This window comes from Humulus lupulus, chromosome 1 (genome assembly GCF_963169125.1).
Source record: "Humulus lupulus chromosome 1, drHumLupu1.1, whole genome shotgun sequence".
NCBI classification, from domain to species: Eukaryota; Viridiplantae; Streptophyta; class Magnoliopsida; order Rosales; family Cannabaceae; genus Humulus; species Humulus lupulus.
Window position 1 is genome coordinate 179,772,088 of NC_084793.1, and position 72,089 is coordinate 179,844,176.

Genomic DNA, 72,089 nt, shown 5'->3' on the forward strand with positions numbered 1-72,089 from the left:
CAATTCCCATTTATACTAGGATATGATTTGATCATAAAATAAATGATCTCCTAATATCTGGGATATTAAATATGACAGGTTGGTCATAAATAATCGTATAAAAGTATCCGATTCTTTGGGGATCCGTGGGTACGCAGTATATTTGAATTATCACGAGTTGGATATCTCTCCGAGCTCGTACTTCGGCAGCCATTTGAATATCATGAGCTCGTGCTTCACAAACTTCATGTCTGTAGCTTGGGTTAAACCCAGGACGCCTAACACCAAAGTTGCTTACGTGGATAATTAATAGATATTATTTCCTTGGTTATTTCTCCGTATGTTTGTTTGCCAGCTGTACCCGAGTTGAGTATAGGACTTGTGCTGAAATTAGGGTACAAAATTTTCCCCCCAAGTGCCTGCTCGTGGTTCATGCCATCACCTTCTGACCTACACAGTATGGACTTTTAGACTTCTGTTGCATTAAACCATGCCTGCCCACTACTCGAGTACTGGACATGTGGTATACCACAATTGACGTCTGTTCGGGTTTCGAGGCCTACAATAATTGTCTTGTCACCTTTTTGCCACCGTTTTGTCTTTTTAACCATGGCCTTTGGATCTTGTACTAACCAAATCAGGTGGCTCAAATTAATTTATGCCGTTAACGTATAAATAGGGTAGGCAATTTTCAGGTTTCATCACCTTTCATTTGAATTTTTTTTATATTTCCTCTTTTCTGTATTTCTGAATCCTTTCTCTTTCTCAGAAAAACCCAAAAACCATTCGTTGCACCCAGTCACTCAGGAGTCTTCCAAGAACTTTCCCCTGAAAAGTCTACTTCTTTTTATCGAAGACCATACTGTAAGTGCCTTGTCTTTTGGTTTTGAAGAGAATTTTCTTTTACTATTCTTCTTTTATGTTCTTCACCATACTCACCCGCACTTCACCGTAGTCAATATTAGGTTATTCCCTAGATGTTTTTAGCAAATAGGCTTCAACTTAGATTTAATGAGTAGGTCCTAAAATACCTTTGGAACTATGAAATTCATAAAACTGGGTAATTTCTGGGTAACATTGGGTAATCTATGGTGAGTTTAGAAATACCCATTCGGGATATAGAAGATGAAAAGTTTTTAGGTTCCAAACCAAGTTGCTTAGGGGTCATGCTTCTTGGGTGGTTTTGCACTAAACCGCATCCCAAGGAAAGTAGTGGCTTGACATTCTGACACATGGATCCCTAAATATCAGGGGTTTGTTAGGAAACCAAGGTGCGTAACTTAGGGTAGCGCGTGACATCACGCGATGGGGTTGAGGCTAACTTATCTCGTACATAAAAAGTAAAACACTCCCCTCCATACTTCCGTGCTATAACCTTTAAAACCTCTTAGATCACCCACTAATTAGGTCGTTCTGTTCATTAGGCGATCTTTTGGCTCCCAAGAAGAATGCACCCAGCTCATCTGCTCAACAGAAGAACAAAGGGAAGGAGGTCGCCCCTGAGTCCCTTACTCCCCACGAGGTGGTGGTAGACCCCAACGCCTTCTTCGATGCGGAAAGAATCGTATCCAAGATCACTACTCAAGGGAGGATGAAGAAGATTATGCTGAGCCACACTATCGAGGTCGGGAGCAGAGTTCTCATTGCCCGACCTCCTTTCGAAGGGGAAATGTAGAGCCCAAGAACTTTACTTAGCTAGTTAGATAGTAGTATTATAGTAATAGTAGTATTATAGTAATAGTATTATTATTATTATGACTGTGGATTTTTGGTTCAGACCGGGATTTAATTGGACACTCATAGTAACACTTGTAGATTTTCTCAGTTTACCCTATAGTCTAGGAATATTAATTTTAACCTAAGGTTTGATTAATATGACTGATATTGAGGGTAATATTTATTATATTATAAGGTTTAGATAAGACCCAATAAGATAATAGCACATGTCATGTGTATGTTTAATAATGATTAAGTATTTTGAGGATTAAATTTATTAAGGTTAAAATTTGAATATCCTAGGGTCAGTCAGCAGCTTTGAAAACGTTAGAGGGCTTAGTCAAGGTTGTTTACTCAATTCAAATTAAGCTAAAAATGTGTAATTTCGTGTTTAAATATTCAGCGTATGTCGATATATCGCACCTATAGGGGCGATATATCGCAGCATGGAAAAAAAAAAAAAACGTTGCACGATTGCCTCAGGCATACTGTCCCAGACGATATATTGCCTCCTTCAGGGCATTTTGAAACATTTTGAAAATGTTCTCCATTCAAATCTTCAACCTCTTGATAAGTCCAACATCTTTCTGAACGAGTCTTCAGCCTCTGTTGAACGATAATTCAAATAATTTTCACTTAAAAAGCCATTATTTTTATTCAAGTTAAATGAAGATCTTTTCATTCCTAAACTCTATAAATAGGACCTAGTGCCCAGCCATTTATTCATTCTTCAAGCTAAGTTCAGAGGCTGCAAGTTGCTAGGTTATTGTGAGAGTGTAAACACTTGGGTTGGGGATCATAAGCTTAATCACTATAAGCTTACCAAACACTTGGGAAGTAAGGTTTTATAACATTTCGGTTCAAGGTTTAGATTGACTATAAAAGCATTCAAGGTATTCCACACTCTAGTTCAATTGGTATTATTTTCTTTAAGTTCTCATAGTCTTCTACTCAACATTCTAACCTTATTCTTTATTCTTGGTTAGGAAATCTAAGTTCTTGAGCATAAGATTCTTGGTAAGTGTATTTTGATGGTATAGTTCCTTCATCACTTTCATCCCTTTTCTTCAATATACTCACCTTGTTATAAATGGTTTTTAGGAGTGTTCCAAGGTCCCACAATCTGTTCTCATATCCCGGTAATTTGGTAAGGAAAATAGGATAGGATTTATGTGTTATATGATTTTCTATGTTATCTTATGATTTTATGTTATGTAATATGCTATGTTAAGTATGTTTGTAGACTTGGGCATATGACCTACACAACTAACAAGCCCCAAATAGATTATGGGCATATGACTTGCTTAGCTAGCAAGCCCCACTAATCTAATGGGCATATGCCTTGTTTAGTTTATGGGACCCCAAGTAATAATGGCCATTATAGTATGTATGTGACATAAGTGTTATGATTTGTTTTATGTTACATTATGAATTTTATGTATATGGTTATATGTTAGATTTTCCTTGCTGGGCATTAGGCTCGCTCCTTTTATGTTTATATGTGCAGGAAAGTAACTTTGGTGGCGGTAAAGGTTCTTGGAAGCTTTGGGGATGTGTATTGAGGCAGAATGGATTCAAAGAGCCGAGAGTTTCGATTTGAGGATGAAGTCTTTACTTATGATTTTATGTGTATTTTTCCGCACTTATTTATGTAATCTCTTTTAATTATAGTTATGTTATGTTTTGATTTTAAAACAATGGGATCCCATATCCTAACTTAAATTTTATGTAAATTTAACATTTGTTTTTACAAGTTTTAATAAAGTTATGATCTTTTCACTTGTAAGTTCTATTAAGGATTAGGGTCTATGTGTAGTTTTCATTAATGGTCCAAAGTCTAGAATAGTTGGGTCATTTCAGGAAAGGAGCTGCTCTCCTCTCCAGGATGATTTCGTGGCCTGGAGTGACAGACACTTGAAGGCAGGTGCCTTCCTTCCCTTGGACCAATACTTTACGGATTTTCTGAATTTCGTGAAGTTGGCTCCATTTCAGCTCCCCCCAAATTCTTATAGGCTTTTGGCGGGGTTGAAATACCTATTTTTGAAGCATGAGTGGGAGGTCCCCACTCTGGCAGATATATTATATTTCTTCTATCTCAAAGCCAGCCTGGAACAAAGAGATCGAGGTGATGGGTTCTACTACCTCACTAGATTCCCTAATTCTGCTCTGTTCATCGAGCTCCCAAGCCACCCCAACGACTATAAAGACCTGTTCTTTATGTCGAACGGGTTCCGAAATTGTGAACATAGATACTTCAACCATCCTCGTAAGTTCTTTATTCTCTGACCTCAGCTCATGAAATTTTATTATTTCGAAGATATTTCCATTGTACATGTATTAATTGAGTTTATTATTCGTGCAGCCATATTTGCGATGACGACGAAGTCCGTGACCCTGGGGGGTCAGTACGAGAAATTATTTGGGCTGCCCCCCAGTGAGAAGGACTACTGCCAGATCATGAATGATGTCACGATGTTGGCGTGCCAGTTGATTGGCAAAGGCAAGATGTTGGCCTTAAGGACCTGGGCTACCCTCCCGGTGATCCATGAGCTCCCACCCTCTCAAGAAGAGGCCTTGCCGGCCATCGAAGGCGAGGAGGAGGAAGAGGATGAGGTGCCTCTTTTGAGAAAGAGGCGGGTTCCCGAGGCTGTTCGGGAATTTGATTTAGAGCGAGCTACGTCAGGGGCAGTAGCCGGCCCCTCCGACCAAGGTAACCCATATCCTTATAGGGAACTAGATAGAGCTGTTGCTGATTTTAGGTTAGTTAGATTTATCCAAATCAACTCATCCATCGTCATCCTAACAACCCAGACCGTAACATCACCTTGCTCCAGTGTGTAGACCACTTGGTGGTGCGTCATGACAGTAGTTACCCTAAGGGCAGCATTGTAATGCCCCAAAATCCCTAATGAGGTTTAATTGTCGGATTAGTAGGCCGGGAGGGCCATAACTGATTTATTATGCCATTAAATGATTATATGCATGTTTATGTGAATTATATTATAATATGATGTTAAATGCATGCATGTGGGTCCACATTTAACCATAAGGGCATTTTGGTAATTTGGCCCGTTGAGGGCATAATTGTATATTTGTATGCATGTTGGTGAACTATTGTTGAGGCCACATTACAATGTCGATTTGTTCGAGCCATTCGGCATGAGACAATCTTTAAATACAAGTTAGCGGTTTGGCCATAACGGGATTAAGTTCGGGGCTCGGGGTGAGTCTCGGGGTAATTTGGTGATTAGAACATTGCGGGGAATTAAAGGGTAACGTGATATGAATCATTGGTATTTGATAATTTTGAGAATAACAGGAATTGGAGGGTGTTAATTATGATTAACAAAATAGACGGTTTTACCCTTGGGAGCCTTTAGAAGACTTTAAATGACCTAGGGGCAAAAAGGTCTTTTCACCTTAAGTTATATTTAAGCCATTGAAGGCTGTAGAAGCTGGCCAAAAATTGAGCATAGAACTTCTCTCCCGTACCTCTTTTTCCTTTGGATTTTTTAGCTTCTTTTGAGGATTCAAGCTAGGGAAGTGGATCTTGAGGGCTTAGGATTGTGTTCCACCATTGAAGAGGTTTCTAAACTGAGCTTGAGGTTATAATTGGTTATGACTAGGTAACCGCTAAGGAATCAAAAGGTCGATCGTTCTCAAGGGTCGTTCTTTTACTATTTCTCGCTCGAACCAGAGGTAAGAAAACTGCACCCCATATGTGACATGCATGGTTATTCATGAGGCATGTTGAGTGTTTAAATGTGAACATTGATTGCATATCAAATTCTTAGCAAATCTTGCTCACTTGTTCATGGCACTGACTAATTAGTCAGATTTGGCAATGGTGTCAGTATTAACAGTGAAGCTGTGACTCACTAGTCAAGTTCGACAGTAGTACTGAGCACTGGTCATATGGTATTGACTAATAAGTCAAGAACGGTCTTAGCATGTTTAACACAAGCCAACAAAGATTAGATCTAATCGACATCTACATTGAATGACACATCATGAGCATTAATGCCGAACTGACCTCAAGTTTGATGAAATCTAAAAGCGCTTGTCTAGCCTATGGCTAGTCACTTAGAGCCAAGGCCAGAAGGCCCAGGTGACTGCATCGTCACATGGCTATGGGTCCTGAGCCCCATAGTGACTTACTCATCAGTCACTCATTTGGTTTACGTTAGTGACTCACTCATCAGTCACTCATCTATTTAAGCTAGTGACTCACTCATCAGTCACTCATTTGTTTAAGCTAGTGACTTACTCATCAGGTTTACATTAGTGACTTACTCATCAGTCACTCATCTGATTAAGGCTATAAGCCCCATCATGGTTAAACAGAACCTTAAAGCGTTATTCACTCATCTGTTCAGGGCTATAAGCTCTGTATGATTATCATGATCATCATTTCACATTATTTACATGCAGTAATGAGTTTTCTTACTGGGCTTTGGCTCATGGGTGCTATGTGGTGTAGGTAAAGGGAAAGAAAAGCTCACCCAGCCTTGAGTGGAGAGCTTAGGTGGTGATGTGTACATATGCGGCCGCTTGACAAACGCGACCAAGGAGTTTCTCAGAGGAACTAGGGGGTTAACCCTATTTTTGCCGCTTAGGTCGGCGGATTGTAACTTTTGTACTGTAATGACCATTTTGGATTGTAAATAACTTGTAAATGTTTTATGGGCCCATGAACAGTTTTATGTTTAAATAAAATCTATCCTTTCCTTTTTGATTGGTTTTTCACCTTAACCTGTTAATAACACCTAGATGCACGTTTATAACCAAAGAACTCGATTAGCGAGTTAAGCACGGTTCAAAGCTCACAGTAACGGTCTTGGAGTAACCAGGGCGTTACAATCATTGTTGTCGATAATACCTTAAATTTTAGGTTTTCCATCTTTGAGGAGTACGGGACCAACCGTAGGACCTGGCCTTCTCTGCTCTAGGGCACCTTTGCCCCTGGATTTAGGCAGTACGTCGATAAGTCCAGCCCCGAGGTAGAACCGGAACCTGACCATCCTAGGATCCAAGAAATACTAGTCGTAGAATCTCCTTCTCCTCTAGTAGCCCCAAGGCCGGAGGTCGTGATAATAGACTCCTCCCCCAGCTTGGAGGGTAGGATCTTTATTTATTTTCTTTTTGTATGTTTTCTACTTTATTTGAGAACTAATACCCTTTTGTTCTTTTCAGGCGAAGAGATGGACCAAACCAGAGCTCCTGACCTCCGTGTCACTTTCCAGGCCGGGAAAACCAGCTCGAGCCCTGTCGTTAAGAGGCCCAGACTTACGAAGAAGGCCCCCTCAGCAGCAGGAAATGTCTCAAAATCCCCTGCTATGGGGAAAGGCATGAGCTCGATAGCTCTGGTGTCTTCCGTTACTTAGAGGAGGATTCCTCCTCCTCCACCTCGGTTTGCACCTCGGGATCAAGTAATACAAGCTGATCCTCCAGCTGCGACCGTCCAAATACTAGTAGGTCCCCAGGATCTAGAGAAGATCCCTGAAGTCGTTCGGGGGATCCTTTACAAGATGGTGAGCCACATGGTGGGGCACGCCTATAAGGCCACCTCGAGGGACTTAAGGACTATCAAGGAGCGGAGCCCGGAGAACGTCATGGAGTCAGCCTTGGGGATGAACCTCATAGCAAGTTATCCTTCCTTGGTGACATCTTTCTTTTTATTGCGTCAAAGGATATATCTGACTTGCCTTGTTATTTTGCAGTTTGCCCTGGCTCAGTATCGCAGTATAGGCCAAGCTAGGGCTAGAAGAGCTCCAGGCTGAAATCAATGCTGCCAAGACTGCCCTGACCGCTGCTTAAGAAGGCGATCAGGCCGCCAAAGCTGCCTTTATGGCTGCTCAAAAGAGCGAGTACGATGCTAAGTTTGCCCTCGCCTCGTCTCAAGAGAGCGAGCAGGCTGCAAAGATTGGCTGCTCTCCAGGCTCAAACTGCACAACTCCAGGCCGAGGTTGATGAAGCCAAAGCAAAACTGCTTGAGGCTGAGGCTGAGGCTGCAATCAAAGAAGAGAAGGCGACCTCCTTGCCATCCATGGAAGATATGTTATACCATTGCTGGGCCTTGAACAAGGATGGGAACTTTTCTTTCATGGCTCCCGTGCTGTGGGATCCGTATTTTGAAAAATTCAAGGCTCGGATCTTGCTAGAACCGTCAGAAACGGGGGATGCTTCTACGGCGGGTGAGCAGGAAGGCGAGGAGGTTACATACTCAGAGCAACCTGGAGGAGCTCAGTGACAATTTTTTTTTCTTTTGTTTTTGTTTTTTATATCTGCTTGTAAACAATTGCCTTTGGGCCCAGTTCGAGGTTTTTCTCCTCGAGAAAATTTTATTTTCAATTTATATATCTACTCTCTTTTATCAATTCATCTTTCCTTTATTATCTCTCATGTTTATGACTCCTTAGACTTGTACACTCAAGATTTTAGGAATCGATTTTTAGATCAGGATAGATATTTTAAGCTCGGTTATATCCAGACTTTATGTGTTGATTTATATCACACCTGTTAAGAATCAGGCCTTGGACCCAGTTATATCCAAGATTTTAAACATTTTAAACTTAGTTCGTGGGTTTATTGATAACTCGAGCTTTAAAAAGCCTTTGCTTTTAAACAATTTTCCCAACTTTCCAAGTTTTGTACTTGGTTGTATCCATGGTTTTGAATGATTAAAACTTAGTTCGTGCTAGGTTTATTGACATCCAGAGCTCTTAAAGGACCGTCGAATAATCAGTTTTCCGAGATTCTAAGTTTCTAACTTGGTTGTATGCAAGGTAATTTTATACCTGGTTGTATCCAGGGTTTTAAATAATTTAAACTTATCCAACGATCTTACTCTGATCCACCTAGGGTTATATGCCCCCCAAGTAACCAGAATGTAGACTTTCTTGGTTGCTTTTACAAACATCATTGCATGAGCTAAGACAACCTTAACAAGAATTTTTTTTATTTAATAATCCATCTGTTATTAAATTAAATGGCTTTTATAATTAAGCCTTACATGGATGACTGTACTATTGATAATACTTTTTTAAATGCATGGCGTTCCAGGTCCGTGGGACTATCTCCCCATTTAGCCGAGATATCTTGAAGGTTCCTTCACACAAAACTTCCATGATTTGATATGGTCCTTCCCAGTTCGGGCCTAAAACGCCATCCTTAGGATCCTTATTCGCCAGAAAGACCCTTCAGAGAACCAAGTCGCCTAATCCAAAACTACGTCTCTTGACTTTAGAATTAAAGTAACGAGTACTTTTTTGTTGATAATGGGTGAGCTGTAACTGCGAATCCTCTCGTTTCTCGTCAATTTGGTCGAGAGATGCGTTAAGTAATTCATCATTCTGCTCCTTGCTAAATGTCTTTTGCCTGTGAGTGGTTACCATAGCCTCAACTGGAAGAACGACCTCGCTTCCAAAAGTTAAGGAGAAAGGAGTGTGTCTCGTGGAGGTTCTGTGAGAAGTTCGGTATGCCCAAAGTACTTGCGGGAGCTATTCGGGCCATACTCCTTTGGCCTCATCCAACCTTTTCTTAAGGCTCACCTTTAGGGTTTTTCTCACAGCCTCGACTTGCCCATTAGCATGTGGATATGCTAATGAGGAGAAACTCTTAATAACGCCGTATTTTTCACATAAGTTAGTGAAGAGATCACTGTCAAATTGGGTCCCATTGTTCGACACTATCTTTTTAGGAATCCCAAACTGACATACAATATTCTTCACCACAAAGTCCAGTACTCTCTTTGAAGTGATTGCCACCACTGCGTAACGAACTCCTCCCTTGCCCATTGGTAGGGACCCTATTAGGTTGATTCCCCACACTACAAACGGCCACAGGGATGAGATCATCGTCAGCTCGACTAGAGCAGCTCGGGCAACTGTGGCGAAGCGCTAGAATTTGTCGCATTTCTAAACATAGGAGATGGAATCTTTCGTTACATTGGGCCAAAAATAGCCCTGCCTCAATATTTTCAATGCTAGGTTTTCCCCCCAGCATGATCTCCACAAAAGCCTTCACGCACTTCTTGCAGAATGGTTTTAGCCTCCTCAGGTAGAACACACAGTAGGAGAGGCAATGAATGACCACGTCGGTATAATGTACCATCCATTATCACATACCTCTGAGCTTGATAGAGTACTTTTCTTGCATCCTTTCCTTCCTCAGGTAGCCTCCCTGTTGTGAGGTATTCCATTATGGGGGTCATCCAGGTTGGTCTTGTGTCGATCATCTCGACCTCTACCATTTTTTCTGTCACTCTCGAACTCTCCAAGAACTCCACTAGCACGACATTCAAAGTCTCAGCTTCCTTGGTGGTGGCAAGCCTTGCCAAAGCATCAGCATTAGAGTTCTCTTCGCAAGGTATCTGCTCAATAGTACTGTACTCAAATTCGGATAGCTCCCCCTTCACCTTAGCTAGGTAAGACGCCATCTTGGTGCCTCGAGCTTGATACTTCCCCAAAACCTGATTAACCACGAGCTGAGAATTACTATAACATTGGGCGACCTTCGCTTTGAACTCCTTCGCCACTCTTAGTCCAGCCAGTAAGGCCTCATATTTGGCTTCGTTGTTAGATTCTTCAAATCTGAATCTCAGAGCTGTATGGAAGCGATGCCCTTCTGGGGAGATTAATATGATCCCAAATCCTGATCCATTCTCGTTCAATGACCCATCTACGAATATTCACAACTCTTGCACTGGTTCCTTCAAAAGCTCCTCTTGAAATCCGATGCATTCAGCCACAAAATCAGCAAGGCCCTGACTTTTGATTGAGGTCCGTGGCACATACAATATCTCAAACTGGCTGAGTTCAATTGCCCATTTTAAAAGATGTCCTGATGTTTCAGGATTTTACAATACCTGCCTTAAAGGTTGGTCGGTCATGACGTTGATTGAATGGGGTTGGAAATATGGTTGGAGCTTCCTGGAAGCCAATATCAGACAGATGCCATCTTTTCAATCAGTGGATATCGTGATTTAGCTCCAAGAAGTCTCTTGCTTATGTAATACACTAGTTTTTGAGTATGGTCTTCTTCTCAAACTAACACGGCACTGACTGCATTTTCTGTTATGGCCAAATAAAGGAACAGAGGCTCTCCAGACATAGGCTTAGACAATACTGGGGGCTCGGCCAAGTGTGTTTTTAGGTCGAGGAATGCCTGCTCGCACTCCTCAGTCCATTCAAATTTCTTGTTTCCCCTTAGCAAGTTGTAAAATGGCAAGCACTTGTCAGTGGATTTTGAAATAAAACGATTCAAAGCTGGCACCCTTCTAGTCAGGCTTTGAACTTCTTTGTGCGACTTGGGCGAGGGAATTTCTAACAATGATATGATTTTATCAGGATTCGCCTCTATCCCCCTCGTATTGACTATGAACCCCATAAATTTTCCCGATGCTACTTCGAAAGTACACTTCTGGGGATTCAGCCTCATACCATACCTCCTTAAGATCTCAAAACATTCTTTCAAATCAGATACATGGTTACCAGCAGCCTTGGATTTGATAAGCATATCATCGACATGCACTTCCATATTCCTCCCGATCTGATCAACAAACATTTTTTTGACTAATCGCTGATAGGTAGCTCCGACATTCTTTAGCTCGAAGGGCATGACTTTATAACAATATACGTTAGTTGGGGTCATAAAGCTAGTATGTTCTTGGTTCTAAAGATTCATCGCGATCTGGTTATATCCATAATACACATCCATAAAGGACATGAGCTCGTGACCCGCCGTGGCATCTACCAACTGATCAATCCTTGGCAGTGGGAAGCAATCCTTGAGGCAAACTTTGTTCAGGTCAGAGAAATCGATGCAGGTCCTCCATTTCCCGTTTGGCTTTGGAACCAGCACGAGATTGGCAACCCAGATCAGGTATTTTGCTTCATGAATAAACCTGCACTTTAATAGTCGAGCTACTTCTTCCTTCAGTGCTTCAGCTCGGACTATTCCTAAACGCCTTTGTTTTTGGGATTTTGCAGGCATGTTCTTGTCCAAGTTTAGAGTGTGCATTACACTCGGGCTTATTCCCACCATGTCTTCATGTGACCAAGCAAAAACGTCCAGATTCTCTTGCAAGAAATTGATCAGCTCCTTTTTCCTTTTGTCATCAAAATTTTTCCCAATCTTAACAACTCTTGAAGCCTCTTTGGGATCTATACTTACTTCCTCCAGCTCCTCAATGGCCTGGAGCTCTGACCTATCCTTGCCCATTCTTGGGTTGATGTCATCATGTGGGACGATGTCGCTATCCTTTGCTTCTTGAGGTTCTTTCGCCCCACAAGTTTCTTCCACTTCTTGGGACTCCTCACCTCCGTCACTTATGGACATAGCTTGCTACCCAGGTTGTGATTTTTCCTTCATAGAAATGCTATTGCATTCTCTGGTAGCGAGTTGATTGCCTCTAACGGTGCATATCCCCACAACTGAGGGGAGCTTGATTGCTAGGTGGCGGATAGAGGTTATGGCTTCAAATGCCATCAACGCAGGTCGACCCAAAATTACATTGTATGCAGCTGGACAGTCGATCACAATGAACTAGAGTATCTTGGAGACAATTCACGAGCCTTCTCCCAATGTTACCACTAACTCAATCGTCCCAATGGCTGCCGATCCTTTGCCAAAAAATCTGTAAGGAATCATTGAGGTCACCTTCAGTTCTGTCACAAACAACCCCATCTTTTCCAAGGTAGACCTGAAAAGCAGATTCACAGAACTCCCATTATCTACTAGTGTCCTCCGTACTCTTCGATTGGCGAGCTAAACGGTTATGACCAAAGGATCATTATGTGGGAATTGGACGTGACTAGCATCCTCTTCTGTAAATATGTCTGGTTGTTTTTCCAATCGCTGTTGTTTTGACAACCGCTGTTCCGAGACGAATTCCACTTCGTTATGGGATTTTAGTTTGTTAATGTACCTCTTATGGGCACCTCTGCTCATGCCTGCCAGATGGGGTCCTCCCAAAATGGTGGCTATATCTCCCCCTATTATCAGAGGAGGATCGTCCTAATTCGCTTAAGCTTTGGCTTGATTCATTGGAGCTTCAGGAGCTAACGAAGGGTTTTGTCTAGCGGGCTGACTAGGGACCACTCGATTTTGGGTGTATTGGGCCAAAGGTCCTGCCCTGATAAGGGTCTCAATCTCATCCTTCAACTGTCTGAAATCATCAGTGTTGTGACTGATATCATTGTGAAATCGGCAGAACTTCGAAGGATCTCTCTTTGCTCTTTTGTTTTTCAGAGGTTCTAGCTTCTTCCATGGAAGGCAGGTAGAATTGGCTAGGAAGATGTCCTCCCTAGTATCCATGAGGTCAGTATAGGTTGCGTAAACAGGCTTGAATTTTTCCCCGGACTTATTTTTCTTTGTTCCGCTCTGGTCTCCCTCACCATTTCTCTTCCTCTTATTATTTCCCCCTTGGTTATTTTGGGTAATGGTTTGAGCCGTAGTTGCAACATCCGTTACTGCTCCAATGGGCTGGGCAGGGTTTTGTCTGGTTCTTGCGATAGAAGATCGCGCCTCTTCTAGGCTAACCCATCTTTGACTCGTGACAAGAACTCGTCCACACTATTAACTCCTTTTCTCTGTAATTATTGCCACAAATCACCTCCAACAAGGATTCATGTCCTCATTGCCATGATCTTGGAGCTATCGTCAGCATCTCTAGCTCGTGCAGCGACATTGGAAAACCTACTTAGATATGCCTTCAACGGTTCTCCAGGTTGTTTCTTTACATTAGCCAATGAATCAGCCTTAATCCGAGCTGCTTGGGAAGCCCTGAATGCGCTCTTGAAATCAGCAGAAAACTTCTTCCATGAGCTAATCGAGTGCCTCTTGTATTATTTAAACCACTGCCTGGCTGGCCCACTTAGAGTTGAGGGGAATAAAAATGCACCTTAGAATGGGTCCAACATTGCGGGCCATCATCCTGGTGTTAAACATCCCAAGGTGATCAGACGGATCCCCATCTCCATCAAACTTTGACAAGTGTGGCATTCTGAAGCCCATCGGATATGTGGCCGCCGCAATATTTGGAGCGAAAAGCTCGAGCTCATCCTTTGAGTCACAATCGTCTTTGTCGTTTTTAGATAGAAGCTTATTCATTTGCTCTTCCCATCTGAGCTAACCTCTCGAGGGTTTGGTCCCTAGTCCCTAGGTTATTTTGGGGCAGTTCAACAGCTCCCATCCTATCATACGCGTTTGATGGGTTTTTGTCCCTCCAAGCTCGAGCTTGGTCTGGTGGGGCATTCCCATTATCACATACTATGGAAGGACCTCCTTCTTGACGAGTGTGACTAGCATCCTCATCTTGGGCTGAATTTCTTCTCTGCAAATTTAGGCGATCACACAGATCAGGCTGTGAATCGTATCTAGGGCTTTGTGCCGAACTTATATGATTTCTTAGATTGCCATTGGACCTACCACTTTGACGACTTTCAGTCCAATAACTTCCATTTGCAAAGCTTACAATTTGCGGTTGAGGTCGAGGATCTGGATTTTCAACACGTGTCCGTGGGACATAGGTATGGGTAGACGAAGGAGGGTTTCTCCTACTGTCTCCATAAGCAGGAATGTCCTACGTAGGCCAAGGTGGTGTTGGATGTCTAATAGGTGACGGGGGATGCCTTACTAGCGAGGCAATTCTTGTCCCATCAGGGCAAACTAAATTAGCCTGCCTCTGTTCTGCCCCATTATTTCTAGCCCTCTATGCCTGATGATCCGATCGTGACGCAGGAGGGTTAGCTGGAACATTCTGTCTCTGTGAGCCTATCTCAGCTCCTCCTCGTGGGTTGCCATGGGTATTCCAAGGCGCATGAGAAGGAGGCACCGAACTTAGGGTCGTGGTTCTAACCGATTGACTGATGTGCTGATGACCCTTATGAGGGCCACTAGGTTGAGCATTTTGGCGATCTCGTTCTGTAGGCACAGAACTTGGGGTGGCAGTTCTGACTGACCAACTTGGTTTGGATCAGTTATTCCTGTGGGACTTATGAGACCCACTTTGCCTCTTTCCAACATTAACGTCAGTTGCAAGAGGGGTAACTGAGCCAAAACCTCCTCAATTTGCATGTTTGCCTTAGCAAGATGGCTTCTTAACTGGATTTTTTCCAACTCAACAGCAGTTAACTAGTCTGGGTTTGGATTTGGTGGAAATGACGCCGAACTCCCAGTATCGCTATGACCCGCCGGTTGCTTTCCCGGACGTTGCTGAACTTTAGGGCCATGCTCGTTTGAAACAACGGTATGATGGGCCTCCTACCCACCAGGCTGTTCTATCTCATTGTCGTGCATTGAGCGAGTGACCACCATGATGAGATTTGACTAGGATTTTGATGAAAGCACTAATTCCCTCCTCTCAATGAAAGCACCAAACTGTTAACACGGTTTTTTTGCCAACAATGTATTTAAGAAATAATAAGGTTGATTAGTGCTTAAGAATAAACTGAAATATGAAATGAATTCATAAGAACACAAATCTTTTTACGTGGTTCAGTGGTTAAAATCCATCTAGTTCACGAGTCTATATTATTACTGTTTCTCTCTCTATTTTGGCAGAGTTTCAGTATTACAGAATAAATCATCCTTTTCCTTGTCCAGTATTCTCAGTATTTATAGAGAAATTCCATGGACAGGTTTGGGTAACCGCGTGATTCAATCACGGATTTACACATTTATTACATTTCATACAAACAATTCCCATTTATACTAGGATATGATTTGATCATGAAATAAATGATCTCCTAATATCTGGGATATTAAATATGACAGGCTGGTCATAAATAATCGTATAAAAGTACCCGAGTCTTTGGGGATCTACGGGTATGCAGTATATTTGAATTATCACGAGCTGGATATCTATCCAAGCTCGTACTTCGGCAGCCATTTGAATATCATGAGCTCGTGCATTACAAACTTCATGTCTGTAGCTTGGGTTAAACCCAGGACGCCTAACACCGAAGTTACTTACGTGGATAATAAACAAATATAATTTCCTTGGTTATTTCTCCGTATATTTGTTTGCCAGCTGTACCTGAGCTGAGTGAAGGACTCGTGCTGAAATTAGGGTACAACAGTAGCTTGGGTTCATGGATCCATGTTCCCCATGTCGTCTCTAGTAAAATTACATCTAATAGTTTCAAATAATTGATTTAATAGTCAATTAGTAATATCAAGTTGATTGGGTCAACATAAATAAATAATGGTGAATTATTTATTGATATTAGGTGAGAAATAGAAATACGAGAAAATTTGAGGATTTAATTGGAAATACTGAAAAGAGAGTTTTATAGACATTTGAGCAATTTTATTGATATTAATAAGTTAGTATTAATATTAGTAAAATAAACTAAATAAATGTTCAAAATATAAATAGTTATTTTGAACAATTATTTAATCAAATATTATTTAAAATAAATAAATAAGGATTTAATTTTGGGTAATTTTGGAAACAAAATTGAAAAGTCAAAATGTCAAATATGTCCCTATGTGGCCGGCCATATGTGTAGCTTGGTAAGCAAGTAATTGCTCCAATTATACACTTATTTATTTAATTAAATAATTAAATAAAAAATGGTAACTACTCTATTTTGGTTGCCCTAGCATTTGCCTATAAATATAACCTTAAGTGAAGTAATTTTCTAAGAGTCATTCAGGTAAAGAAAACTCTGTCAAATTACTCACTAGGCCACCCCTCTCTTTCTCCATATTTCTGCCTTCTCATGTGTTGAGACTTAACCCACCCTTTGTTATATCTAAATTAGAGAAAGGTTTGAAAGACCATGGTGCTTGTTCTAGCGGTTTGAATTTCTTGCAATACATAGCATTCTATAAGGACAAAAGGTTAGAGAATTCAAAGGAAGGAGTCAATAAATCCGTTGTGTATTAGTAAGTTCTATATATATTTGTGTTTATGTTAATTTACGAATATGGTGTTTAAATATATACTATGCGATTCTATGTTTCTATTATGTTTTTGGAAAAATAATAGGGAGCATGCATCTAAATTTAATTCCAAGATCCTACGATTGGGCCATTTGCTTTGTATTACTAGACTGAGCCTAATCAATTGAATAAAAATTAATAAAATGTAAGTTCATATTCTAGTATTTTTGGGCTTTGTGTGGAAGTTAGGGAGCGTTTGTAGTGGGTGCAACATACTGAACCCAACTCTCTTTCATGCAAGCTCGAATTGTTAAGGCTCATTTACCTGAGCTGAACTTAATTGTATTATGTTAATCTTTATAGTTGGACCTAATAATTGATTATAAATAAATTAATTCTAATTTTTGAATTAATTTTCAACGATAATTTTAGAAATAATAGGAAAATTATAAACTATGTTTTATTGATTATTTTAATAATTTGGCAAACCTAAGTTCGTAATTTTCAAAAGAATAAAATACTAAAATAGTTAATAATGAGTTTTTAAAATCTAAATTCAATCTCCACCTTTGATTTAACAAGGTTAGGTTTTAGTGGGACCTAATGACGCTTAGATTTTGTCTCCCTATGAAGGTGTTCACTAGACTCTTAACATGGTTGAATTTAGTAGGATAGATGGTTATAAATGTACCTTCTATAGACTCATCCCTACGGTGACTATAGGAATTAAGTCTATAATAATCAAAACCGTGGGTCAAACTCATAAAGTAAGAAACAATTTGTTTTTGTTACTTTGATCGAACGAATATGTAATTAATAAAAGTATAGATTGTTTTATTAATTGAAATGTTTCACTATTTGACTAAGTGGATATTTGTGACTCTCGCCTACTGGGACACATAGGTTTATGGCTAGTTGAAATACCTATGAAATATAGAGATAATTATTTTTTAGTATTTACTTATCTTTGAACATTGCTTGTATGTTGTGCTATTTCTGAAATTTGTATGAATGAATGTTTGTCGAACAATGCATTGATTTCTACTTTAATTGATTGTAGCTCAATGGCCTCCAACCCCATTATCGTTCTTATGACCAAGGAGTTACTAACCGCCAAGAACTTCATGAAAGGGAAGTATAATATCAACATAGTGTTGATCAGCGACAACTCGAAGTTCGTGGTGACTGAAAACAAACCAGACTTTCTTGGAGAGAACGCCATGAAGTCTGTGAGGGAAAAGTATGATCGTTGGACTTTTGCCAACAACAAGGCAAAGGCATACATGCCCGCCAGCATGTCAGAAATGCTAAAGAACAAGATGGAGGATGTCAAAACTGCTTTCGACATCATGGAACAACTCCAAGAAATGTTTGGGCACAAGTCGGCGCAAGCTAGTTTCAAGGCTCCTAAGAAGTATGTAAATTGTATGGCACCTGGCAACCATGTTCGTGATCATTTCATTAAGATCACGAACTACTTCCATGAAGTTGAGCTGCATGGAGCAATAGTAGATGAGAAGACTCAAGTTGGAATCATTCTCAACAGTCTTGGAGCCAATTTTCTTATGTTAACCATGAACTATTTCCTTAACAAGCTGGACTATGGAATGGCTTAGTTATTGAATAAGATCCTGATAAGTACATTGTTATATATATTTTTTGCAAGTTCTTTCGTATTTGGATGATGCTAATTTGGTGTTTTAATAGATTTTAGCTTCATTTTGTAAGTTTTCGATATTTAAACTAAGTTGTAATTTTTGTTGATAACACTGATATATTTGATGCAATTTTGGTTTAAGAATTTTATAGGCTACAATAAGGAGTTGCAAGATGAATTTGAGAGGTAACTCTAACGTGTTTTGAAGTCTCTAAGCATATATGGTGATGTTGTGGTGAATGAAGCTTTAGTAACGGCTTACAAAATCAAGTGAAAGGAAATTTGGAGCGTTGGTTGTGGCTCAAAGAAGTGGTGGCTGCAGCCTAATTACAAGGAATTACGGTTTTGGAAACAAAAATTTTTGGTAGCGGCGAGTACTTCTTCAGGTAGCGGCCAAAATACGAATTTTTAAGAGAAATCGTGCATTGGTAGCGGACACTACTTTTCTAGGCCGCTACTACTGGCCGTGGCCACCACTTTTCCAGGTCGCGACCAGTCAACGCGATTTTAGTTTTTTATGTTATTTTTAATTAGATTTTTAAGAGGATTATAAAAGGTTTTATGGCTAATGTTTTCATAAGTTTTTAATTCAAATTCTAGAGATTAGAAGAACAGAGGAGAGGAGAGGACAACAATCTTTCCTACATCAAACTAGTATTTTCTTCTTCTCTTTAAAACTCATTAATTTGAATTTTGATTAAGTTATTGGTTATGTTTGTAATTATGGAGTAATCTTCTTTTAGGTTAAGGGTTATTTCAAAACCCAAAACATGAATTCTTGATTTTGCATAATGAATGTTATTTCTTGATTTCTCCAATGTTAAATTGCTTCTATGATTTTATGATTAATGTTATGGATTATGTTATATCTTGTTAGATGGCCAACTAATTAGGATGTTGCATTGTTCTACTATCATCTTAAAATTACTATTCACCTAATCGTTTAGGGTTCTAAGTGTATGTGATAATTTGCAATTGATAGTATTTTCATAGGTACTATTGATTGTGATGAAGTTTAGAACCTAGGTTAAACGAATTATATGCTAAATTGATTTGTTGCTTAGATTAACATATCTCCACAGAAATTAATGCTATTCCTAGGATAAATAGATTACATGCTTCATGGATCTATTGCTTGGTATAAAAGTTTAATTATTGAGTGTTTTACCTTGATTAATTGTAATTGAGATATTGGGATAATTGACTTCTTCAGCGTTATCTACGCGGTTAATAATTTAATTAGGAAATCAGAATAATGTTTATTATTATTGGTCTTGAATGAATGTGGAGGGTGGAGAATGACTCTTAATTGTTTCTTTAAAATGTAATATCAACTCATTATTGTTTTTATGTTTATGCTATTTAAGTTTCAATTTGAGAAAAAAAAATCCCTTCTTTAATTTTTGTTGTTAATTCTTGAATAATAATTTGAGCGTAGTCCTCATGGGTTTGACTCGTATTTACTGTTATAGTGATATAATTGGTAATACTGAAAAGAAAGTAACAATTAAACTTGACACGACACTCGGCACACGACACCCATCAAATTTTTGGCGCCGTTGCAGGGGATCGAACCCGGGTCACTGCGTGACAGGTGGGAATACTTACCACTATACTACAACAATTGTTGCTTAATTGAGACAATCATTTGTTGGAATAGCTCCTGTGAAAGGAAAAGCTTGGGTAACGCAACAAGGATTTGATTTAGAGATGATTTATTTCCCCTCTCTTATGGCACAAATAGAGACAAGAAAATGGAAAACTTTGTGCTCTCAGCCACAAGTGGCAGTCCAGCCTATTGTTCGTGAATTTTATGCAAATGTTGTGGAATGAGCTAACAATAAAGTCATAGTTTGTGGCCTTTCTGTTAGTTACTCTGTTGTTTTTATCAACAAATTCTACAAGCTCCGAGACATCCCTAATGATGAGTTTAGTCAATTAGAAAAGGATCCACACGTAGATGCTATCATAGCCACTCTTGGAGTCCATCTAGGTGTTAAATGACAGACATTTGAAAATGACCAATCAAGCAAGTTCAAGGCTAAATTTATGGATTTAAATTCTAAGGCTTGGCAATGGTTCATTGGGGCAAAGCTCATGCTAGCAAAGCATTTCGACGATGTTGATATTGCGTATGATGCACTCATCTATGCTATTGTTATAGGAAAATCCATTGATGTGGGAAAGGTTATTAAGTCTTCCATCATTAAGAGCATGGCGTATGTACATAATGCCTTTTATCATCCTCAGCTCATCACTACAGTATGTGCTAAAGCTGGGGTGGTATGGGATGAGACTGAAGAGTTGTTGTTCCCTATGCACATATTGGATAAATCCAACATCCTTTGCCTCATTCCAAAGGACAAGATTGAAGCCAGTTCTTCTGCACCGCACCAATTCAACCTCCAACTGGGAAAGGGAGGAGTCTCACTAACCGTTTGGGCACTGTGGAGCAAGAATTGTATTACACTCGCCTTGATTTACAAGCCCATCACACAGAATTTCATGAACATCAGCAGAGAATGTTAGAATGGGCTAGTTATCAAGATTTATGTTCTTGGATGCATGCAGCTAGTATTGGAGTCAACATGTCTGATTATCCTCTTGCACCAACATGGTTGCAGCCATATCCTCCATCGATCCCAGTGCCACAAGAGCCTGCCATTGACGTCCATGATGAGGAGCAACCAGGAGACATTCTTGCTCAGATGGACATGCCTGACCAGTGACATGATTTTGAGGAATTTTCGTTTTCCTTTTCTTTACTTTTACTTTTGTTTGTAATAAGTTTCATTGATGACAATGTACTGTTTAAGTGTGGGGGAAGAGAACAATTTCATTTTGTCTGTTGTTGGGTTTATTTTTTCGGTAATTTTTTCTATTTTTCATTTTTTAATATGTTTTTTTATTAGTTTGAGTGTTTTCTTGTGTTGGTCTTGTTGAACATAGTGGTCGATGATGAGAACTATGGATTGTATTGAACGTGGTGCTAGATAATTATGAATTCTATATGATTTGTGTACTTAACCCATGTGTGATTGCTACTTAAGCCTGAGCTTGTATTTTGGAATTTATGAACATAATCGATTTTAATTCTTATTTTTATTGGAAACAATTTTTTGAATGTTGGAAATTTAAAGTCTCTGTCACTCTAGAAAGCATTGATTAATTATTTGAGGTGAAATCATGAGTGCACATAGTTTGGGAGATGATTAAGGCAAGTTCTTTAGATTGTTTGAGCATTTCAAGCCTACCCTTGATATATTATTCCATAGTTTTCCATTTTGTGCCACAATGACTATTCTTTTCTTCTATGAACCTAGAAGCTAGACCTTTACAGCTTTGAAAATTTTAATCCTTTCTTGTAACCCATTGCACCATAGTCATAAGTGAATGTTATTTTGTGTGATGGATAATATAAAAAAGGGAGGAAAATTATGTAATGATTCTTTTGTTTGGGTTGTGCTCTGAATGTAAAGGATCTCCTATTTCCCTATGAAATGTGAATTGAAAAAAAAAAGAAAAAAAAAGAGTTTGCAATGAAAAATTTCAAATATATATATATATTTATATTGCAAAAGAACAAGTATGAGGGAAATAGTGAGATCAATGTGAAAAGAAGAAGATAAAAGATTGTTTATTATAGATTTGTATGGGAAGTTTGTGGGAGGATCTAAATATTAGAGAAAAAAAAGGTATGCTATGGTGTGAATTGAGCCTAAATGTAACTTTTTCATCTACCTCTAACCTTAGCCTTACATTACAAGCTTATAAAGACCTTTTGATTCTTGATTATGTGTATTTATATTAGTGGTAAATAATTGGTCAATGTCTATGGAGTGAATGTTCTTTCATGAGAAGTTCTTTCTATACAAGGGACACATATATATAAATAATAGACATGCATGGATTGATATTGATACATCTAAGTGGATAAGATTGATTGTGAATGAGGTTATAGAGATTGAATTTAAGTAGTGATTCACTCTGGGATTGAATTTCTAATGAAAATGTAATTTGATTTATTCTAGCATTATATATTTGTGTGATTCTTTGAGACAATCATCACTTTCAACAAGACTGTTGCTTAATTGAATCTAGTTTTTTTGTTTGACGTTATTTTTAGTATTTTTATTTTAGTTTTAGTTGTTTGCTAAGGGACTAGCAAAGTTCAAGTGTGGGGGAATTTCATAAATTCATTGTTATATATATATATTTTGCAAGTTCTTTCGTATTTGGATGATGCTAATTTGGTGTTTTAAGAGATTTTAGCTTCATTTTGTAAGTTCTCAATATTTAAGCTAAGTTATAATTTTTGTTGATAAAACTGATATATTTGATGCAATTTTGGTTTAATAATTTATAGGCTACAAAAAGGAGTTACAAGATGAAGTTGAGATGTAATTCTAATGTGTTTTGAAGTCTCTAAGCATATATGGTGATGTTGCGGTGAATGAAGCTTGAGTAGCGACTTACAAAATCAAGTGAAATGAAATTTGGAGTGTTGGTTGTGACACAAAGAAGTGGTGGCCGCAACCTAATTGAAAGGAATTAAGATTTTGGAAACAACAAGTTTTGGCCGCGGCGAGTACTTCTTCAAGTAGCGGCTAAAATACGAATTTTTGAGAGACACTGTGCACTGGCCGCGTCGACTACTTTTCCAGGCCATGACTCAAGATGAATTTATCAAGTATGAGGCACACTGGCTGCGACCACTACTTTTTCGGGCAACGACTAGTCAACATGATTTAAATTTTTTATGTTATTTTTAAATATATTTTTAAGAGGTTTATAAAGAGTTTTAGGGCTAGGGTTTTCATTTGTTTTTAATTACGAATTATGGAGATTGGAAGAACAGAGGAGAGGAGAGGACAACAATCTTTCCTACATCAAACTAGTTTTTTCTTCTTCTCTTTAAAACTCTTTAATTTCAATTATGATTATGTTATTGGTTATGTTTGTAATTATGGAGTAATCTTCTTTTAGATTAAGGGTTATTTCAAAACCCAAATCATGAATTCTTGATTTTCAATAATGAATGTTATTTCTTGATTTCTCCAATGTTCAATTGCTTCTATTCTTCTATGGTTAATGTTATGGATTATGTGATATAATTAGGATGTTGCATTGTTCTACTATCATCTTAGAATTACTATTCACCTAATAGTTTAGGGTTCTAAGTGTATGTGATAATTTGCAATTGATAGTATTGTCATAGGTATTAATGATTGTGATGAAGTTTAGAACCAAAGGTTAAAGGAATTATATGCTAAATTTATTTGTTGCTTAGATTAACGTGTTTCCACATAAATTAATGTTATTCCTAGGATAAATAGATTACATGTTTCATGGATCTATTTCTTGGTATAAAGATTTAATTATTGAGCGTTTCACCTTGATTAATTGTAATTCGGAGATTTGGATAATTGGCTGCTTCAGCGTTATCTATGGGGTTAATAATTTAATTGGGAAATCAAAATAATGTTTATTATTATTGGTCTTGAATGAATGTGGAGGTTGGAGAATGATTCTTAACTGTTTCTTTAAAATGTAATATCAACTCATTATTGTTTTTATGTTTATGCTATTTAAGTTTCAATTTGAGAAAAAAAATTAGTCCTTTAATTTTCTTTGTTAATTCTTGAATAATAATTTGAACGTAGTCCTTATGGGTTTGACTCGTATTTACTGTTATACTGATATAATTGGTAATACTGAAAAGAACATAATAATTAAATTTGAGACAACACCCATCAAATTTTTGGCGCCGTTGCCAGGGATCGAACCCGGGTCACCAGCGTGATAGGCGGGAATACTTACCACTATTCTACAACAACTGTTGCTTAATTGAGACAATCATCAGTGGGAATAGCCCCTGTGAAAGGCAAAGCTTGGGTAACGGAATGAGGATTTGATTTAGAGATGACTTATTTCCCATCTCTTATGGTACGAATAGAGACAAGAGAATGGCAAACTTTGTGCTCTCAGCCACAAGCGGTAGTCCAGCCTATTGTTCGCGAATTTTATGCAAATGTTGTGGAGCGAGCTAACAATAAAGTCATAGTTCATGGCGTTCCTATTAGTTACTCTGTTGCTGCTATCAACAAATTCTACAAGCTCCAAGACACCCTCGATGATGAGTTTAGTCAATTAGAAAAGGATCCAGACCTAGATGCTATCATAGCCACTCTTGGAGTCCATCCAGGTGCTAAATGGCAGACATTTGAAAATGATCAATCAAGCAAGTTCAAGGCTAAATTTATGGATTTAAATTCTAAGGCTTGGAAAAGGGAAATATTTTATTCCCAATTTTTTATATCAAATAAAATAGATTGGATGCTTATAGTTAAAATAAGAAAAGAGTTGTCATCTTTTATACACTATTTGTTTTCCTACAATCAAGAGAAAAATCACATAAAGATATAAATAAATGAAACTAATTAAAAGAGAAAACTTACCCATTCCCATTAGGCTAGTTTTCTCTAGGGTTAGATAAAAGGGAAAAAAAGAAAATAGAAGAGCATATTGCTCCTTGGGATGGCGTGCAAGAGAAGAGAGAGAGAGAGAGAGAAGAGAAAGAAGGAGAAGAGAAGAGGAGAACCTTGAAGTCATAGGTGAGTGTCTTTGTTTTTTAGTGAATTAAATCATCTCCTCTATATCCTCATCTTTTTTAGTTTAATCTCTAGTATTCAGGTTGATATTATTGTTTTTCTTTTGTGGGTTTCGAATCCCTAGAGGTTGGTTGAGGTGGTGAATATTTTGTGTTCTTGATTTTACAATCAAGAGAGGTAATGAGCCTTTAGTCCTATTGTTATTATATTTTCTTGGGTTATATGGATTGATGTTTTTTTTTATTTTGATGCATGAAGGATTTGACCTAGGCGTGTGGCTTGGTATCTTATGTGGTTGGTTTGTAGCATTGTTCTATTGTTGATCATGGGAAAAATCTTGTTTATGGTTTTGGACATATTGGGAATTTCCTATGGTTTGTTTCTATACATTTAGATTATTCCTCATTGAAATATGCTAAGGATTCTTGTTGTATGCTTTTGTTATAAACCTAATATATTATTTTCTCAAAGGCACGAAAAGTTGGTGGTATAATTTTGTAATGGTACTAAGGGCATTTTGGCCTTGTGTGTATGATTTAAGATGGTTTTATTAATTTATTCCATGCTAATGGTAATATTAAAGTACTAAAAAAAAGAGGGTGTAGAAAAATTTTAGAGTCCATGTGGATGTGAATGAGATTTTTTTTTTGGTATTTCTTATGTTTAGGTCATGTGAGTTTCAGCCTATAGGGTTTGATGCATGTTGTGCTGTTTTATTTTGTGTCACATATACATGTTAGAAACATGCTAGGGATTTCTAGGGTTTCGGAAAACAATAAGGAATGGAAGCATGTTGTGGGTTTCGGCCTAGGGTTTCTTGTAGCATGTCTTATGCATGATTGATCTTGAGATATGCCTATGATTTAAATATCTAAATGATGTTAGAGTTTCTTTCTTAGGGTGATAATATGTTAATAGGTGCATGCTAGGGTTTGTGTTTGGAATTGTGTTGATTAAGCATGTAGGTTATTGTATGAGTTTTGAAAAGCATGATTTAAAAGATGAATTTCATGTTGAGATGCTTGCTGATTTCTATGTATAATTGGTGAGAAAATTTGGTGAAATAATGATTTGCATGCATAAGTGGTGTTCCAAATGCTATGTTGATTTTATGAAATTAAAAGGGTATTTTAATTCACATTAAAATGATATTTTTACTCAAATTAATACCTACACTTTTGTTTTTATATTTTATGAAGAAAATATAAGTTTTAATTCCAAGTTTATGATTTTTGAGTGTTTAATTTGTTGCTGAAAATTTTGGATAAAAATGAGAAATGTCTTTTAAATGAAAGGAATAATGGTGTATGTTGAAATAAATTAATACCCTATCCTATGTATATATTAAAATGATATTTTTAGATGTAACCATGAATTTTTACATTTTTAATAAGTGTAGTTTTCTTTATTTTAATGTAATTACCCAACTATTCTAGACTTTGGACCATTAACGAAAACTATACATAGACCCTAATCTTTAATAGAACTTACAAGTGAAAAAGATCATACTTTATTAAAAACTTGTAAAAAACAATGTATAAACTTACATAAACTCAAAGCAGGATATGGGATCCCATTGTTTTAAAAAGAAAACATATCTTAATTGAAATGAAAAGAGATTACATAAACAGGTGCGGAAAAATACACATAAACCATAAATGAAGACTACATCCTCGAAATCGAACTCCCGACTCCTTGAATCCATTCATCACCGATACACATTCCCCAAGCATCCACGAACCTTACCCACCACTATAGCTATTTTCCTGCACATATAAACAAAAAGGAAAGAGCCTAATGCCCAGCAAGGAAAATCTAACACATAGTTCATATACATAAATTTCATAAGAAACATAAAAACATAACATAACACTTATATCATACACATACTATAATGGCCATTATTACTTTGGGTCCCATAGACTAAACAAGTCATATGCCCATTAGATTAGTGGGGTCCTACTAGCTAAGCAGGTCATATGCCCATAATCTATTTGGGGCTTGTTAGTCATATGGGTCATATGCCCAAGCCTACAAACATACATATCATAACATATTTCATAACATAAGAAAACATATAAAACATATAACATATGAATTCTATCATATTTTCCTTACCAAAAATACCGGGATAAAAGGACAGAGTTAGGACTTTGGAACACTCCTAAGAACCATTTGAAAAAGAGTGAGTATAGTGAAGAAGAGAAATGAAAGGAATGGAAGGACTAAACCATTGAGAAAATACTTACCAAAAACTTATGTGCAAGTTCTTAGATTTCCTAACCAAAATAAGAATAAGGTTAGAAGGCTGGTAGAAGATTATGAGAACTTAAAGAAAATAATACCAATGAACTAGAGTGTGGAAATACCTTGAAGACTTGTAAGACCAATCTAAACCTTGAACCGAAATACTATAAAATCTTACTTCACAAGTGTTTTGATAAGCTTATGATGATCAAGCTTATGATTCCCAACCCAAGTGTTTAAACTCTCACACTCACCTAGCAACTTGCAGCCTCTGAACTTAGAGTAAAAGATGAATAATGGCTGGGTACTAGGTCCTATTTATAGAGTTTAGGAATGAAAGGATCTTCATTTAACTTGAATAAAAATAATGGCTTTTTAAGTGAAAATAATTTGAATTGTCGTTCAGCAGAGGCTGAAGACTCGTTCAAAAAGATGCTGGACTTATCAAGAGGTTGAAGGGTTGAATGGAAAATGATTTCAAAAACATTCAAAATATGCTGAAGGAGGCGATATATCACCCCCTATAGGCGATATATCGCCTGGACCATTATGCCCGAGGCAAACGTGCATCGTTTCGTGTTTTCCGTATCTACGTGCTGCGATATATCGCCCCCTATAGCTGCGATATATCGGCATACGCTGATTATTTAAACACGAAATTACACATTTTTAGCTTAATTCAAATTGAGTAAACAGCCTTGACTAAGCCCTCAAACGTTTTCAAAGCTGCTGACTGACCTTAGAGCATTCAAATTTTACCCTTATTAAATTTAATCCTCTAAATACTTAATCCTTAATCACCCATACATAACATGTGCTTAAAATCCTATTGGTTCTTATCTAAACCTTATAGTATAATAAATATTATCCTCAATATCAGCCATATTAATCAAACCTTAGGTTAACATTAATATTCTTAAACTATAGGTTAAACTTAGAAAGTCTACAAGTACTACTATGAGTGTCCAAATAATTCCCGATCTGAACCAAAAATCCACAGTCATAAAGATAATACTATAATTACTATAATACTACTATCTAACTTAGCTAAGTAAAGTTCTTGGACTCTACATTTAAATAAGAAAATGTTGAGTTTAAATTCACTTGTGACTTTTAACAAAATAAATAGTTGCTGAAAGTTTAGATTAATAAGTTAAAAATAATTATTTTGTTTAACATATATATGGGTTTAAACTACGTAAATTAAGTCTTAAATAATACAAGTAAAAATATATTTTTCCATACTTAAATTATATTTTCTCACACAAAACTTGTAATTTTGTTAATTTAAAAGAAAATGTTATTTTCTAAAGGAAACATGAAATTTATAAGTACTTCTAAATAATTTCAAGTTTTGTTATTTTCTATGCAATTTAAAATAATAAATGAGCTTATTATTTTTGAGAAGCTAAGAAAATGGTTAAATAAATTATTTTTATGAAATAAAAATAAGGTCTTAAGAGGCTTAATCAACTTAGGGATGTAAAAGAAATAAATAATGCCGAAGAAATCATGCTGCTAAATCTTTTATTTGAAAAAGTTAGAAATACGCGTGTAGAAATTATCGTTTTTAATGTCACTTTTTAACAACGCTCCCACGTATGCATGTCGCATGCAAATACACTTTTACATTCAAATATATGCTTATTATTCAACCATAAATTTTTTACTTGAAAACCATGCATGGATAATAGTAGAATTGACATTATTTTTTTTGTGATTCTATGTGAAAAATGTGCATGTTTGGAAATTATGTGTAATTTGCACCATGTGTACATGGCCCGTGCACACATGGGGTATATGTGTTGGGCACGAGAAATCTCATGTGATGCCAAATAATACCATTTGATTATGATTATAAGCTCATTGTGAAGTTAGTTCCATTTTTGCTTTGCTCGGACCTGAGGTAAGGAAGTTAGATAGAATCTTTTATTTATACTATGAAACTGTAAGATTGGTTTGTATGAGGATATATGCTATGTATGATGACGTACCATGTGATATTAAGTATGCAATGCTATTTTGAGATGATGTGATGAATTTGATGAATCGTGTATTTCCTTTGTATTGGTATGACTGGATTGCATGTTCTTTGTATGCTGTATGAAAAAGTGAATGGTTGTTAGCGTGTTGAACACGACACAACAAAGGGGTTACTAATGATATAAGACGTAACTCGAGTTACTAAGGTATGACGTAACTCATAGGGTGGATGCGCTGAGGTTATACAAGGACCAAAGCCTCCTGTTTACCTCAAGATGTGACATGGACAAGAGAGGGGGTTATGTTCACAAGGATGTGACGATGATGTTTATGATGTTGATGCTTGAATATACGAATGATGTATGATGTGTGACGATGATGTATGATGATAACGTTTATGTATGATGTATGATGATGACGTTAAGTACGATGTATGGCAAGGTATGGATATAACGTTGTACGAGTCTTACAATATGATTATGCCTTTGTCGTGTTTTTCTTGTTTGTTGTTTGTACTTCCTTACTGGGCTTTTAGCTCACCCCTTACTTTTCCTTTTCAGGTAATAAATAGGGTTTCTCTTTGGCACGCGTTGTGATGTGGGGAGTTCCGACGTCACAGTGTGTATGGCATGGGGGTATCCTATGGGCGAATAAACGATCAACTTAAACACCAATTTTTAAAGAAAGATGTTATGGTTTTTGGGTTTCAAATCTTATCAGTGGGACTTGAACTATATTTATTTTTAAACTTTGAGAACTTTTATTTTTATTTTAAACTATTGGGCCCAACTTGCATGTTTTAGCAAGGTCCTACTGGCTTTCATATGTTATGTGGTTTTCACTAAATAAGTTTATGAGTTTGATGACCTATTATATAGTAGTAGTTTAGGGCGTTTTACAATACCGCTAGGGCTCAGGAGTAAGAATCGTGCTTGGGATCGCCATACCTATTTGCTCAGGACTCGAGGTAAGAAAACGACACCATGGTTGTGGTCGGGGCTTGGATTCTTTGTAAATGGATATGACTATGGTTATAAATGTGATTATTCGATTAGGAATGCTTGTATATGCTGCATTTGACTGTGTATTGTACAATCTATACGTTTGATTATATTTAATCTGAAAGTCTGGCCTAAGGGAGCCAGGGCCGACATCAAGCGTGCGGAACGTAGCCTAGCCTAAGCGAGTCAGGGTTGGCCATAAGATCTGAGAACTTGGCCTGAGTGAGTCGGGCCTGAACGTCACTCAAATATTCAGAAGTGTCGATTGCACTTGTCTAACTCGTTGATTGCTAAACTTAATTATGTGTTTGTTTGAGAAGGTTTTTACAGCTAAGCGTATCGTTTATATTATGTTGCTTACGAGTGCTATGTGGTGCAGGTAAGGGAAAGGGAAATTTGGACCAGCCTGTTAGGTTCATTTTAGGTTTGTTTTAGAGATTGTTTTATGTTATGTTTTTAGTTATTAAAGATTGTTTAGTGCAGATTTATGCTTGTTTTCTTCTTGTTTCAGGTTTTAATGGCCAAGTACATAATATGGAGTGAAATGAGATGAAACATGTTAAATATGATGAATAAGATGGATTTAGTGTTGATTGTGGAGTTTCAAGACATTATGTGTGGAAAATATTACATTGAAGATGCTCAACACATGTCGTTTATGCTCTATAACGCAAGTCTGAGACTTCAAGCCTTGACCATGATTTCTTCCCTTTCTGGAAACACTTGTAGAAATAGAAGTTGTAGATATTTCGCTTAGCTTTCTATAGCTTTTTTGAATCATTCTATTCGTAGTTGTATCAAAGGAGTTATGATCAAAATACGATGAGCTAACACTGCTAGCTATTCAAAATAAGGTTCAGTTTTATTCTGTAAAATTAGCACCCCAGCGCTGTCGAGTAGCAGAGAGCATAAATTAACGCAGGTTGTAGTGCCTAGGCGCTACATTTCAGCGCCCCAGCGCTAGAGTTTGTACGGAAGCAGAATTTAGGGGAATTTTTAGGGGCAATTTTGTCTTTTCATGCAGAATTAATTAGGGACTATAAAAGCTTCCTTAATGACGTTTTTAGACGGCAGGAGATCAACTTAAGAAAGAAGGAGGCTAGAGAAGAAACAAAAACCTAGAGTTCTTTTTCTATATCTTTTGATTTAGACTATGTTAAATTCTATGTTTATGTTTGATTTAGTCATGTTTATGAACTAAATTTCTATTTAGGTTTTCAAATTGACTCTATTGAAATTCTATTATGATTTAATACATTTATCTATTTCTTCTTCATTTGAAATCTATTCAGTTTGTGTTTATTGTGTATGTGATTGACTGCGCACCTTTTACATACGATTTATGAATTTGAATTAAAATATGAAAAAGTGAGATTTGAATATGCTAAAATTGAATAGACAAAGATATCAATTTAGAATGAGAGTATCAAATTGGTTTATGTGATTTAGGGCTATATTCATTGCTTCCTATTGTTTGAATTGACCATAGAAATATAGCGAATTCACACTAGGTCGAGTTTTCTATTTCTTAACTCGAATAGTTAACACTTTTGCATGCCTATCATTTCAGTGAGAAGAGTTTCAGTAGTAATTTCATTAAAGAATAATAGAGTGGATAGTATAGAAGATTAGGATTCCTAATTGTTTCATAGTGAAATTAATCCTTGTGTTCTTGTTATTATTTGATTTCTGCAATTTTCATTTATTTCTGTTTTCTGGTTTTCAAATTTCACAAATCCAGTTTTCATTAGTCAAATAGAAACTAGAAATGAATTATTTGGTAATTGATAAATCAGTCTTCATGGGACGATACTCGTTCTTATCGAGATTTATTACAAATTCTGATTATGTATACTTGCTTAGCTATAAAATCTGTAACAAGTTTTTGGCGTTGTTGCCGGGGATTGATTTTTATTAATACCAATACAATTAATTTTTATTCTAATTTGGTTTTTCTGTGTTAATTGTCTCTAACTTTTGTGTTTGAGAATCTTAATTCCAGGTGTCAATTGGTGTATGCGACGTCAAGGGACTGTTAATCTTTTGCCAATTAATACTGAAATTGAGAGGACTTGCAGACAGAACAGAAAGCAAAAATGGTTAGCAGAGATGGCCCGACATCAGGGCAATTTGTTGAATGGGGTCCCTACTGAGCCAGCAGTTTGCACACTGAGAGACTATGTACTTCTCGCTGTTACTGGATTACAATCATGCATCCAACCGCTGGCAGTTGCAGCCAATAATTTTGAAATTAAGCCGATGATTCTGCAAATGGTCCAGTCTACTGTCTAGTTTGGTGGTCTCCCTATTGAGGATCCCAATACACACATAGCCAATTTCCTGGAGCTGTGTGGAACTTTTAAATACAATGGGGTCACCGAGGATGCCATTAGATTGAGATTGTTCCCATTCTCACCGCAGGATAGAGCTAAAAGTTGGTTGAACTCTCTTCAAGCCAACTCAATCACTACATGGGAGGCATTAGCTTTGAAATTTCTTGCTAAATTTTTCCCTCCATCCAAGGCTGCAAAGTTAAGAGGAGAAATTAAAAAATTCTCTCAATTTGATGGAGAGTCTCTTTATGATGCATGGGAGAGGTTTAAGGAGCTTTTGAGGAAGTGTCCTCATCATGGGATTGAAAAATAAATGCTAGTCCATTATTTTTACAACGGTTTGTGTGGGACGACTCGCACCATTATTGATGCTACAGCAGGTGGTGCTTTCATGAGCAAGAGTGCTAATGAGGCTTATGAATTGCTTGAAGAAATGGTCATGAATAACTATTAGTGGCCTAGTGAACAAGATAGAAATAAGAAGGTAGCTGGTATGCATGAGTTGGATGCTATTACTGCTCTCACTGCTCAGGTCGCATCATTGACCAAGCAACTGCAACAAAATTCTATTGCTACTCAAGTGATGCAAATCCAAGCGGTATGTCATAATTGTGGTGGTCCTCACCCATTTGAGCAGTGCATGGTAGTTGAGATGAACAACTCCATTCCCATGGAACAGGTGACTATGATGGGAAATTTCAATAGGCAAGCTAATAATCCATTCTCCAACCCGTTTAATCAAGGGTGGAGAAATCAACCTAATTTTGCATGGAGAAATAATCAGGGTCCTCTACAAATTCAACAACCTATGCTTCAAGCTCCACCTCAAGCACCGTTACAACCACCGGTACTACCTGTTGCTCAAGAGAAGAAAAATGAGTTACAAGCTGCATTGTTAACTCTGACCAACTCTCAATCTCAATTTATGACAGAAACTCGCTCATCCATCAAGAATCTTGAGAGGCAAGTTGGTCAGTTGGCAAATATGTTACAAAGTAGGCCTCAAGGAAATTTTCCAAGTAATACAGAGGTGAATCCTAAAGAACAATGCAATGCAATATTTTGAGGAGTGGGAAGAAGTTAGAAGAGCCAGTCAAGACGTCTATACCTGCACCAAAGGTTGATGTTGAGAATGAGGGTAAGGTAGAAGAAGAGCTTATTGAAGATCTTGAGAAGAAGCAGTCACCAGTGAGTTATGAGCACCACATCAAGATTCCATATCCTCAACGACATCAAAAGAAGACACTTGAAAATAAATTTTTGAAGTTTCTAGACATTTTATGAAAACTTCACATTAACATACCTTTTGCCGAGGCACTTGAACAAATGCCAAGTTATGTGAAGTTTATGAAGGAAATATTGTCAAAGAAAAAGAAGTTGGAGGATTATGAGATAGTGGCACTTACTGAAGAGTGCAGTGCTATTTTGTAGAAGAAACTACCTCCTAAGCTTAAAGATCCAGGTAGTTTCGCGATTCCTTGCTCAATAGGATATACTGTTATGACCAAAGCCTTATGTGATTTAGGGGCTAGTGTTAATTTGATGCCCTTATGTATTTTTTGGAAGCTGAAATTGGGAGATGCTCGCCCCACAACTATGTCCTTACAAATGGCAAACTGCTCTGTTAAGCAACCTCGTGGAGTAATTGAGGATGTCTTAGTTAAAGTTGGTAAATTTATCTTCCCTGTTGATTTTACTATTCTAGATATGGAAGAAGATGCAAACATTCCCATTATTTTGGGAAGACCATTCTTAGCCACAGGGAGAGCACTAATTGATGAACAAAAGGGGGAGTTGAAGTTGCGAGTGCAAAACGAAGAGGTAACATTTTATGTTTTCACAGCAACTAATATTCCAACTTGTTGTAAAATGGATTAAAATGGATGTGATATGTAGTGGTGGTAGTAATCTGGAAACCACCAAGAGAAAAACCAATGCTGAAATTGGTAGTCGAGCAATTCGTCATTGTTTGAAACAGTTCTATAGTGGGAAGGCTCGAAGGCTACATGAGCGATGGAAGGCTTTGATGATTAGCAACATCAAAAGATGAGTTTTTGCTTATGACACTATGGCTCTAAAGAATGAGCGGGGTGGACTTGACCCGAGTTGAAGTTTAATGAAAGAAGTGAGCGTCCAGCTAGAGACGTTAAATAAAGCGCTTTTGGGAGGCAACCCAATGTTATTTTTAGTTCGAGTTTTTATGTGTTTGTAATTTTATTTTCTATTAAACTCTTTTTAATTTTGTTCTTAGGTTTAGATTTTATTTTTAGTAATTTTTAGTTTAGTTTGTAATTTTTGAATCGTGAAATACATGAAAAATAAATAAATAAAATAAAACTATTATTTTGAGCTACAGCGCTTGAGATAAACTGGACTTTCCAATCATTGCCTCTGCCACCTCCATTTTGATGATGTTTAGCTGGACCGTTGGTAAGTTTTCTCTCCTTTTCTTTTTATGTCACACTGGGGACAATGCGTCAATCAAGTTTGGGGGAGGAGTCTTATTATTTTGTGTGTTTGTGTTGTGTTGTTAGTTTTGTGTTTGTTGTTGTTTGAGTTTTATCTTAGTTAAATGTCGTGTCAAGTAGCAGAGAGCATAAATTAATGCAGGTTGTAGCGCCTAGGCGCTACATTTCAGCACCCCAGCGCTATCAGCTTTCCAGAGAGCATGTTTTGCAATTTATCTATAGCGCCTCAGCGCTATCTCGTGGCACCCCAACGCAAAAGTCCGTACGGAAGCAGAATTTAGGGGAATTCTTAGGGGCAATTTTGTCTTTTCATGTAGAATTAATTAGGGACTATAAAAGCTTCCTTAATGACATTTTTAGAAGGGAGGAGATCAGATTAAGCAAGAAGGAGGTTAGAGAAGAAACAAAAACCTATAGTTCTTTTTCTTTATCTTTTGATTTAGACTATGTTAAATTCTATGTTTATGTTTGATTTAGTCATGTTTATGAACTAAATTTCTGTTTAGGTTTTCTAATTGACTCTCTTGAAACTCTATTATGATTTAATGCATTTATCTATTTCTTCTTAATCTGAAATCTATTCAGTTTGTGTTTATTGTGTATGTGATTGACTGCGCACCTTTTACATACGATTTATGAATTTGAATCAAAATCTGAAAAGTGAGATTTGAATATGCTAAAATTGAATAGACATAGATTTCAATTTAGAACGAGCGTATCAAATTGGTTTATGTGATTTTGGGTTGTATTCATTGCTTCAAATTGGTTTATGTGATTTAGGGTTGTATTCATTGCTTCCTATTGTTTGAATTGACCATATAAATATAAGGAATTCACACTAGGTCGAGTTTTCTATTTCTTAACTCGAATAGTTAACACTTTTACATGCTTATCATTTCAGTGAGAAGAGTTTCAGTAGTAATTGCATTAAAGAATAATAGAGTGGATAGTAGAGAAGATTAGGATTCCTAATTATTTCATAGTGAATTTAATCCTTGTGTTCTTGCTATTATTTGATTTATGAAATTTTCATTTATTTCTGTTTTCTTGTTTTCAAATTTCACAAATCTAGTTTTCATTAGCCAAATAGAAACTAGAAATTAATTATTTGGTAATTGATAAATCAGTCTTTGTGGGACGATACTCGTTCTTATCGAGATTTATTACAAATTGTGATTACGTATACTTGCGTAGTTATAAAATCTACAACACAACCATGAGTTGGAGAGCTTTAGGGGCAGTGTGTACATTTGCAGCTGCTCAACTGCCACGGCCGAGGGATCAACAGGGACTAGAGAAAAACTTTGATTTTGCCGCTTAGGCCGGCTTACGTTGTAATTTTTTTTTTGAGTTGTAAGTGCCTTGTAAACACTTATTTTTGGGATCTCATGTACAGACTCAAATTTTTTTTAATGAAAACACTATTCCTATTATCAAAATATTTAAACTCTAATCCATGAATTACCCTTAGTTACAAGTTTACATCCAAATGACTTGATTAGCAAGTCCAGGACTATTTAAAATACACAGTGTAATGGTCTTGTGTATCCAGGGCGTTACAAATTTGTATCAGAGCCGTTTAGGTTTAAGGGTTCCTGAAGACTGGCTGGGCATGTACACTTGATGATAAAGACAAGCTCGACTCAGGGTTTGGTAACTATATATGTGATTATATATTTGACTGCTATATGCCTTATCTTCTTGTTTAATAGGAAGCATGGGATATATTGATCGGGGTTGGCCCTTGACTGTTATGTGTACATGATAAGGCATATTAGCATTGCTAATGTATGTTCGTATTATTGGAATGCTTGTTAGCATTATGATTGCATATTTTTCTTGATTGTTGGCATTGGACTGTGGGGTGACTTTTAAAAAAAAAAACATGTTATCATTGTCTGATTAGTCGAGTCGTTGATTACAGATATACTTGAAGAGTTATTCCTCCAAGGTGATCAGTTCAACTAGTGGCACTGAGATCGAGGCTAGAGATGATAACCAGGGTCAGAACCCTCCGCCAATCCCTGAGCATTGGTAGTAGATGCTTGCTGATATGAAAGCTAGACTTCAAAGTCAAGAGGAAGAGATTCGTCTTCTGAGACACCAGGTTCCGCCAGGGAACGTTGCACCAGACTTGCCACTATGGTGACACCAGTTGTACAGTGGCATGAGATTGAGAACAGGTGGGAGTTGTTGTACGAGAGATTCAGGAAACATCACCCTCCAATCTTTAAGGGAGGACCAGATCCACTTAAGGCTGAATAGAGGCTGAGCCTGACTACCTCCATCCTGGATTTTATCAGGGTGGTAGGTAATGACAGAGTGGTTTGTGCAACCTTTATGTTTCAAGATGATGCCCGTATATGGTGGGAGGTGGCATCCCAGACTCGGGATGTTTCTACCATGAGTTGTGATGAGTTCAGAGACTTGTTCAACCAGAAGTACTATAGTAATTCCGTTAGGGCATCGAAGGTGAATGAGTTTACCAGTTTGGTACAGGGCAGTATGACAATTACTTAGTATGCCCTGAAATTTGATAGACTGACAAAGTTCGCACCTGATCTAGTGTCGACAGATGCATCCAAGAAAACAGATTAGTTTGGGGGCTGAATGCTATGATATCCCGAGATGTGCATATTACATCAGTGCCTAGGGAGACTACTTATGCCCAAGTGGTTGAGAAATCCCTCACAACTGAGGAGGCAGAGAACAAGATATGGAGGGAGATCACTGCACGACGGGATGTTCGGAGGGCAGTGCCTCCATTTGTGGGATCTAGTAGGGGTAGAGGCCCTAGTGATCAGAAGAGGAAGATCCCTGACACCTTTACCACCGCTGGTTCTGATAGTAGGGGTCGGGGTGTCCAGAGCGGCCGCTCGAGTGGCAATGAGACATGGAAGAGTTACCCAGAGTGTGCTAGGTGTAGGAAAAGCCATCTGGGAAAATGTCAGGCGAAAGCATGTTACTTGTGTGGGGTGGTTAGACATCTCAAGAAAGATTGCCCAGCTTAGAAGAAAGAGGAACCAAGGAAGGCGAACAGCTTGACTCCAGCTTGAGTGTTGGCCCAGACTCAGGCAGAGACTGAGGCTAGTCCCTCGGTGGTGATAGGTCAACTTTCTAGTGTTGGCACTCCATATACTCTATTGATTGATTCAGATGCTACACATTCATTTGTTTCTAGTAGAGTGATTGATAGATTGTGTAGTCCTTGTGATTATTATACTGCGGGGTTTGGAACCCTATTGCCTACAGAGGAGCTGGTAGTTTCTAGGAGATGGGTTAGATCATTGCCAGTGATGGTGGACAATAGGGAATTATCAGTGGGCATGATTAAGTTGGGTATGGATGACTTTGACATGATTTTGGGAATGGATTGGTAAGTTAGGTATGGGGCGACTATAGACTGCAAGAAGAAGATGGTGACTTTTGAGCCTGATGGTGAGGACCCCTTCATTTTTGTTGGCACTGTGCATGGACTTTGCATTCCCATGATATCAGTCTTGAGGGCTAGAGACCGATTACAAGGAGGTTGTGTAGGATTCCTAGCTAGTGTGGTGGACACCACTAGGGACATGTCAGTGGGACCAGAGGATACCAGATTGGTGTGTGAGTTCTTAGATGTGTTCCTTGAGGACTTACTGGGACTGCCACCGCAGTGGGAGATTGAATTCATCATTGAGTTGGCACCAAGTATAAAACCTGTGTCGAGGGCACTATACAGAATGGCTCCGGCAGAGCTGAAGGTACAATTACATGAGTTATTAGACTTGGGATTTATCAGACCTAGCTTCTTAGCGTGGGGTGCTCTGGTTTTGTTTGTGAAAAAGAAGAATGGGGCCCAGAGGATGTGTATAGATTATAGGGAGTGAACAAGCTGACTATCAAGAACAAGTACGCACTACTGAGGATAGACGACCTGTTTGATCAATTGCAGGTTAAGACAATATTCTCAAAGATTGATCTTCAATCTAGTTATCACAAGCTGAGGATCAAGGGTGAGGATATTCCTAAGATGACCTTTCGCATGAGGTACGTGCATTATGAGTTTCCAGTCATGTCATTTGGGTTGACCAATGCCCCAGCAGCATTTATGGATCTGATGAACAGGGTGTTCAAGGATTATTTGGATAAATTCATGATTGTCTTCATCGATGACATCCTGGTTTACTCTTGTTCAGAGTTAGAGCATGAGAAACATCTCCGATTGGTATTACAGAGATTGAGGGAGCACCAATTGTATGCTAAGTTTAAGAAGTGTGAGTTTTGGTTACAGCAGGTGACATTCCTTGGTCACATTGTCAGTAGAGATGGGATTAAGGTAGATCCGTTCAAGGTAAAAGTAATTAGAGATTGGGCGAGGCCAAGGAATGCCCCATAGGTTAGGAGTTTCCTTGGGTTGGGGGGGTATTATCGACGATTCATGGAAGGATACTCAAAGATTGCTACACCATTGATGGAGGTTACATGGAAGAACCTGAAGTTTGTGTGGTCAGACAGATGTGAGAATAGTTTCCAGGAATTGAAGCGGCAGTTGAATACTGCTCCAGTGCTGAGTCTCCCTTCTGATGGGGATAAGTTTGTGGTGTATTGTGACGCTTCAAGATTGGGGTTAAGATGTGTGTTGATGTAGAGTGAGAAGGTCATTTCCTATGCATCATGGCAGCTGAAGGAATATGAGAAGCGATACCCTACTCATGATTTGGAGTTAGCAACGGTGGTATTTGCACTGAAAGTGTGGCGACACTATTTGCATGGAGAAAAGTGCGAGATATACAACGACCATAAGAGCTTGAAGTATTTCTTCACCGAGAAGGACCTAAATATGAGACAGAGAAGTTGGATAGAGTTGGCAAAGGATTATGACTATGAGATCCTCTATCATTCAGGGAAAGCCAATGTGGTGGCGAACACTTTGAGTCAGAGGGGCCCAGGAAAGTTGTTCAGTTCGAAGCAAATATCTAAGGAATTGGAAAAAAACATGACCAAAGCAAAGATAGAGTTGGTAGTGGGCCGGTTGGAGAATATTACTTTGCATTCCACTCTCCTGGAGAGGATAGAGGAGACCCAGATGAGGGACTCATAGTTGATGAAGTTTAGAGAAGATGCCATAGCGGGAGTTGCTAAGGACTATTCAATTACAGAGACGGGTTTGCTAAGATACAAAGATTGGATTTGTGTTCTGATGGACATGGGTATGAGGCGAGAGATATTTGATGAATCCCATACCACACCATATTCATTACATCAAGGCACCATGAAAATGTATCAGGATCTAAGGTCATTGTATTGGTGGCCTGGGATGAAGAACGACGTGGTCAACTATGTGCCAAAATGTCTAACCTGTCATCAGGTGAAGGCTGAACACCAGCGGCCACCGGGGTTGTTACAGCCTCTAGTTACTCCCGAGTGGAAATAGGAAGATATTACTATGGATTTTGTAGGAGGCTTGCCCAGGATAGTGGGGCAACATGACTCAATATGGGTGGTAGAGGACAAATATACCAAGTCAACTCATTTTTTGCCAGTGAGGACAAACTATACTGCGGACCAGTATGCAGAGTTATATGTGAGTGAGATTGTACGTCTCCATGGGGTTCCAAAATTTATAGTGTTGGACCAGGATTCCATTTTTACCTCCAAGTTTTGGGGTAGCCTGTAGAAGGCTATGGGGACTCAGTTGAAGTTCAATACAGCCTATCATCCATCCATCATAGCTAATTTATAAACAATTTCCTACTCTCCTCCAACATCCAAAATCAGCTTAAGAAACCAGAATCCATGCAAGCTCTAAATTCCACATAATTTCAACAGAATTCAGTAATTAAAGGTTAGATTTACCTGAATTGATAGTTAAAACTCCTCAGAAACCCTTGTCTGACCTTAGCTTTGATTTCCTTAGCTCCAACCAGCCTAATTTCCCTGAGTATTCTCCTTCAATTCTCCATGTTTAGCTTAGGTTGTAGAGAGAGTGAGAGTGAGAACATGAGTAAGAGAGAGGGATTCCTTCTTGGTGTTTCTGATTAATTCCTAAGGCTTTCTGTGTATATCCTTAACCCAAAAAGACCAAATTGCCCTCAAGCTTTCCCAGCCCTCTAATTGCCTCTAGGGGTAAAATAGTCATTTCCCGATTCCCGCTAATTCCTCAAATCATCCTACCAATTCCCAACTAATTCCGACATGTCCAAACAATTACCAAATACTTACTCTTTACTCAATAAATCCCAAGTATACATTAAACTTCCCAAAATACCCCCAAGCTCACCCCATGTCAGGTATTAAACCCTGTTGTGACTATTCTGCTAATTTGATCACTAGGATCGCCTCGAGCCATATACTTCAAATATATCCACATAATAATGTGGTCTCACCCATATATCACATATAATCGCGTTTATGCCCTAACAGGCCAAAATTACATATACGCCCTTATAAACAATAAAGGGCCGACATGCATATCTACTACTCATAAACATGCATATAATATATATTCACATTGCCATATAAATCATGCATGCCACATAGTCATGCATTTAACTAATTAAACACATATATATATCCAATTATGCCCTCCTGGCACGCTAATCAAGGCACTAAACCCTATTTGCATTTTTGGGTCGTTACAACTATCCCCTCCTACCGAAAAATTCATCCTTGAAATTTTACCTAAATAGGTTGGGATACTGATCCCGCATAGCTGACTCGGGCTTCCAGGTCGCTTCTTTGACCTTGATATTCCTCCATAATATATTGACAAAGGAATCATTCCATAGAACTTTATCTTTCCCATCTAGGACCTGAACTGGTTGTTCTTCATATGACAAATTTGTTTGTAACTCCAGATCCTCATATCTCAACACGTGAGTCACATATGAGACGTACTTCCGAAGCATAGAGATGTGAAATACGTCATGGACTCCTGATAATGACAGTGGCAGAGCCAATCTATAGGTTACCTGCCCGATCCTCTCCAAGATCTCCAAAGGTCCTATGAATCTAGGGCTCAACTTGCTCTTTCTCCCAAACCTCCTCACCCCTCGTAATGGTGAAACTCACAAAAAGACGTGGTCTCCTACCTGGAACTCAATGTAACGCCCTGGATAACCAAGACCGTTACACTGTGTATTTGAAATAGTGTGAGACTTGCTAATCAAGTCATTTAAATAAAAACGTGAATCTAAAGACATAAATAGGTTAGGTTTAAAATATTTTGGTTATAAACGAATAATATTAATTAAAATAAATGTTTGGTACATGGGATCCTAAATCAGGGTTTAAATGACATAATCACAGAATTTCCAAATGTTATAAATACTCAAGCCACTCTAATGGCAAAATACACATTTTAGGTTTTCGTCCCTGCACAATCCCTCGACCGTGGCGGCCGAGCAGCTAACAATGTACACCTCGCCCCCAAAGCTCTCCAACCCATGGTGAATTCATCTTACCCTTGCCTTTACCTTCACCACATAGCACCCGTGAGCCAAGGCCTAGCAAGAAAACTATAACATCATAGCATAATCAATATCGATAACCAAATAGTTCATAGAGCATAACCAAATGATTTACAAGACATTAAACAATTACCCGACAAGCCATAGCATTCACTTAATCAAGGATAACAATCAATAACCAATGATCTAGTTTCCAGATATTTAGCGTATCATATACAACAAATTAGCAACAGTACACAAGTTAAGCAACAACTAGGGTCAACGCCCTTAGGCTGCACCCTCTGTTTAATTCACTGTCTTTGGCTCACATAGGCCAAGCCCAGTGTTCAACCCACTGACTCCGGTCCACTTAAACTGAGCTCAGTGATTATTAAGTTGTCCCGGCTACCAGTGGCCGAGTTGCGCCTTGTGCGCTAATATTGATTCTGACACTCTTAGGTCGTATATTTCATGTTCACATGGCGTAATACCATCGTACAAAATACATACAAGTATAGGGAGCCCTTAGTCCCAACATATTTACACAACCGGGTGTAGTTTTCTTACCCCTCATTCCGAGTGCTTTGACCAAGAAAGATGATCCTCGAGCACGATCCTGCCCCGAGCCCTAGCATACACCTAGTCACAACCACGGTAAAGGATTCCATCAATAATAAATTAATAAGGGTTTCCGGATCAAGTTCTAGCCTTCGGGACATCCAATTCCACCAAGAACGGTAGTGGAATCGATCCCGAGCACCCTAGGTCAAGTCCCCGCACCTTAAACCTCCAAAAGACCAAGAATACCCTTAAGAGCCGCGGCCCAAGATTCCTATGCCGCGGCATGCCCTTGACCAGAGGCTCAGCCTCACCAAAAACCAGACACGGGCCGCGACCCAGCACTCCCCATGCCGCAGCACGTCCTTCTTCCCCAGCTCTATTTGCTTCAAAGGGCCGCGGCACACCAAGAACTAAGCTGCGGCCCGACCTCTCCGAACCCAGAAAATCCACCATTTTTAACACTCAAACCTCACTCAAATCCATCCAAAATCATCCTAATGATACAATTCAATTATCACAAACATTCTAACATTTTTTCAGCAACATAACCTAGCAAAAACCTAACTTAAAAACTCATCAATATAACACTTTAATCTTGAAACCCATAAGCTCAAAAACTCCTTAGAACAGGCAGTAATTCCCAAAATCCAAATGCTAAACCATTATTAAAGGCTTACCTTTACTGAAGAGCAAGTCCACCAACTAGTTGCTGATTTAATTCCCAAGTCTTAGCCCCAGTTTAATCTTCAAAATCAAGAAACCAGTGTAATGCCCTACTGCCTTAGAGCCGTTACTAAGTGAGTTTAAAATGTACAGTTAACTCGCTAATCGAGGTTTTAAGCCAAAAGTGTAATTAAACCATAATCAGAGTCATAAACTTGAGAATAAACCTTTCATTGAAGATTATAAAACGTTTAACAGTTGGGATCCCTAAAACATTGTTTAGAAATATTTACAACTCAAAATATAACCAGAGTCGACTAAACGACAAAATTTAAGTTTAGTACAACCATCCCCCAAAAGCACCCCTGGCCGTGGCAGCCAGGCAGACTAGACATGTACGCGCCGCTCGTCACGCTCACCATACTCAAGGTTGATCGACTTTTCTCTTGCCTTTACCTGCACCATAGAGCACCCGTGAGCCGAAGCTCAGCAAGAAAACCCTCACAAGCATATAATATATGCATATCAAACACTTAACATAAAATCAAGCCATCATCAGGTTATACACGTATGGCCATGCCGTCCCAGGCGCTTTACCAGGCCCTGGATTCGCAGTCTATTCCGTAAGGATATCCCAGGTATCCTTTAGGGTCTTGCCCTGGCAACTCGCACTCCGCGTGCTAAACTCTGCTCCCGGCCCCTTGCTGTTCTCGGCCTTCGCCGTTTCTGGCCTTCGCGTTCCCGGCCATCGCCGTTCATTCATTTATATGTACACATAATATAACTAAATAGATACTCAAACACCTACAAATTCAATCAAAGGGCCACTCCCTGCAACACAGTCATATAGGGTCGAGCCCTGCAACTCAAGCTCTATGGGAACAGTAGTTTTCTTACCTGTATCCCAAGCTTTCCAAGCACCGATGTCCTGAGCACAGTTCCCTAGTCCGAGCTTCACTGAAACCCTAGTCATAACGCATTAATAATATCCATCCATCAAGTTCTAATCCATTAAATAATTTTGGGTCATAATTCTAGTCTCCGGGACCTTGAATTTTATCAATCAGGGTGATAAAATCCAACCCGAGCTCTAACAATTAGGTTCCCAAGTCAAATCCCACTAGACACCCTGCATCTTGTACTAGGGCTGCGGCCCAACCCCTTAAGGGTCGCGGCTTGCCTCAAAACAGAGGATAAACGCCTCCCTGGAAACACACACGGGTCGCGGCATGCTTGGCCAAGCACCGCGATGCGCCCCATGGTCAGTGGCCTCCCCAGGCCTTGCGTGCACACGGGCCACGGCATGCCCCTCCTAAGGCCGCGACCCCACCTCCAAACCCAGAAAACCTCCATTTTTCCTGCATTTCCTTCGAGCCAATCCTTCTAAAACCATCCCAACTCAATACCCAAACCCAAAATTAAGCTTGAGTCTCCCTACTACATCATCTAAGCTCCAAAAAAAATCCAACACAGTCTTATAAACTCAACCCACAACCAAACTTAACTCAAGATTCTGGTTCACATGCAACTTACAACTCTAGCTATATTTCAACTGAAACTCAAGGGATTTTAGAGTTAGACTCCTTACCTCAGCAGATGAATTCAAGCTTTCACTAGCTCCTCAACCTCCAAAGCTCACCTCTTCCAAGCTCCAAGCCTCAAGCTCCCCAAAATCCCAGCTCCAATTCCTTAGTTTTTGACTAGTTTCCTCCAAGATGTCACTAAGCCTCCAAGTGTAGAAGAAAAACCGAGTGAGGGAGAGAGAATGGGTCGTTTTGGAGAGTTCCAAATGATTATATGTTTTGTTTTATTTAACTTAGTTTCTAAGGTTACCTCAAGGCTCGGGGTACCCAAAACGTCCTCGAGGGCAAAATGGTAAATTTCCCCAATATTCCCTCCTAGGCATTCTAACCTAAAATATATCTCAAAATATTTATTTCCATAACTCGATAACCCCTTAAAAATGTCTAATACCCAAAACTCCCCTCGACTTGCCCTGAGGCAGATTTTCAACCCCGTTGTGACTTTCTAGCTAATTGCTCCCTAGAACTGTCTCGGATCGTGCGACCCAGATATATCATAAGTATATCACAATTATCATATTTATACCCTCAACGGGCTAAAATTACAATCATGCCCCTAATAACCAGACGGGGTCCACATGCATCACTAATCACATATTCACACAAATTCACTTATTGCCCTCCAGGCACGCTAGTCAAGGCCCTAAGCCTTATTAGAAAATTTGGGTCATTACACCCAGAACACTTATAACTCAGCCCAAATATACTTAATTCAATGACCAAGAAAGTGATTCAAGACTTACCGCAATTCTTGATTGAATCCCTTAGCTGACACTGAGCCAATCCCCAATGTTCCAACTCCAATCTCTGAGTTTCTGGCCAAAACTCCCTTGATTTCACTGATTTCCTTGAGAGAGAGAGAGAGAGTTGAGAGAAGAGGGAAGGGTCGGTTTAGGTGTTTCTACTGTTTTCCTAACTTTGTTTTATCTATCCTTAGTTACTTAAGTTAATCCCTAGGCTCGGGGTACCAAAAACGTCCTCGAGGGAAAAATGGTAAATTTCTCCAGTATTCCCACCTAGGCTTCCTAACCTCAAATATATCTCAAATTATTTATTTCCATAACCCGATAACCCAAATAACTGTCTAATACCCAAAATACCCCTTGACTCACCCCGAGTCAAGTATCGGGTCCCGTTGTGACTTTCCCGCTACTTTCTCTCTAGGATTGCCTCGTGCCGAATGCTGCAAATATAAATATATCCACATAATAATGTGGTCTCAACATTTTATCACATTTATGCCCTAACGGGCCAAAATTACAATTATGCCCTTACAAGCTAAACAGGGCTCGCATGCTTATCTAATACTCATAAACATGCATTTCACATATCCATATAATCATAGGATTATGCATATCACATAATCATGCATTTTTACCAGCGATTCACATAACCTCCAATTATGCCCTCCCGGCATACTAATCAAGGCCCTTAAGCCTTCTTAGTAATTTTGGGTCGTTACAACTATCCCCTCCTTATAACAATTTCGTCCTCGAAATTTACTCGAACACATCAGATAGTAAACCTCATACCCCTGACTATAATTCCCAAGGTCCAACGCCTTTACTCTTACGTGAGTAACAATCTTATTCCACAAGATCTTGTTTGATAACTATACTTTCATTAACCTTCGCTTGCACATCAGATCTGCAGAAACTCCAAGGTCTACCTATTTCATCAACAGTCACTTCATTGTCTTATCATCGATACCAGAAATACTCACGACTCATCGCCCCTACTAGGGTGAGATCGACTTATAGGCCCCCGACCTAACCCTTGGTACAACCTCAGAATTCCTGTCAAATCTGGAGTCAGAACTCCCCTTTCTTCTCAGAATATCATACTCTTCCTTGTCTGCACTACTTGGAGAGATACAAATCTCTCATCCTGGATCTTTGTATTCCAAAGTTAACAATTTACAAGCTCTTATGTCCTTTCAAATAGGCAGACACTCCTGCCTTAAAAATTCCAACAACCTCTTTGGTTTTCCCGTGAACCACTACTGAACCGTAGTATCCACTACCTTTCATTTCTTTACTTAGCATAGCATACTACTCCTTGCATTTTATCTTACCATGTCCTATGTCGTGTTACCTTAACTGTACTCCAACATTCATCACTGTGACTACTTCATCAAGGATTACACTTTCCTTAATATCTCAAATATTCGCACACTCAATGCTTAATCCCTTAAAATAATTGTTAAGTCTTCAGATTGCTATTCCATCTGCAATCAACCAATAACTCCAGGTTCCCACTCTATTCTCTTCGTTCTCTAGTTCCTTTCTGAAACTTGGAAAACCATAGGGTCTCAACTCAGCATTATCAATGCTCTGCCCCATTACCAGTTCATATGAACCAAATTGCATTAACTCATTCAGCTGAGTTAAAACCTTCCTTGTCCAATCGCCTTACTTGTAGTCTAATGTGGTCCATTCCTATGATCCACCACCATACCACTTTACCTTCCAATATCCAAGTATATTAAATTTTTTCACCCACTTAAACCTCCTGGTGCAATATACCCTATAAGGTGGAACAATATCCATGTAGAATTCTCATCTCCACGCCGAATTCCCATCAGACCACTCATTTGATCCTTGTACCTTAACTCGCATTACACTCATAGAGTTCTTCCCCGTCTCCACAAAACCATCACTCTGGATTCTATTGTCCAAAGGAATACGTATCTGTTAATCACCACACACTGATGCTATACCAATCTCAATCGTTATCTTGTTCGTTCCATTGAAGCTCGTGGCACTCTGTTCAAGTGACATACACCTCCCAAGTAAGAGATATGCCACTAATTTAATCTCCTCCTCATACAGTCAAGGACTTCTAACATCAACCATCCATCCATTACATTTCACTAAATCTTGGTCCCAAGGTTATCTTTCTTACAAATGACCGAACACTCAAATACCTTACGCTATGCATACACTGTCAACTTAACGTTCCATGTATATCTACCATGTTCCCATTATTTTACCTCCCGCAAGGCTCGATCCATCCTCTCATCAGTTTGAGCCTGGGCGTGCCCCAACCTGTGATGCACCCCTCACAGTTTCATATCTTTTTGAAAAATTAGGTCCTTCATGCTACCTTCCTGTATTCATCCATAACACGCATATTCCTACATCACCAAGCGATAATCAATTCTCACTCTGTCTTCTAAACTTCTGATCTGACACTATCCATTCAGTCTAACTTCAAGTTTTACTGTCCTTCTAATCTCTGGTGTAGATGCCTGTGAAGATACTTACGTAATAGATGACACATTTACTGGCCTCGTTGTGCTCCCTATCCTTCAGAAGTTCTTCAGTAGCTTCTCTGTGCCTTCAGATCAAATCTTTTCATACCTGACCCCTTCTCTTCTTGTAGCATTATCTTGAATACCCCTGGCGAGATTGAAACTAACACTTCTTGGAGCCTTACCTATGACCCTGCTTCTTTAGTATTAACATCATCGGTGTAGTAGTCGTTCACATCCCACTTCTAACTGGAGAGTAGTCCAACATATCACCAATAAACCTGAAGGTGACTTGTTCACACTGTACCTATACTTTCTGCTTGTAGAACTTACCTATATTGCTGAAGCTTGAATCAATTAAGAACCTTTGTTACCAATTCATCACACCCTACTTGGTACAAGTAGTAATTCCTGAAATGTCTCTTTCCTTGACCCCCAGCTGGTAATAACCAGATCGTAGATCAATTCCTGAAAATATTGTCCTGTCTTGTAACCGGGCATTAAACACTTCATCCTTAACAGACGATGCCAACAATTCCCACAATATGATGCTTTGTCCGAACCACCCCGAGGTCAAACTTCTTCGATTGCTTCAGTAATTCTTTCTGTCAAACCATTACCATCTTCCATAATGTCCCTGATACCGAGCCTACCCATAGCCTAGTCTTGAAGCACACCCAATCCTTCCTTGTATACCCATCTGAATCCCTACTGGTCAGCTTAGTTTCCATTCAATCCAATTAAAGTACTCCAAGTGATATCCCCTACAATCCATGGTTGTCTCTTAACAAATTAACTCTCACCCTGACTCATGTCAAGGTTCCCATATGACAAGCTCTGTTGCTCTCACTACGAACCTCTTTATTACTTGTATTCCAATTCCTCTTCTAGAAGTTTCTAATTCCTCCTCAACAAATACTAATATCTCCAGTCCCTCATATATTACCCCTGAGGCATATTCTCTATGTCTGAACCTTTCCTGGGACATTCTCAACATTGAACCGTCCCCTACCTCTGGTGCATAATAAATAACCCCACTGGTTCCCATCACTGTCCTGACGGCTATCTTGTAAATCAAACCCCTTCCTATCAAAACCAGGAGCCATAAACCTGTCTGGGGTTCTTCTACTTCAATTACCGAGGATCTGTCCTTACTAAATTCCACCAATAGAAATGCTGTCATTTGCATCGCTTTCCCTACGACATTCACACCCTATACTTCATTCCACATATCCCAGATAACATGGCCCTCCCTGCTGCCTAAATACAGATGAAAATCTCATACACTGGAGCGACCCTGATTCTCTGGACCATTCTAGAGTATAATCCTTAAATGGGTCATCATTTCCAGCTACACCCACCTGTATCATTTTCCAAAATGAATTGTCCAACTCACAAAATTAATTGACATACATTGTCGTTATCTTACCATTCCAAATCAAGCTTATAAACCTACTAACCTCCGCAGTTCAAACTACGTCTTTGTAACCTCTTTTATTGAACCACCATCTGAGTTCCTCCCAACTCATCATGCCAATGTCTCGGTCTGAGTACCCTTTCCAGGCATCCTTCTGCCACAAATACTTAGCGCAACCCCTTAGTTATGACCTCCCATTTTCATATAACCAAGGATGGAATTAGCTTTGTCCATCCACCGACCAATTCTTAGGCGAATCCGAACTTTCCTCAAAACCAGAGGATAATGCCTTTTAAGCCTTCCATTTAGTGCTCTTATCTGTCTGTATCCTCATATTAAACCAACACTGGTAACCTCACTGTAAAAGTATACAAAGTAGCTCCTTCCCCATAAAAGTCTGCTGTTCTTCCATCTAGTCTCAGCTATTAGACCCCACAACTTACTCACATACTAGCTATCATCTACTGCGACTTCCAGGGGCAGACGGAGGTTTCCAACCCCGACTATCATCTCCAACCCCCTATAATACGATGCCAAGTCCACTTAACCATTATGGGTGCAAAAAATTTGACTTCATCCGCCACTGCTGACTAAACTCCTTAGCCCTAAGGTTCACACTCCGAACCAATCCACAACCAAGTCAAAATAACCACAATAACCATGCACACAAAAGCATAATAAACACTAAGCCACAATTCTATGCATTTAGCTACCAAATTTCATTGCTACCAGGTACATTCACACTTTACCATGCTTCCTACATACTATAAACAGGTACAACATATAAATTCAATTTAGGAGGTTAACCATATACAACCAGTATACAAACCATTGTCCAAATATTCATTCACATGCAATAGCAATGCTGATCAGCATGCCTCAATCTCATCACACAATAGTCAAGGGCCAGGCCCTATCAGTTTCTCATGCTCCCTATAGTCACACAACATAATACATTCATATTTCAATCAAGAACTTAAGCATATAATCTCATGTATTCAATTGCAAAACCTTGGGTCGAGCTTGTCTTTAACTTCGAGTGTACATGTCCAGCCTATCTTCAGGAACCCTTAAACCTTGACCGCTCTAATACCAAGTTGTAATGCCCTGGATAACCAAGACCGTTACACTGTGTATTTGAAATAGTGTGAGACTTGCTAATCAAGTCATTTAAATAAAAACGTGAATCTAAAGACATAAACAGGTTAGGTTTAAAAGATTTTGGTTATAAATGAATAATTTTCATTAAAATAAATGTTTGGTACATGGGATCCTAAATCAGGGTTTAAATGACATAATTACAGAATTTCCAAATGTTATAAATACTCAAGCCACTCTAATGCCAAATACACATTTTAGGTTTTCGTCCCTGCACAATCCCTCGACCGTGGCGGCCGAGCAACTAACAATGTACACCTTACCCCCAGAGCTCTCCAACCCATGGTGAATTCATCTTACCCTTGCCTTTACCTGCACCACGTAGCACCCGTGAGCCAAGGCCTAGCAAGAAAACTATAACATCATATACAATCAATATCGATAACCAAATAGTTCATAGAGCATAACCAAATGATTTACAAGACATTAACCAATTACCCGACAAGCCATAGCGTTCACTTAATCAAGGATAACAGTCAATAAATAATGATCTAGTTTCCAGATATTCAACGTATCATATACAACAAATTAGCAACAGTACACAAGTCAAGCAACAACTAGGGTCGACGCACTTAGGTCGCACCCTCTGTTTAATTCACCATCTTTGGCTCACTTAGGCCAAGCCCAGTGTTCAACCCACTGACTCCGGTCTGCTTAAACCGAGCTCAGTGATTATTAAGCTGTCCTCGGCTACCAGTGGCCGTGCCGCGCCCTGTGCGCTAATATTGATGTCGGCACTCTTAGGTCGTATATTTCATGTTCACATGGCGTAATACCATCGTACAACAATGCATACAAGTATAGGGAGACCTTAGTCCCAACATATTTACACAACCGAGTGCAGTTTTCTTACCCCTCATTCTGAGTGCTTTGACCAAGAAAGATGACCCTCGAGCACGATCCTGCCCCGAGCCCTAGCATACACCTAGTCACAACCACGGTAAAGGATTCCATCAATAATAAATGAATAAGGGTTTCCAGATCAAGCTCTAGCCTTTGGGACCTCCAATTCCACCAAGCACGATAGTGGAATCGATCCCGAGCACCCTAGGTCAAGTCCCCGCACCTTAAACCTCCAAAAGACCAAGAATACCCTTAAGAGCCGCGACCCAAGCTTCCTATGTCGTGGCTTGCCCCTGACTAAAGGCTTAGCCTCACAAAATACCAGACACGGGCCGCGGCCTAGCACTCCCCATGTCGTAGCCCGCCCTTTTCCCCCAGCTCTATCTGCTTCAAAGGGTCATGGCACACCAAGAGCTAAGCCGCGGCCCGACCCCTCCGAACCCAGAAAATCTACCATTTTTAACACTCAAACCTCACTCGAATCCATCCAAAATCATCATAATGATATAATTCTATTATCACAAACATTCTAACATGTTTTCAGCAGCATAACCCAGCAAAAACCTAACTTAGAAACTCACCAATATAACACTTTAATCTTGAAACCCATAAGCTCAAAAACTCCTTAGAACAGGCAGTAATTCCCAAAATCCAGATGCTAAACCATTATTAAAGGCTTACCTTTATTGAAGAGCAAGTCCACCAACTAGTTGCTGAGTTAATTCCCAAGCCTTAGCCCCAATTTAATCTTCAAAATCAAGAACCCAGAACACTTAGAACTCAGCCCAAATCTACATAATTCAATGACCAAGAAAGTGATTCAAGACTTACCTCAATTCTTGATTGATTCCCTTAGCTAACACTGAGCAAATCCCCAAAGTTCCAACTCCAATCTCTGAGTTTCTGGCCAAAACTCCCTTGATTTCACTGATTTCCTTGAGAGAGAGTGAGAGTTGAGAGAAGAGGGAAGGGTCGGTTTAGGTGTTTCTACTGTTTTCCTAACTTTGTTTTATCTATCCTTAGTTACTTAAGTTAATCCCTAGGCTCGGGGTACCAAAAACGTCCCCGAGGGTAAATGGTAAATTTCCCCAGTATTCCCACCTAGGCTTCTTAACCTAAAATATATCTCCAATTATTTATTTCCATAACCTGATAACCCAAATAACTGTCCAATACCCAAAATACCCCTTGATTCACCATTAGTCAAGTATCGGGTTCCGTTGTGACTTTCCCACTACTTGCTCCCTAGGATCGCCTCGTGCCGAATGCTGCAAATATAAATATATCCACATAATAATGTGGTCTCAACAGTTTGTCACATTTATGCCCTAACGGATCAAAATTACAATTATGCCCTTACAAGCTAAACAGGGCCCGCATGCTTATCTAATACTCATAAACATGCATTTCACATATCCATATAATCATAGGATCATGCATATCACATAATCATGCATTTTTACCAGCGATTCACATAACCTCCATTTATGCCCTCTCGACATACTAATCAAGGCCCTTAAGCCTTCCTAATAATTTTGGGTCGTTACACTCAACGTCCCTACGCTTAGGATTAGGGATGCTTTTCTGTTTGCTCTACGAAGCGAGCATTCGAGCTCGGATTTTTTCAATAGCTTTGTTAGTCTTCTGAACCATCTCCGGTCCCAAATACTTCCCCTTACCCATCTCATCCCATTGTATGGGCGATCTTAATCTTCTTCCATACAACATCTCGTATGTAGCTACTCCAATCGTTGATTGGAAATTGTTTTTGTATGAAAACTCAGTCAACAGGAGGTACTTACTCCAAGAACCCTCGAATTCCAATACACATGCTCTAAGCATGTCTTCCAATACTTGAATTGTCCTCTCAGACTTTCCGTTTGTTTGAGGATGAAAGGTTGTATTGAACTTCGACTGAGTCCCCATAGCCTTCTGCAAACCACCCCAAAACTTGGAGGTAAATATGGGATCCTGGTCCGATACTATAGATTTAGGAACCCCATGATGACGCACAATCTCCTCGACATATAACTATGCGTACTGATCTACAGTATAAGTCATCCTCACTGGTAGAAAGTGAGCTGACTTGGTGTATCTATCTACTATCACCCACACTGAGTCATGTTGCCCCACTGTCCTGGATAAACCTCCCACAAAATCCATGGTAATCTCTTCCCATTTCCACTCGGGAATACCTAATGGTTGTAATAACCCCACCGGTCGCTAATGCTCAACCTTCACCTGCTGACAAGTTAAACACTTGGCCACATATTCAACTACATCCTTCTTCATCCCAGGCCACCAATATAAAGTCCGTAGATCCTAGTACATCTTTGTGGTGCCTAGATGGAGTGAGTATGGTGTAGTATGGGATTCATCAAGTATCTCTCATATAATACCCATATCCATCGGAACACAGATCTGATCCTTATGCCGTAATAAACTCGTCTCTGAAATAGAATAATCCTTAGCCACTCCAGCTAGGATATTTTTTCTAACCTCCTGCAACGGTGTATCATCCATCTGGCTCTCTCTTATCCTCTCTAGAACGGTCAACTGTAAAGTAATATTGGCCAACCGGCCCACGACCAGCTCTATCCTCGCTCTAGCCATCTCCTCTGCCACCTCCTTTGATATCTATTTAGAGCTAAATAACTGTCTCGGGCCCCTCCGGCTCAATGCATCTGCCACTACATTGGCTTCCTTGGGTGGTAAAGGATATCACAATCATAGTCCTTCACCACCTCCAGCCAACGTCTATGTCTCATGTTCAAGTCCTTCTGAGTGAAGAAATACTTTAAACTCTTATGATCGGTGTATATCTCGCACTTCTCTCCATACAAGTAATGTCGCCAAAATTTCAGTGCGAATACCACCGCTACAACTCTAGATCATGACGTATAAGTGATAACCTTCTCATTTTGCATCAACACGCATGCCAACCCCAACCTTGATGCGTCTTAGTACACTACAAACTTTCCTCCCTCCAAAGGAAGACTCAACACATGAGCACTAATCAGTCATCGCTTCAGTTCCTGGAAGCTATTCTCACACTTGTTTGACTAGGTGAACTTCAGATTCTTTCGTGTCAATTTTTTCATCGGTGCGACAATCTTCGAAAACCCTTCCACGAATTGTCTGTAATATCTTGCTAATCCAAGGAAGCTACTAACCTTCGAGGCATCCCTTGGCCTTGGCCAATCCCTTACTGCCTCTACCTTGGTTGGATCCACCTTAATCCTATCTCCACCCACAATATGTCCAAGGAACGTCACTTCTGGTAACCAGAACTCGCACTTCTTAAACTTAGCATACAACTGATGATCTTTCAATCTCTGTAATACATGTCGAAGATGCTGCTCATGCTTTGTCTCTGAACTGGAGTAAACCAAGATGTCGTCGATGAAGACAATCACAAATTGATCCAACAAGTCCTTGAACACCCTGTTCATAAGATCCATAAATGTGTTAGGGTTTTATGCCCTAATTAAAACCCAATTTCTTTATAATCTCATTTGATTATCAATAAAAGAATAGAAATCATTTTTTGAGTTGGTCAATCACTTTGCTCACATGTTTTATTTTCATGATTATTTGTTTAATATAAACTTCTATTAAATCTCGAGCATATAGCTAATCGTATTTATAGTGACGTAATCACAGTGGAATATAAATATGATTATATGTTCAAAATAAGTTAGTCCTAAGATTAGTCAGTGCACAGAATTTGCACTGACTTACCAATCTACGATATGATCTACTTACACATTGTGGTGTTATGTTCTTTCCAGAACATTAGCAAAGTAGATAAGATTGGATGTATTTGTTAGATCGGATAGGACTGATATTGATAGTTGATAAGATAAGTAAACATACCGTTATTATCTATTCTAGTCATATCATATAGTTGACCATAGGTCAATTCAATCTCAATTCTGAGTGGTTAGTACTCTAATTGATTGTATTATATGAGTTCTTTGAGTTGTTCGTTACCAGCTTACCTTACGGGCTAGCCCATACTTACATCTTGGGAACTCAGTAGTATAATTGAGTGGGAGTGTTAATCATAGATATGAACATCTATAGCTTCTGATGAAGAAGTGAAACGATGGTTTCCTTTTAGTTTGTTTCAAGGTGCTAAATGATAGAGATCTCATTTCAGTAATTAAATTAGTTTACTAAAATGTCATTTACAAGGAACTAAGTGTTTTAAGGATAAAATACAATGAGGGGTAAAACGGTATTTTAGTCACATCTCATTGTAGACCGTCTATAGAGGATTGAGTGACATTTATGGTTGTAGCAATGGATAATTAATAGTGTATCTATATTTGTTATAGAGCGTTGTAACGCCCTGGATAGCCAAGACCGCTACACTGTGTGTTTGTAAAGTGCCAGACTTGCTAATCAAGTCGTTTAAGTAAAACCGTGCTACTGAAACTATAAAGGAACTAGGGTTAAAAACGTTTTGGTCTGAAAAGCCACATTTTCATTAAAAAGTATCATCTGTTACATGGGATCCCAAAAATATTAAGTTCAAAGACCGTTTACAAATGACACAAGGTTTATGTACAACAACCAGCCATACTAAGGCAAAATAAGCAGTTAGGTGATCCCTGTCCTGGTCCACTCCTCGACCGTGGCGGTCGAACCGCTGGCTATGTACATTTCACCTCGGAGCTCTCCACCTCAGGTTTGGTCCATCTTGCCCTTGCCTTTACCTGCACCACGTAGCACCCGTGAGCCAAGGCCCAGCAAGAAAACACAACAACAATAGAGCATAAGCATTAAACAGTCAAGTCAATATCTCACAGTGCATCACATAGCCTCAGCCAGGTAACCATTCAATATAGTCAAGTATTCCTCATACTAGGCATATCAATTAATAACATACACAGTTTATAACGATAACCAGGGCTAGCGCTCACAGGCTGCTCCCTCTGTTATCCCAGTATTCACGGCTCCCAGTGGCCAAATCGCGCTCTACGCGCTATTAGTATGTACGACACCCTTAGGCCGCTTTTACATGTCCCATGGCGTGATACAAACATTGACACGATACAACTCACGGGAGCACTTAGTCCCATCACAATCATATAGCCGGGTGCAGTTTTCTTACCTTTAGCTTTCAGATGAGGTAGTTACGGGCGACACTCCTTGAGCGGCGATCTGATCCTCGAGTCCTAGCTAGACACCTAGTCACAACCATAAGGAAAGACACCATTACAACCTTAAATGAGTTTCTAAGCCAAGTTCTAGTACTTGGAACATTGAACTTCACCAAATATGGTAAAAGACTCAACCCCGAGCACCCTAGGTTAAATTTCCAAGCCTAAAATCTTAAAATCCCAAAATCCCTTAAGCGCCGCGGCATAGGCCACCCATGCCGCGGCATGGCCCCCAAACAGAACCTCCAAAGGTACAAAAACAGGTAAGGGCAGCAGCATTGCTTGGGCCATGCCACGGCCCGCCTTTCTTCTTCAGCATGCAACTACTTCGATGGGCCGCGGCTCACCAAGAACCATGCCGCGACCCGACCCTTCGAACCCAGAAAAAACCACCATTTTCAATCTCTAAACCTCACCTAAAACCATCCCAAAGCCCCTAACTCAAAACCAATTAATAATATCAACACTAGAATGATTTAAACAACATAATCCAACCAAAAATCCAGCCTAAGACTCACCAAAACCCCAATCCCAACTTCTGAAATTTCAAACTCACAGAACTCAAAACCAGCCATGAAAACTCTCAAATTCAACCATCCAACTTTAAATTAAACCTTACCTCAGCTGTAGAATCGATTCTCCAAGAGTCCCCTGACCTATGTTCAAAGTTTCAAGCTTCAATTTCCACCTTGAATGTCAAAACCATAACCATTTAAAACCCAGCCATTTCTTTAAGTTCCTAACCCCAAGAATGAAAATTCAAAACTTACCTTAACACTAGCTCAGACCTTGATCAGTTCCTGAGCTAATCCTCCTAATTATTCCCTTCAATTCCCAAAGGCACAGCTCAATTCCAGCTATTTCCTCTCAAATTCCAGTAGTTTTCCTTTGCTAAGAGAGAGAAGAAGGAGAAATAGAGATAGGGTCGGTTTACACTTTTCTGTCTAGTATTTTCCTAAGTCTTCCATGTATACCCTTAGATTATTAGACTGATCCCAAAGCTCGGAGTGCCGAAAACGTCCCCGAGGCCAAAACGGTAAAATTCCCCAATAATCCCGCCTAGACATCCTAACCTCAAATATATCTCCAATTATTTATTTTCATCACCCGATAGTCTAAATCACTACCTGATACCTAAAATACCCCTGACTTGTCCAAAGTCAATTATAATACCCCGTTGTGACTTTTCCCGCTATCTAGCCCTAGGATCGCCTCGAGTCGCCGGCTGCAGAATTATCCACATCATAGTGTGGTTCTCGCATATATCTCAAACATATATATCACATCATCATATAATATCACTAATTATCATAAACACACTATTAATCATACATTTACGCATTTAAATCAATAACATTCATTCTAATCCCAATTATGCCCTCCCAGCACACTAATCAAGGCCCTTAAGCCTTATTAGCAAATTTGGGTCGTTACACCAGTGGTGCCACATCTTCTTTCTCATTGATGTCTTCAATAGTGGGCAAGACTCCATGAGGAGGGGGGAGCTCGGAAAGAACGGGAAGTGGACCTTGGATAATCAAGGCCCTTAAGCCTTAATAGCAAATTTGGGTCGTTACAAGCGTTCTATGAATTCAAGAGTGAAATTCCAAGTCTTTAGTGTAGTCACGAGGAATTAATAAGTTAGTAAATTTATTTGTTAGATTTATGATAACTTATTGGAGCTTGATTTCATAGGCCCATGGTCCCCATTGTACCTTGGATAAAATCATCTAGATAGTCTCAATTAATTGATTTAATAATCAATTAGAATTATCAAAGTTGACCAGGTCAATTTTGATAAGTTTCACAGAGTTATGTAATTTAGAGAAGAAAAGAGAAATTAGGGAAGATTTATTGATTAAGATAAATTGGTATCTAAATTAATAAATAAGTTTAAATCAAGGTTAAAATTATAAATATTTATTTTGATAAAGTATTTAATTAATTAAATCAATAGAAAATAATACAAGCCTTGATTTTAAGTCCAATGCGCTTATAATCAAATGGGAAATTTCACGGGCCTAAAGCCCATGATAATTTCGACCTAGGGCTTCAAATTGGCTATTATTTTATTGATTTTTTAATTAAATTAAACTGCCTAATTGAATCTATAAAAAGAAGTGCTTAGAAAGAAGTGAAGACAGACAACAGATAAGTTTTATCACTGGTTTTCTGATAGTTTTAGATTCTCTCTAAACATAAGTCCTTTTCTAAGCCTCTTATTATTCTTTTCTCTTCTTCTCTCTGTATCTATCTCATGTGTTGAGAATTTCCCACTCTAGTCTAGGTGATTCTAAGGATACTTTGGAAGACTGTGAAGAAAATTGAAGATCGGTTCAGTTTCTTGATAATACTCTACGACAGAAATGATACAAGGGTTAGAGAAACTGAAGGAAGGACTCATTCATTTTGCTGCGTATAATGTAAGTATTCTTATCATTGTTTCTCTTTGAATTCAATTTTAGAAACATGTTCTAGGTTATCTCATATTAATTTGTTTTATATTAGATCTACATGAAAATAAATATAGATCATGTATAAGTTTTCCCTACAAAATGTTGCTGGGGCATTGGTCAAACCAAACAACATGACCAAAAACTCATAATGCCCATACCTTGTTCAAAAGGTCGTCTTCGGAATATCCTCATCCTTGATCCTCAGCTGGTGATAACCAGATCGAAGATCAATCTTCGAGAATACCGTCTTTCCCTGCAGCTGATCGAACAAGTCATCGATCCATGGTAAGGGGTACTTATTCTTGATGGTCAACTTGTTCAACTCCCTATAGTCTATACACATTCTCAGAGTCCCATCCTTCTTCACAAATAAAACTAAAGCACCCCATGGTGAGAAGCTAGGTTTGATAAACCCCACATCTAGAAGCTCTTGCAATTGTATCTTCAACTCCTTCAGTTCCATTGGAGTCATCCTATATGCTGACCTCGACACTGGCTCTGTACCCAGCGCCAACTCGATGATGAATTGAATCTCCCTATGTGGTGGCAGTCCTAGTAAATCCTCAGGAAATACATCCAAGAACTTACGTACCAATCTGGTCTTACCCGACCCCACTGGCGTAACTCTTGTGGTATCCACCACACTACCTAGAAAACCTATACAACCTCCTTGTAACAAGTCCCTAGCCCTCAATGCCAATATCATGGGAATGCGAGGTCCATGCACGACACCCACAAAAACAAAGGGGTCCTCACCCTCAGGCTCAAAGGTCACCATCTTCTTCCTGCAATTATTAGTGGCCCCATATCTAAATAACCAATCCATTCGTAAAATCATATCAAAATCATCCATACTCAACTCAATCAAATATACTAATAGTTCCTTACTATCTACCATCATTGGCAGTGCTCTAATCCACCTCCTGGAAACTACCAGCTTCCCTGTAGGCAGTATAGTCCCAAACCCTGCCGTGTAATACTCACTAGGCCTACACATTCTATCAATCACCTTACTAGAAACAAATGAATGTGTAGCACTAGAATCAATCAATATAAAGCTGACATGTCACTATGAGGGACTAGCCTCGACCTCTGCCTATGTCAAGGTGAGCACTCGAACTGGAGTGAAGCTGTCCACCTTCCCTGATTCTTCTTTCTTCGATGTTGGGCAATCCTTCTTGAGGTGTCCAACCAGCCCGCACAAGTAACAAGATTTTGCCTGACATTCACCCAGATGGAGCTTCTTGCATCTAGTGCACTCTAGATAACCTATACATGCCTCATTGCCTCCCTGGAAATCACCCTGAACACCCTGACCTCTCCTATCAGGACCAGCAGTGGTTGAGGTGTCAGGGGTCTTCCTTTTCCAATCACTAGGGACTTCGCCCCTACCAGACCCTTTATATGAAGGCACTGCCCTACGAACCTCCCGTCTCGCAGCGTTCTCCCTCCAGATCTTATTCTCCACCTCTTTAGCAGTAAGAGCCTTCTTAACCTCCTAGGCATAAGTCGTTCCCCAAGGTACTGATGTGATCCTCACATTTCGGGCTATCATAGCATTAAGCCCTCGAATAAACCTGTCCTGTCTAGTTGCATCAATAGGCACTAAATTTGGTGCGAACTTCGCTAGCTTGTAACACTTCAGGGCATACTCAGTAACTGTCATGCTGCCCTGTACCAACCCAATAAACTCATTCATCTTAACTGCCCTGACGACAATGTTATAATATTTCTGGCTGAACAGGTCTCTGAACCCATCCTAGCTCATAGTAGAAATGCCCTGAGTTTATGATGCCACCTCCCACCAAATATGGGCATCCTCTCTAAGCATATAGGTGGCACAGGCCACCCTGCCATTGCCTTCCACCCTCATGAAATCTACGATGGAGGTGATCATACTCATCCACTGTTCGACCTCCAATGGATCTAGTCCTCCCTCAAAGACTGGAGGATGATGTCTCCTGAATCGTCCATAAAGTGGCTCCCACTTGTTCCAAACCTCAGGTGGCTGTACAATTGGTGCCACAACAGGTGGCACAATAGGTGCAACACTTCCTGACAGAGCCTGCTATCTTAAAAGGTGAATCTGCTCATCCTGAATCTGTAGCTTGGTTTGTATATCAGCAAGTATCTACTGCCAGTTCTCAGGGACTGGTGGAGGGTTCTGGCCCTGATCATCATCTCTAGCCTCGACCCCTGTGCTGACTAGTCATATTTATTACCTTGGACGCATAACTATCCATGTTTGTCTACAATCAACGACTCAACAGTCAGGAAATGATGATAGGTTAACATTCTTTCCATGGTCCATCATCAAAATTCAACCAACAATATGAAATCAGAATGCAAACAAGCATTTAAATACTCATTCACATACAATAGCAATGTTAATAAGCATGTGTACGCCCTGCTTTTCCCATGGGCTGATTAGTGAGCTGAGTTGCGGCCTAATCATGATTATCTCGTGGACATCCCCAAAACTGAAGCTGCCGTCATAAGGTCGTACCTCCTTAGCTCGAGGTAACCCAAGGGTTCGCCAAGCTTGCCTAAGAACTGAGTCCGGACTCTGAAAGCCGAAGGTCGAATTAAGTATCTAGCTCGTGGTACGAGCTGGATCTGGAGGCTATGACCCTTTGTAAAGTCAACACACGCAAGGTAAACGTGCATATATCAGACATCACGTGTCTGATATGCCCCTGACTTCTCGGACACGCAGCAGGAACGTGCATATTCAGACACCCACGATAGGGTTGGGCCGTGCGGCCCATTATCTCCTTACCTATTGATTTCACCACACTTATGTGTCAGGTTTAGGAATTAATCATGAATGTCACAGAATTGATACGATAGGTAAGAAGGTCATGGGATGACCTTCTTACCAACTCCCAGGTGCCTTCTCCTATAAATATGGAGACCCTGGGAGTTGATAAGGGTTGGATTATTTCTTGTAAGAAATACCCTGTAATCAAATACCCAGTATATAGCAATAATACTGACTAGTGGAGTAGAAGGATTTTAACCTTTGAACCACTTAAAAAACGTATCTTTAGTCACCTTTTTATTTCTAAGATCATATATTTGTTTCGGTTCAACATTAGCACTAATCCATTTCTCTTCTTTTCTTAATTATTTGTTGGCGAAGAACCGCGTCAACAACATGCTTCATCATATTCACATAGTAGTCAAGGGCCAGGCCCTATCAGTATCTCATGCTCCCTATTAAAATGCAGATAAAACATTTACCATTAATTTAAGCATTTAAGCATGAAATCACATATATATAGTTACCAAAACCTAAGTCGAGCTTTTCTTTAACAGGGAGTGTACATGCCCAGCCAGTCTGTAGGAACCCTTAAACCTAGACCGTTCTGATACCAAGTTGTAATGCCCTGGATAACCAAGGTCGTTACACTGTGTGTTTAAAATAGTGCAAGACTTACTATTCAATTCGTTTTGTTGACGGTGAGAACTCGTCAACGAAGTTAAGTTGGAAAAATTATCGAATTGAAATTGCTAATTCGAAAGCTATGAAAACTTGAACGATGACTCAAGAATAATGGAGTAACAACAATGGAGAATTCAGTATCTCATTCACACTAATGTCTCTGTTACAGTAAAATTTCCAACCCCCTTTCAGGTGGCCTTGGAATTCATTTTATAGTAGGCTCTAATGGCCTTAGGTACATAGTGGTCCAGGGGACCAGGTGGTACAAGCGTACTGCATTAGGGGTACGGTCTCAGTGGTAGTGGTTGTACATCCCGTACAGGAGCAGGTGTCAGGGGGATGTTTCCACTACTTGTCTGTACCCCTTCCTGAGGTGTGGCAGCAGGTGTATTGGTGCAGAGGGTAGTGGTGTCGGTTCTGACCCATGGTCGTAGACGTACGGACCATGATCCTTACCCCAGCAACCTCACTGGCACTGGTATCCGTACCTAGTACTTGGTCGTACAAATATGCCGCATTCGACCCGTACGAGACCTCCTAAACATGGGGATCCCGAGGTGTAGAGAACGGGACCTTTGGTACAGGATGCCTGGAGCATTCTAAGGTTACCCACGGGCATGGGCGATAAGCGCTTGGCCTTGCTCTACGTCTTAGCGTACGAGGCAAAACGCCTCCGGGCCATACGTGTCAAGTTACGGGGCGTCGGCGTCCCGAGAAGATGGTGGGTTGATAGACTTTCAGGGATGCGCGTGCGGGGCCTTGCGCGGTTGGAGTGGCCTAAGGGTCCCGTGAGATAGGGGGGCCTCGCCCACGCGAAGGCTCCGTGAGATGGCCTCGCGAGGTGGAGAGGTATTGCCCATGCGACGGCCCCGCAAAATGGCCTCGCGGGATGGACCTCGCGAGATGAATTAACGTCTTGCAGCATCCCTCGGCCCCACGCATGGGCATGGTAGGAGTGGCCCAGGGGCTTCACGGAACGGGACGGCTTCGCCATATGAGGGCCTCGCCATATGATGGCCTCGCCCTTGTGATGGCCTCGCGGAATTGGGCGCCTCGCCCCTAGGATGGCCTCGCGGATCAGGAGGGCCTTGCCCCTAGGGTGGCCTCGCGGAATAGGGCGCCTCTCCATAGAATGGCCTCGCGGATCAGGAGGGCCTCGCCCCTAGGGTGGCCTCGCGGAATAGGGCGCCTCGCCATAGGATGGCCTCGCGGATCAGGAGGGCCTCGCCCCTAGGGTGGCCTCGCGGAATAGGGCGCCTCTCCATAGAATGGCCACGCGGATCAGGAGGGCCTCGCTCCTAGGGTGGCCTCGCGGAATAGGGCGCCTCGCCATAGGATGGCCTCGCGACTTGGTGGCCTCGCGGAAGGCGACTCGGTGGCCTCGCGGAAGGCGACTCGGTGGCCTCGCCCATTTGATGGCCATGCGAAATGGGGGGGAGGGAGTACGCCCAGGTGACGACCTTGCATTTTCCCTTGATGAGATTATGAGCATCAACACTTGCCCCCCTAGTCTAGGAGAGGGCCTTAAGGTGCTCTTGTAGACTATTCATCTTGGTTCCTATAAATAGGCCTTCATGCATGGTTTAATATTTACCTCTTACCTCCTTGGCTTAGTGGTAGTTAGACCCTTGCTCCTTTCAAGAGGTAAAGGGTTCAACCCCCCACAACTACACTTTCTCTACAATTTCATCACTTTTCCATTTTTCCATCATCATCATTCATCATTTTTTTCATTTTTTTTTTTTATTTTTAGCTATTTTCTTGGTGTGTACATTTTTGGGCTAACACACTTTTCTGATTAACTCTTGCAGACGCGCATTTTCAACGCTTTGGTGCTTTTCGCCTCCCAACCTTCCTTGGACTCCGACTTCGTTCTTTCAATTGCTTGAGGTATATTTTCTTTTCTTCTCCCGTTTATTTACTTATTTTATCGGATTCAGACCAACAACACTTGGGATGGGGTACGTTAGCCCGAGCTTGTTTTGACCACACGCGCGCCCCTCCTCTTTCTTTTTATACATGTACCTTGTAGTAATCCATTTAGGGCGTTTGCACCTAGGGGTATTAAGCCTGTTCCTTTGTGTTTTGTAGTCTTCCCCTTGTTTAAACGTGACCCCCTTTTTGCTGTTGGGACGCGGTTTCATGGCCAGTGAGGGCCCGTCCGACATACCCTCGAGGGCTGAGTTTATCGACCTGTCTTCAGATCCTGAGTCCCCTGAGGGCAGCCCTTACCAGGACTATGAGTCTTTGAGGCAATCCCGCATTCGCCACCTCGAGTGCATGGCTGATCTTAGGCATAAAATTTGGGTGGTAGAGAGCGAAATTGACTCGGTGTCGAGGGGAGACGGAGGACCTTCACCCCCGAGCCTTAGCGACCATATAGCGCGTCTTAGGACGGCTCTTTTTGAATTGCGGTGGGAGTTAGAGTTTATGGAGGGACACATTCCGCCAGAACCTCCCACTCCCCCTTCGCCTGATGACGATCACGGGGCTATCAACTCCTCTCCTCAGCCCCTAGTCTCCGTTGATCCTGGCTTAGCGCTTCCGCCATCGCTCCCTCGATGGAAAACCCTTGCTAGGAAGAGAAAATGGAGGGTTAAGTGCTCTGCCTCTTCCTCACATGTTTCTTTTGATTTTGCAGATATGTCGAAGGTACGCAGACAGGTGTCCGTCCAGGAAGAAGACGACGCCCCCCTACTGGCGTCCAGCCTAGTGTCCAATATGTCTTCGAACAAACTGAAGACCATCGTGAAGCGCTACCGAACTCCTCCAGAATACGCCTTGCATGTTCCTCAGGAGACCTGCCGGGCCGACCGCCCTGAGAAGGGCTTTGTGGCTTTGAGTGAGCAGATTATGAAGGCGGGTGGCACCGTTCCTCTACACCCGTTCTTTGTGGCGGTTCTCAACTATTTTGATTTGGCCCCTCTCCAACTGTCACCCAACAGTTGGTTGACTTTAAGTTGCCTCTTTCTTTGGTTCAAGAATAATGAGCAACGCGCCCCGACGGCGCAAGAGGTGCATTCCTTGTACAACCTTATTGGGGTGCACAATTCCAAGGGCTTCTATTACTTGCAGAAGGCCAATAGTGAGCTACCCTTGATAGATGGCTCAGTGTCTAACCCAGGGTCCTGGAAACAGGATTTTTTCTGGGTACAGGGGCCTCTTTCAGTTCGTGAAGGCTTTCGCGCTGAACCTAGTAAGTATCCAGTCTTTTTCTTTTTCTTATTAGAACTCACCATTTTGCACTCTCGCTTGTACTGATATTGGTGCGGTTCTTGCAGGGCAATTTGCTGATCCCTCGGTCATCGGGTCGGAGGCGGAGGCGATAAACAGACTCATTGCAGCAGACCCCGCCCTGAAGAAAGCAGCTGTCCTATTTACCATGACGAATCTCAATCGCCACCAATTGTCTCCGGTCTCTAGCCCCAAGTTCCTATGGTCAATCACCGGGTCTAAGAAGGTTGTGGCTACGCCGGCTGGGCCATCACTGCACGAAGATGAGGCTGAGGTGGAGATGGAGGATGCCCCCCTGTCCCCCAGGGGACATCCTCCTCATGACTCCCATGACCAGGACACGGCCTTTCACCCTCTAGGTCCGCAGGCCGCGGCAGGATGCTACGCCTCTCCTGGTTGTGGTGGTGGCGATGCCTTCCCTCCAATTCATCATGATCTCGGCATACCGGCTGCTGATTTCGTCGGGCTCGCGGAGCCCCCTGCCGATGCACCAGAGTCTCAAATTTTCTCTTCTGCTGCGCCTCCTCCTGCCTCGGCGAGTGGGTCGTCTGTCCCAGTCCAACCAGATGCTCCTAGCGTGGGGGCAGAGGCTTGGGTGACCAGGATGGCCTCAGTTTATGGGCAGCGTTTCGTTCCAATAGCTGAGAGTCTCCCTGTCTCCGACTGGAGGGGCCTAGGGAACGTGACTCAATCAGACCTCGGGGAAATGCTAAGGCGTGCTGCGGCCTGGGTGAGGCTTTTCACTTTGCGTTGATTAGTATTATGCATAGATGCACCTGTGTTCTTCTTTTTGTTACTTATTGCTGATGCCATTGGTTTTCTTGTGCAGGTCTATATCGTGTCTCTTCGACATGCTGACTCAACTGGCATCCTTTCCGCATCTACCACTGAGAGGGACGGCCTCATAGTCCAGGTCCAGGAGCTCGAAAATGAGCTTAGCGCAACCAAGGTCCAATTGTCAAAAGCCCGGACTAAGTACACCAAGTCGGACTTGAAGAATGAGCAGCTGAAAGCTAAGATCAAGGTGCTGAAGGGCAAGGCTAAATGTTTGGAGCGCGAGCTCAAGGAGGCCAAGATCGCTGCATCCGGGTCGCATGAGATGGTTGTTCGACAGGGGACTGAAGTTGAGGCCCTTAGGACTGAACTACAGTCGGCTCAGGAGAAAGTCGCTTCCTTGGAGGCGGAGAAGGCTGTAATCGAGCGCAAGTCTATAGACCGGGCTCTTTACAATGTGTGGAAGCAGGATCCCAACTTCGACTTCTCCTCTTTTGGCGAGCAAGCTGTTGCCCGAGCGGCCTGGTGGAGTGCCCACTACAGGAGGCCTTGAACTAGTTTCGCTCCTTTTTTCATTCATTGTTTTGTAACGTCATTACTAGTGCTACTTTTCTGTTAGTAACCCTTGTATTGTCTTGAGAACTCCTTTCTTTTTTATGTATGAATACATGTGATGTTGTTGTTTATTTCTTGTTCTACTGCACTTGAGGCCCTTTTATGCCTGTATGACGCGGTTTGGTTGGTTCCCTTCTTTTATTTGTCAGGCTGGAGGTCCTTTGGATCCCATGTGAGAGGGTTCACTGGGACCTCTTTTGGTGCCCCTTGGCGGTTTTTGTAAGGATATTTTGACCCCTTGGGTCTTAGCTATCCTTTTGGGTTTTTCTTGCGCGCGCTTATTATTTCTTTGCGAGAGGCGTCCCTCTCGTCCTTTTGCATAGTACTATTTCGGCAAGGGTCTTTTTTGGGACCCTTTTTGGCTGGGCGGCTTGGTGGCCGCTCCAGACTTATTAGTGTTGTCACTATATATATATTTTTCTTTCGTAAGGCCTTTTGGCCTCCTTGATGTTCACGAGGGTAGCTAATCCTTGTAAACTCAGGGGAGGCCTTGCAAGGTCTTTTTACTACTTTCTATGTTTAGGAACTTCGTCTAGGGCCCCGATATAAGGGGTCCTTCTAGGAACTCCCATTGAACGGTCCTTTTTAGGGCTACGGTCCTTCTCGGGTCCTCCTGATGCATAGGGGGTCGCTTTTGGGCTACTCCTAATCGAGGGCCCTTTTCAAGATCCCTTATCAGAGGGTCTTTTTTAGGAGCCTCTTTTTTAGGAGGGCGAGGGGTCCTTTTCAAGACCCTCCGTTAGAGGGTCCTTTTCAGGACCCTCCGTTAGAGGGTCCTTTTCAGGTCTCCCTTGCTAGCTGCGTTATCGCCCCCTGTCCTGCCCCCCAAGTGTTTGGTGAAATTTATTTCGGCGGACACTTTGGCTGATGCCCTGGTATTGAAGAAAAAATAACACACGAAGAGGCTAACAGTCTTACTTATAATACGTGGTTTCATTCATTATATTCGTAACATAATGGTTTCATACACGTAGTTGCAACGGTACATAGGTGATTTTCACATAAAACGAAATAAAATGGCTCACGCCTACTTAGGAGGTTATCTAGGTAACCTCTTTGATTTCTTCCTACCATATCAAGGCAGCGTGCCACACTTGTGCTTTTATCCGTGGGCACCGGCGTCTTACTGGTAGTACTTCCTCAGGTGTTCCGCGTTCCATGCTCGGGGCACGATGGTGTCGTCCATGCGCGCCAGCTTGTAAGTGTTTGGGGGGATGCACTGAGCGACTTGGTAGGGTCCCTCCCAATTTGCCCCCAGCACTCCTGCACTCGGGTCTCGTGTGTTTGGGAGCACCTTCCTCAGCACTAGGTCGCCGACTCTGAAAGTTCTCTCTCGGACCCTCGAATTGTAGTACCTTGCGGCGCGTTGCTGGTATACTGCCACCCTCATCTGGGCTTTTTCTCTCTTTTCCTCCAGGAGGTCTAAGCTTTCGGTCAGGGCTGTGTGGTTGGCTTCGTCTTCATACGCCTGCACCCTGTGGGATATGACTCTCATTTCGACTGGGAGCACAGCCTCGCATCCATAGGCCAAGGAGAATGGGGACTCCCCAGTCGTCGTGCGTGGGGTGGTTCTGTAAGCCCACAGCACATTTGGTAGCTCATCTGCCCAGGCTCCTTTCATCTTCTCTAGCTTTGTCTTTAGGTTCTTCTTTAGGACCCTGTTGATGGCCTCCACTTGCCCATTGGCCTGGGGGTGTACCACTGCGGAGAAGCTCCTCCTTATACCTCTTTTCTTACAATATTCATCGAAGGATCCTCCTTCAAATTGGGTACCATTGTCGGAAATAATTTTGTAGGGTACCCCATACCGGCACACAATGAATTTGTTGACAAAAGAGGTGATGTGCCCAGCGGTTATTTTCACAAGGGGTTCCGCTTCTACCCATTTGGTGAAATAATCTACTGCCACCACCGCGTACTTTGCTCCACCTCTACCTGTAGGCAGAGCGCCGATCAGGTCTATCCCCCAGATGGCGAAGGGCCAGGGGCTGGGCATGCTGGTCAGTTCGCTCGGGGGTCTTCGAGAGTAATTAGAGTGCCTCTGGCACTTGTCACATTTCGTGGCAAAGTCCTGCGCGTCTTTCTCCATGGAAGGCCAGTAGTATCCTTGTCTTACGGCCTTCCTAGCCGTGGAGGGTCCACTTTCGTGGTTGCCGCACTCTCCCTCATGGATCTCTTGTAACACCTTCAACGCCTCCTCTCCTTCTACACACCGCAGGAGAGGCATGGAGAATCCTCTTTTGTAAAGGACCCCATCTACCAAGGCGTACCTCGCGGCCTTGTACACCAACCTCCGAGATTCGTTTTTATCCGCAGGCAAGACTCCTTCCTCCAGGTACTTCTTGATTGGCTCGGTCCATGATTTCTTTGGGACGCTGATCATGTGCACATCTACGCCTCCGATGCTGGGCTTTGGCAAGTACTCCACGGGTATTGATTCCAAGACGTCACCATCCTTGGTGGATGCCAGCTTTGCAAGTGCATCGGCATGGGTGTTCTTTTCTCTGGGGATTTGTTCTATAGTATATGCCACCATTCGCCCCAAGTAGCCCTTCACCTTCTCTAAATATGCTGCCATCTTGGGCCCCCTTGCCTGGTACTCCCCCTTTATTTGGCATACCACCAATTGTGAGTCACTGAAAATATGGAGGCGCGTTACTTTCAATTCCTGGGCTAGGCGCAGGCCAGCTAAGAGCGCCTCGTACTCCGCCTCATTATTGGAGGCCTCGAACCCAAACCGGATTGCGCAGTACATTCTGTGTCCCTCGGGCCCAGTCATCATGATGCCCGCTCCTGATCCTCCTTCATTTGACGCCCCATCAACATGCAAACTCCACTTCTCTACATTTCCCAGTTCATCCTCCACAACAGGCTGCGCCCCTCCTTCACTCTGTCCTTCATTCGGCTGATGGGTGAATTCTACTATGAAATCTGCCAGCACTTGCCCATTGATGGAGGCCCTTGGGGTGTAGACAATATCAAACTGACTTAGCTCAATCGACCATTTCATTAGCCTCCCTGAGGTCTCTGGCTTATGTAAGACTTGTCTCAAAGGACTATCCGTTAAGACATCAATCGTATGCGCATGGAAGTAAGGCTTCAACTTCCTCGACGCCACTACTAGCGCATAGGCCAGTTTTTCGATCTCTGGATACCGGCTCTCTGCGTCCACCAGACGCTTGCTGATATAGTATACGGGCTGTTGTTGCTTCTTCTCTCCCTTAACTAAGGCTGCGCTGATGGCATGCTCCGACACCGCCAAGTATAGGTACAGCTTCTCGCCCTTCTCTGGCTTTGCTAACAGGGGCGGCTTCCCCAGGTGCTCTTTCAACCTGACAAAGGCTTCCCCACATCTTTCATCCCAAGCGAACTTTTTGCTCCCTTTGAGGATGTCAAAGAATGGGAGGCACTTGTCGGTGGACCTTGAGATGAACCTGTTAAGGGCCGCCACCCTTCCTGTTAGGCATTGTACCTCCTTCTTATTCTTCGGCGGGCTCATTTCTATGAGCGCCTTTATCTTGTCGGGGTTGGCCTCGATTCCTCTGGAGTTGACCATGAAGCCCAAGAATTTTCCCGAGGATACCCCGAAGGTGCATTTGGCTGGGTTCAGTTTCATCCGATATTTCCTGAGCGTGTCAAACATCTCACCAAGGTCTTTGTTGAGTTCTGCAGCTACTTTAGTCTTCACCAGCATGTCATCCACATACACTTCCATATTCCTCCCTATCTGATTTGCGAACATTTTATTCACCAGCCTTTGATAGGTGGCTCCCGCGTTTTTGAGCCCGAAGGGCATCACCTTATAACAGTAGAGCCCTTTGTCTGTAATGAATGACGTGTGTTCCTCATCTGCAGGGTTCATTGGGATTTGGTTGTATCCCGAGTAGGCGTCCATAAAACTTAGTAACTCATGCCCCGCTGTTGCGTCTACTAACTGATCTATCCTGGGGAGTGGGAAGCTGTCCTTAGGACAAGCTTTATTCAAATTCGTGAAATCGACGCAAGTCCTCCACTTCCCATTTGGCTTCGGCACGAGTACTGGGTTTGATACCCACACAGGATAGAAAGACTCACGGATGAACCCGTTGGCCTTCAATTTGTCAACCTCTTCCTTTAACGCTGCGTACCTTGTTGGATCGAGCGCCCGCCTCTTCTGCCTGACGGGCCTTGCTCCTGGGGAGATGTTCAGGTGGTGGCACATTACGCTGGGGTCTATGCCCACCATGTCCTCATGACTCCATGCGAACACGTCCAGATTATCCTTCAAAAATCTTATCAATTCTTCCTTCACGTCACCTTGTAGGCTTCTCCCTATCTTCAATTTCCTTAAAGGCTCCTCCGTCACCGTAGCCTCCTCTACTTCTTCTTCCGGTTCTGCTCTTGCCTCATCCACGACCCGAGGGTCCAGCTCCTGCGGACCCCCTGTGGGCATGCTTATCGCCTCGTGTACCACCATGGCCATCGGCTCGCGTGGCTTTGCAGGCGTGCGGAGTGAGGTGTTGTAACACTCCCTTGCTTCCTTCTGTTCTCCTTTCATACTCGCGATCCCTCCTGGGGTCGGGAACTTGACAACTAAGTGATATATTGAAGTTATGGCTTTCAATT

The 72,089-nt window shown here is 40.8% G+C and overlaps 1 protein-coding gene and 1 non-coding gene across 2 annotated transcripts; one reads left to right on the plus strand and one right to left on the minus strand.

Annotated features, from left to right (window-relative positions):
* The first annotated feature begins 17,648 nt into the window (after positions 1–17,648).
* Positions 17,649–18,200, plus strand: LOC133825130 (uncharacterized). The gene has a single exon (XM_062258119.1). It carries the CDS (start codon positions 17,649–17,651, stop codon positions 18,198–18,200), a length of 552 nt encoding a protein of 183 aa, XP_062114103.1.
* Positions 18,201–32,612: 14,412 nt separating this feature from the next.
* LOC133813032 (small nucleolar RNA R71) lies at positions 32,613–32,719 on the minus strand. Its single transcript, XR_009884080.1, has one exon. It is a non-coding gene; the product is annotated as a small nucleolar RNA R71 (small nucleolar RNA).
* Positions 32,720–72,089: the final 39,370 nt, after the last annotated feature.

Excerpts from the sequence above, each read along its gene's own strand:
- LOC133825130 (XM_062258119.1), top strand. The coding sequence starts at position 17,649 with ATGGCCTCCAACCCCATTATCGTTCTTATGACCAAGGAGTTACTAACC.